Below are 72,089 nucleotides of genomic sequence, written 5' to 3'. Positions count from 1 at the left end.
GATGAATTTATTCCAAATTACCATCAAAAATACTGATAATCCTTCCGTAACTTTAGCTTTTGATATTGAAAGAAAAATGATTAGATAAGTACTAAATTGTTACAACAAATAATACAACATAAATTGCATGCATATTTTTTTCCAATTTTTACGTCAATGTAAATATAACTGTTTTTTAATATCTTATTTATTTATTTTATATTTTATTCCTGTCACGACGTCCACGCACACAATACAAGCCCGTATACCCCCAAAATATGAGGCCAGTCGTTTGACAAAATTGATCAGATAAATTTTTGCACCACACAGCTCGAGGTGGCATGCTGTTGAGTTTTTAGACCCAGAAATTTGTTAGAGCCGGTATGCCAAGACGTGATGTGAGGGTTGAAATAAAAGTTTAATCATTGTGGTTAATGGCGTTATGTTTGTCGTTTATTTTTTGTCGTTTTGTAGTTTGACTTTGTAATCGGAAAATATTTAGTAACGATGTTTTATGGTCTCTGTCTGATTCTCCATTGACTACTATGAAACCTATAGTTTTTTGGAGTTTACTCCTTAAGAAACGATTTGAGTTATAAGGCCCGGTACGGAAATTTTATGAGGAGTAAAATCAAGTGTAACACGAAAAGTTGAGGCGTAACGTAGAAAGAGACAAACATATATATCTGTAGGATTGAACGTGTAAAAGAATGAGATGGATTACATTACACAGCGTATCTCATTCTCGGGGTCTCCTCTTTGCGCGATACTTCGTAGTCTCACTGTATAGTTCACTACCTCCAGTCTGAGAGTTGAATGTGTGCGTATGTTTGTACGTGTGTGTTGCGCGCTAGATATGGTACAACTATTGATGCGGTGTTTTCACGATTCATAACACATGTAACTTCCGAAGTTCACGTATCGTATTTCAGTTACCACAAACCTATTATTACAGTATTTAAGAATTATATTATAATTCAAAGTGAAAGAAATCAATCATCATAAAATTGGATTTGTATAAATTGAACACAATTATTATTATTATTATTATTTATATTATTTTGTAACATACTTTATGTAATACGCATTATTGGAGTAATATAAATAATCCGAATAATTACAGATATATGTTTGTTTCTCTTATCATTTTAGCAGATGCGTTCATTTACCCTTTTTTTCTATTCGATATATATCATAATTATCGTTCGTAAGGAGTAAACTCCAATCGTGCGTCGTAGCTGACACACACACACTTTTTTTTTTACATAATATAGAAGTAAACTAGTATAAAGTCCACCTGATATGTGGCTTCTGCTGTTCATAAACATCTGTTATCAACCCCAGATAAGTTTAGATTCATACCTGTGGTCGACCTCAGGTATCTGTACGCATCTGTATGCACCGCTACCCCTGAAGACTAAGCTGGAACGCCTCGGAAAAATATGTCCCACTTACTTTACCCTTCAAACAATCTTACCAGAATGAAGCAGGCCTAGCACTGCTGTTATTAGGCAGAAATAGGTGCGGTGGTGGTGCCGACAGAGTCTAACCACAAAGGGTTCTACCACCTTCAAAAAACTGATAGTTCACTACGAAAAAAAATTGACATTTATTCTATTCTACCCGTGCGAAGCGCGGGCGGGTCGCTAGTTTATTATAAATAGTCGAATGTCGATCTTTGATAGCCAAAACATTGGATAGATCGATTATTAATAATAAACGAATATTAAACGTCAATCAATCCGAAACGATATTAATATGAAGCGATTAAAGTTTTTGAAAATCTTGACAATGTCTCTACAGCCCTATATTTAAATCTTTGCTATAATATGACTAATCTTGCAAATCTGATAATAAAACGAACAAACTGACAGACAGACATCCGTTCGGATGATACACTGTCTGCTCTACATGATATTGTAAGGGTGTTTTATATTAGTCGTGTTTTTAACCTAATATAGGTAAGAATTTGAAGGTAACTTTTATGGCACCACCGCCATACTTGTTCCCACGCTTTTATTAGCTTGACCTGTATGTATGTAGTATGTATGTATGTACGTATGTATGTATGTACGTATGTATGTATGTATGTATGTAACAGAATCTTTGAACTCAATTTTTACCCACTTCGAACGGTCCGATTAATTTAAAATTTCGAACACTTATCAAGAACCGATGACAATACAGGATTTTAATAATTTCGTTCCATTCTCCTTATCAGGATCGTCAGGATAACGATTTTAGCGTGATTTTTAGTTTTTAAACTATAATTAAAATTTGCCTAATAACAGTAGTGTTAAGCGCTGTGTTCTAGTTTGAAGGTTGTGGTAAGGGAAACATATTTTTCGAAAGCGTTCCAACGTAGCCCTTAAAGAAAGCAAGATTACGATGTCCATACCATCAGATGGACTGCATGCTCGTCTAGTACTCCTTTATTATCAAACAATGGAGTTGATTACAGATGTCCGAAAATAAAAAAAAATCATGGCTTGGATATAAAAACAATCTAGGTTTGATTACAGATTTCCATGGGCGGTAGTAGCGTCTTATTATCAGCTGGACTGCATGCTATTATTAGCCATTAGTCCGCGCCAAATTGCTAGTCCGCTCTGAAGGTGTTGCGAGCAGGTGTAGTCATACAATTAGTTATGGCGACGCCATTCATTTCTATATTCAGAGCGGACTAGCAGTTTTACGCGGACTATACCATCAGGTGGACTGCACGCTCGTCTGCTACTTCTATATTATAAAAAAATCCTACCATTTTATTTAATCGACGCGTTAAGAGTTCCAGGTCCGTAAATAGTGGGAAGTGGTCCAAGCCCAACAGTGGGCCATCAAAAGGGCTGTAACCCTGATGAATAAGCCCTTAGTTCAGAAATAGCTCAACGGAAGCGGTGGCAGACAGCGCGGCACATCTGCATCTATTTATATATTACGAGGAACTACTGTGAAATCTATCACATTTGATCTATCTTTATAGATCTTGATGCTTTGGTGGGGCGTTTATTGGTTTTTGAAATCAAACCAATAAACGCCAAACTCAAATTAAGATTGTTTTTTGAAGGTAGAACCATCTGTAATTTTTATCAATCATTGTTCATTAGTGTGATTGGAGTAATCCGTACTAATTGACTAAATAAATAATTAGGTAAATAAATAAATAAATCTGTGATTACCGCGTCAACACCACCATACCTATATCTGTCTAATAACGCTGATGTTCTGTATATGATTTTAGACTAAAATTATCGCGGAATTGAGACATTTTATTATGTAACGGGTACTCACGTTTTCATATGCGTTTTTTATTGCCGATATTTCGACCCTGATGTTCTGGTTTGAAGGATGTGGTAAGGGAAATATACTTCGCCGGGTTCTACATTCTACTACATTTTGCTTTTCGTCAACATTTTATAACCCAATACTGTCCCACAGATGGGCATGGGTCTCCTGATGTATAAAAAAATATGTATTTCCTTAAAAAATCCTTTTCCTTTAAATTGGCACATAACATTACTTCCCAGAATTCATCATTAGTTCATTAGTTTTTTAAAATATCTTTTCCCTAGTCGGAAATCGAACGAATTCATTTGGAAAAAAAATACACCCTATATTATTCCATTATCTGATAGTGTCACTTATAAGCATCAAATTCTAGGAAGTAATGTTATGTGACAAACTTTTTTAGAGAACAGTCAGGCGGGTAGGTTTTTCTCCACCACGACATGTTTCTCCACCGATAAAATAAGTAATAATTATAAGTAATGTGAAGGTGGTAGAACTCTTTGTGGTTCGACTTCGGCGGCACCAACGCCACACCTAAGTCTAAGCGCTGCTGTGTTCTGGTTTGAAGGGTGTCGTAAAAGGACATACTTTTCCGAGGCATTCCAGTTTAGTCCTCAGGGGCAGCGGCGCATCTGTGGCCGACCGCAGGTAGGGATGTAATCATATCTGATGTTGATCTCAGATGTCAATGAGAGGCAGTAGCTTACCATCAGGTGGACTACATGCTTGTCTACTTCTATATAAAAAAAACATGTAACAAAAAAAATACAACCAATCCTAAGAAAAAAACGTAGTGCAAAAACTACACAAGTACAAAAAGCAAACTTTCAAACCACAAAAACCAAAACTCACGTTTGAGAACTTTTTTTAGCTTAACAATAACCATTGTCACGACGCAAAGTGTGAAGCAAAAGGAACTAGAAATATTGAAAACATGGGTTAGACTGTTTGCTATACGTGTTCCGTTTCTTTGTCGGTTTCATTGAGAATAAAGTTTTGTTATTTTTATAAATGTGAATTTAGTGACTGGTCTTTGGTTTTGACGCCATCCTTGTTATTTTTAGACTAAAATATAGTTGTATTTTAGTCCTGATAATCTTGTGTTGATTTTGGTTATTATAATTACCATCAAAATCGATTTACCCGTTTATTTTTTTTATTATCTTCATAGTATTTTGTTGTCTACACTATTATTATAAAGAGGAAATCTTTGTTTGTTTGGTTGTAATGAATAGGTTCAAAAACTACTGAACCGATTTTAAAAATTCTTTCACGTTTCGAAAGCTACATTATCTACGAGTAACATAGGGTATATTTTATGTGAAATATATTTGATAAATAGAATTTGAGGCGGTACAAAGTTTGCCGGGTCAGCTAGTATATGATAAAGAAGGACCACTTACTTACTAGACTGTAAAATTGTTTGTTATTAGAATTAAAAAAAAACCATTTACATGCAGATTTTTACTTAAAAAAGATAAATATATTGATGTTTACATTCAAAGGATTATGGTAGTTATCGACATTTATAATTTTGTCGCTAAAGTTAACAATTTAAAATGAACATTTAAATATTGTTATTTCAAAAAATAACTACTTGTTTTTTTAGAACTTGAATAAAATCGCAATATTACATTAGTAATACCTTAAATTCAATCGTAAGTATAATATTTATTCAACTGCAAAGGATCTTCAAAAGTCGAACGCAAGGCCAAACTTTATTCTTATTTTTCTAAACCGAGAAATGAGACAGCGAGTTGGAGGAAAACAAAAAATAGTAAAAAAGAAGTTACGCGGTTTTGCCATCAGGACACCTTTTAACAAGCCGTCCATTTTTTTGAGGAAGCCATTTTGTTTTCTTTTTAGTTATAAGACAATACAAGTTCGTGGCGGGGTTTTTTTTGAAAAATTAATGGTTGGGATTTATGTATAGTTCTATTTGACTTTGACGACCCGGGTTCCATCTCCGGCCAGACAGATAACTAAATGGTGGATTTAGGTTTATGTCTGTGGGTCTGGGTGTTTTGTATTTGTTTCTGCGTGTGCCCGTAATACCCACTATACAGGGAATCCTAGTGTGGGGCTGTGAGTGTAGAAAGCGTTTTTTTAATTATATTTAGTTGCAAACGAACATGTAGTCTAGCTGATGGTAAGCTTCTGCCCTTGGTTATCTGTTATCAACCACCCTACATAAGATTAGATTCCTATCTGAGGTCAGCCGCAGATGCGCCGCTATCCCAAAGGACTAAGGTGCAATGCTACGGAAAAGTATGTCTCCCTTACCACACCCTTTAAAGCGTAACACAGTAGCGCTGCATTGCTGTCATTAAGTAGAAATAGGTTTGGCGGTTGTACATCCGGATTCGAACGACAGAGTTACCTTCAAAATATACACATATGCAATTCAAAGTAAAAGAAAAAATCTTAAAGTCTTCCTCGGTCCACTTGTAAATAATGAAATACAAACCTGTGTTATAGTAGGTACGTGTATTATTAATATTCAATTTATCTATATTTGCCTATCAAAATTGACATTTGACATAGCCTACTAGAAATAGTCAAATTTCGATTATTGGTAGAAAAAATTAACAAAAAATAAAACCGACTTCTATGTCACTGCAAAGTAAAAAATAATTGAAATAAATATTGGTTTAGTACATATTTCTGAAGTCGGCACACAATATATTTCGTTGGTTAACGACGTAAAGAGTGTGTGGCGACCTCCCACTACTCGTCAAGAGATGGTGCCACGAGTATTCTGAATCACGCTATCGAAGTTTTCCAAATATCTTGCATATATACAAGCTCCGAACTGAGACTGTCGGAGCACGGCCGCTCCCTGGGTACGATCACCTAGCCCGGCGGGAGATCTCCCTTTGCCAAAAGTGTGTCAAATAAGAGCTGGAATATTATCCACGAACAAACATAAAAAACATATATACGGTCGAATAGAGAAACCTACTCTTTTTTTGAAGTCGGTTAAAAATGGATCGTTTATTAATAGCGGCAATATTTCACAGAGTATGGTAGGTATAGTTGAAAACCTTATTGTCATAATGCTCCTAGCTTTAGACATAAAGTGACCTATATTTTAGCCTAAACAATGAGTTGTAAGGGAGTACTCATAAGCAGATCTTACTCCAAGGCTGCACTTGACATGATTTGTAATATAAAGTTAGAAGAATAATAATATTTTCTTATCTTTAATACTATTCTTCATATAATTCCGAAGATATATAACATAGAAGCTTCCTTCGTACTTATAATTCTACCTGATAACAGCAGTGTTAAGCTGCTGTGTTCTGGTTTGAAGGGTGTGGTAAGGGAGACATCATTTTCCGAGGCGTTCCAGCTTAGTTCTTAGGTAGCGGCGCATCTGTGGCCGACCTTAGATAGGAATCTAATCCTATCTGGAACTGTTTACAGATGTTCATATCCGGCAGTAGCTACTTACCATCAAATGGACTGCATCCTCATCTGCTACTCCTAATTATATAAAAAAATTATAGTTTAGAAACTAAAAACCACGCTAAAATCGCACAAAGAAATAGTTAATCTTGACAATCCTGATGAGAGGAAGGGGATAAAATTATTAAAATCGTGTATTGTCATCAGTTCTTGATAAGTGTTCAAAATTTTCAATTAATCGGACCGTTCAAAGTGGGTAAAAATCGAGTTTAAATATTCCGTTACATACATACATACATACAGGTCAAGCTAATAAAAAAGTGGTAAAAACTTCGTAAAATATATAAAAGTGCTAAAACTCTTTATAATTCTGATGGTTAATATTTAAATTATCGATCGATTTACTAGAAAAGTCGCATCAAGTCAATAACCAATTGACAGGCAATACATTAGAGACCAAATAAATAGACATTAATAAGGTACGCAGCCTCCGAATTACTTCACTAGGGTAAACCTTATCTACGTATGTCTTGTTTCCGTCTTGACGTGCTGTGCAGACGGGCGACTTTAAGAAAGATCTATACAGTTAATAAAATTGTGTTTTTATATAATATTCCTATATTATATAAAAAACACTACTTCTGTAACAGACGAGCATGCAGTCCACCTGACGGTAAGTGGCTGCTGCCGCCCATGGACATCTGTAATCAACCCCAGATAGGATTAGATATTCCTACCTGAGGTCGGCCACAGATGCGCCGCTACCCCTGAGGACTAAGCTAGAACGCCTCGGAAAAGTTTGTCTCCCTTACCATACCCTTCAAACCGGAACACAGCAGCGCCTAACACTGCTGTTATTAGGTAGAATAGGCGTGGCGGTGGTGCCGCCGGAGTCGAACCACAAAGGGTTCTACCACCTTCAAAAATAGAGAGATACATTTTGGACAATAGATTGGGACTTTATAAGGGTTGCAAACATAAAAGAAAAAGTAAGGGAGGTATGGTAAGATAAGAATAATAGGCAGATCTAAGGAATTTTGTCTACATAGTAAGTAAAATATATTTGTTTTTCATCCGTTTACAAATAGCTACGAAATAATATACTATGTTAAAAATATTCCTTTCTTTTAAACATTTTGTTTAGGAAACATTACACAAATATTTCTTTTGCGGTTTTGAAGTATTTGTTTTAATTAACTCTTTTTTTAGCAGAACGGTGATAATAATAATAATAAATATAATATGTCTAATTTATTTCAATAAAGGCCATTATCCAAGATAACAAGATAAGGTAAAGATAAAAGATAAAATACTCTTTATTGCACACTTACAGTTGAAATTTTACAATACACAATATACATAACAGGTGAAACAGTATGCAATAGGCGGTCTAACACATTATTACAAGCTAACACATTATTGCAAACAAATAAGAAGTTAATAAAGGTCGCTTGTTACCACTGAATATATCACTCAGGCATTGCAAGCTATGGTATAATAAAAAAAAAGCATTGAATAATAAAATAAAAATGGCATAACCTTCTCCCTTTGAGTTATGCCCAGTAGTGTAGGTTGAAATGGAGTTGTCGGTAATGATTGTATAGCAAATCGCATAGTCGCAAGTCGCGTAGTCGCAAAGTCGCAAGTCTATACTCCCACGTCACATCCTTATCTCGTATCGTACCCATGTCAATGGGGGTTTGACAACGCGTCTAATGCTCGTACGTTTGATATTAGGGGTGTGCGAATAATTCGAACTTACGAATTATTCGTTCCGAATCGAATATTAATATTCGATTCGAAACTCGAATCGAATAATTCGAAAATTCGAATTATTCGAAAGTTCCCGAATAATTCGAAAAATTTCGAATAATTCGAAAATTTCGAATAATTCGAAAATTTTCGAATAATCCGAAAATTTTTGAATAATTCGAATTTTTTCAGGGTTTCTTATTTTCAATTTTCGAATAAAAATTTAACAGTCAATAATCAATATACATTTTATTTAAACCATATAGTTACACAAATAGAACAATTAATATAGTTTTTTTTTTTAAATAATGAAATAATAAAAATTATATTATAGCAAATAAAGTATTATGAAAAATTGAAATTTGGGGATGATCCTATTCTTGTAATGTTAATAAATAACTTATAAAAAAATGGATGGTAAAAATATTGATTGCCTTTTTTTACGGCACTTCAAAAAATTACCTGAAATTCATGCTTCTAGACTAGAATACCCCCTTAATTCGCGAATTATTCGAAAACTTTCGAATTATTCGAAATTTTTACGAATTATTCGAAATTTTTCGAATTATTCGAAATTTTTCGAATTATTCGAAGAATTTCGAATAATTCGAAAATTCGAATTATTCGATTCGAATTTCGAATCGAATATTGATATTCGATTCGATTCGATTCGAACGATATTCGCACACCCCTATTTGATATGTTTTTTGTTCTAAATGTATACATAGCACGACTTCATAGAGATTGGAATGTAAAGCGGCGGTCTCTGTATACCTCTCGGTTTTCTATAATGTGTGAGGGAGAAGGATATACAAGATATTTTTATTACAAGTTGTAAGTGATGTAACGATCTTCTAAATACATATATACAACTCAAAGGTGACTGACTGACATAGTGATCTATCAACGCACAGCCCAAACCACTGGACGGATCGAGCTGAAATTTGGCATGCAGGTAGACGTTATGACGTAGGCATCCGCTAAGAAAGGATTTTGATCAATTCTACCCCCAAGGGGATAAAATAGGGGATGAAAATATTACTTCGTAACGCGAGCGAAGCTGCGGGCAAAAGCTCGTTTGTTATAAGATTAAATAATATGTAGTGTACCATCTGCGAAATATTTTAACCGACTTCCCAAAGAAGAGAGGTTGTCTATCCGTCGCGTATATTTTAATTATTTTTTATATAACCAAATAATATATAATAATTTAACAATACATTTTATTAATTTCGATAAAAAATCTTAATTACTAATCAACAAACAATCCATATTTAATAATTAATAAACTTGCAATTATAATTGTAAGTAGTAGGTATATATGAGTCTGTCCCTGTAGTTCCGGGACTAGAATAGGGCTCCGGTATCCCCTGCCTGTCGTAGGAGGCGACTAAAAGGGGGCTTCCGGGGTTGCGGGCGGCAAGAGTGGGAGCTCGAACCGTCCAGCAAGCGACCCCGGGAAGGACGGCGGTATGTGTGGTCGCATACCGTCGTAAACACTACATGGTGTGGGAGGAGCGAAAACTGCTCCCCCAGGGTAGAGCCCGATCGGGGCATCGCGCTTGGAGGGCTCCGGTTGTGTTCCGTCGGAGATCCCGGAGTTCTCCAGCAAGCGTTGAGGACGGCCACCGGGGGGGTTTTAGTGCGGTAAAAATCCCACATAACCCGGCGTCGCTCCCACGTCGTCGGGTACCTTTTGAAGGTTTCCCCCTCGAGAAAAAAAATAAAAATAAATAAAAGGTATATATGAGTCAAATCTTTAAGTACCTAGTAATATTTAAATATATTTAAGGACCTAGTTTTAAGCACCATAGTATCATTGCAGGGGACTGCACTTGAAAAAAAATTGTTATATCTTCTTCAGGTACGTAGACTTTCATTTACGAAATAGAACCTCTACATTTACTTACTCTACAATCTCTACAATATATAGAGGCATAACACATATACAGTTTCCGGTGAAACATTCCAATATGTCACCTAAAAGTGTCAAACTTGTCACAGAGAAAGGTTTCATACTCTACACAGGACGAACTAACAATATAGAGTCTTAATATAATGAATTAATTTTAATTTTATTTTTAAACTAATTTTTGCCTGCGATTTTATTAGCGTATCTATACACATGAGTTAAATGAGTAGTATGAACTTCGTCTTTTTGCCGAGGGTCCGAGGTTCAAATCCCAGCAAAGAAAAGATCATCATAATGCTATTACAGTGAAGGAAAGCGTTCTAATGTGTTTGAAGTGTGTGAAGACTATCAATGAGGGCTTGACTTGGTGGATCCCTAATCCTTCACTATGAGTAAAGATCCGAGCCCAGTAGTGGGACTGTAATGGATCGAAAGGTGGACTAACTTAAATCTATATATAAAAGCTAGCTGACCCGACAAACGTTGTCGCCACATAAATAAAAAATGTTAAGCGTGAACAACTATTATCTCTTAGGGGTATGAAAAATAGATAGTAGCCGATTCTGAGACCTACTGAATATGCATATAAAATTTTGTGAAAATCGGTAAAGCCGTTTCGGAGGAGTACGGTAACTAACATTGTGACACGAGAATTTTATATATAAGAAGTTGTAGTCGATTATTGACGACTCGCGTGGCGGAGCGGTCACCATACCGGTCTGACGCGCAGAGGGTCCCGGGTTCGATTCCCGGCCAGACAGCTGATGAATCGACAGCATGAAATGACAGCATCTGAATGATGAATTTTGGTTTCTGTTTCTGGGTCTGGGTGTTTGTGTATTTGTCTCTGTGTGTGTCCATGGCACCCACGATACAAGTAATCCTATTGTGGCGTGGTGAGTGTAGAAAGCGTTTCGTTATTTGTATACATGCAAATAATAACAATCATATTTGTACTTATATTAAGACTCATTTATACATATTTTATAATATTAGTCGACAGAATAAAAAGTAGGCATTAATTTAGCACTGTAATCATATATAATGACTTAGACCATCTAGATAAAAACTTAGCCACAAGAACGATTAGTTAAAAATTGTACCGTTATTAGATTTATAACTAAATTTAATACGTGGTTTCATTCATTTTTTTTATAATATAGGAGTAGCAGACGAGCATGCAGTCCACCTGATGGTAAGTTACTGCCGCCCATTGACATCTGTAATCAACCCCAGATACGATTACATTCCTACCTGAGATCAGCCACAGATCCGCCGCTACCCCTGAGGATTAAGCTGGAATGCCTCGGAAAAGTCTGTCTCCCCTTCCACACCCTTCAAACCGGAACACAGCGTCGCTTAACACTGCTGTTATTAGATAGAAATAGGTGTCGCGGTGGTGCCGCCGGAGTCAAACCACAGAGGGTTCTAACACCTCTTCCTTTGTAATAATAGGGTTCCGTTTTTACCCTTTGGCTACGGAACCTTAAAAAGATTATATCTATACATATAAATAAAATTGGACTATCTGTTTTAATATTGTAAAAACCGCTTTTTACTACATGCATATGAATATACATACGGTACATACATCATTTTTTTTTCAATTTTTGTCTATCTGTCTGTTTGTTTGTTTGTTAATCTCTGAAGGCTGAACCGATTTTGACGGGACTTTTTTTGGCAGGTAGCTGATGTAAGAAGGAGTAACTTAGGCTACTTATTTTTTAGAACTAGCTGTGCCCCTGTTTCTTTTTAACGCAGGTGAAACCGCGGGGCACAGCTAGTGTTACGTAAATAGTTAGTAAGGATAAAGATAAAATGTTTTAGTCAGTAAATGACCTCTCAAATTCTGTACAGTCATTGCAATTATTTTTTTATCATCATTACAAAGTATTAGTGTCGATAAAAATTCAAAGAAAGAATCAATTGAGTTAGTCTACTCAATTTGTACATAGGAATTTACTGGTGAAGTTTAAATCTTTATATATATATTTTTTTTATGTGCGTGTGTATGTCACTGAACTCCTCCTAAACGACTGGACTGATTTTGATGAAATTTGTTGTGTGTGTTCAAGGGGACTTGAAAATGGTTTAGATTCACAATTAGTGGGAAAAGGTTTTTTTTTAATATTTTTTTTTAATTCGTAAGTAGTTATAGAGTCGGAAATTATGCATTTGATCAAGTTATGATCTTTAGTAAAGTTGTTGTCCAAGAGCCCACGAGGGTTTGGGAGTTGGTAAGACCAATTTTCGATAAATGGCACCACTGTCATTCCAATGAAGGTCAAATTTACAGTTTTATGTATGTTAGTATGTCATATAATTTACATTAAAACGCAGGCCAAGTTGTAGTTCCGGGATCGGAGGCGACTAAAAGGGGGCTTTCAGGGTTGCGGGCGGCAAGAGTGGGAGCTCAAACCGCCCGACGAGCGACCCCGGGAAGGACGGCGGTATGTGTAGTCGCATACCGTCGTACCAGACGGCGTGGCGAGCGTCATGCTAACCTGGGTGGAGAATGACGGGGCAACGCGCTATGAGGACTCCGGTTGCGTTCCTTTGGAGATCCCGGAGTCCTCTACGCAGCGCCGAGGACGGCCACCGGGGGGGTTTTAGTGCGGTAAGAATCCCACATAACCCTGCGTCACTCCCACGGCACCGGGTAAGGTTTCCCCCTCGTAAACAAACAAAAGGGTCAACAAACATCATCTCAATCAGAAATGTATATTTTTTTTCGACCTTTAAAATAAATATTAAACATAATTTTATGTGAAAATTACAAATATTTTTACGATACGCTTAACAAAATGATAATTTGTCAGACCCATATTCAAGATGCTGTCATATATGTCAAAACTAATTTGAGGCCTTTGAATTCGGAATAAATTATGAGGTCGATGCACCGTTGGCAAAATACCCAAAACATATTATAAATAAAGATTCATCTCACTATGGTTCTATAAAAGGATATTTTATAATAAAGGAGTAGCAGACGAGCATGCAGTCCACCTGATGGTAAGTGGCTACTACCGCCTACATATGTAATCAAGCCCAGATAAGATTAGATTCCTACCTGATGTTCGCTATATATGCGTCGCTACATCTGAGGAGCTGGATTGCCTCGGAAAAGTTTGTATCCCTTACCACGCCCTTCAAACCAGAACATAGCGTTAGCACTGTTATTACACAAAAAAAGGTGTTCGGGTGGTGCAGCCGGAGTCGAACAACAGAAGGTTTTACCACCTTCTTACCGTGACACATACTGGGAATTAGAATCTATTTTAGGGGTACGTACTTCAAGGGTAAAACAACCTATTACTAAGCCTCCAATATTTATCTATCTGTACGTGTGTCACAGAGCTCTATTTCTTAAACTCTTATTTTTGAGAAGATATAAATAAAAAAAGAAAAAAAAAAAGTAAAAGTTTTTAGTTGAGTTTATCATAAAATCGTGTATCTTTAGTTTTTTGAACTATTGTTACGCACTTTTTAAAATTTTGTTTTCAAAATTGCATAACAAGTATCGAATAATTGAAATACCAAAGTATCATTTAGTTTTTTTACACATCTAACAAAGAAAAAACAATTAGCAAGCGCCATAAATACGAACGGACCAATTACTGGCCATAATATAAACAAATAAGAATTTAAACCAACCGTTTTCATCAGAACAAATTTTAACCCTTTTTCATAGGGACTAAAGTTTGAAATCAGGTTACGTTGAAAATATCTTTGTCACCTCGAATCAAAACATGTACAGGACAATTCTGCACAATTAAACCTAAAATAAAAACTTAAATCCCACAAAATTAATTCTGTAACCCGAAAACTGTAACTAAGTAGTTGGCGTTCGAATTTAAGCCTTATATGTACGTAATAAGGGCTAAGGAATTGTGTGAGGTTATTTTTTTAACCGCATACAAAGTTGTCAAGTGTGCCGTGCAGAAAAGCGTAAGAAATTTGTCGGGGAGGTTTTGCGGGTTATCTTATACTTTTTGCAAGTGTTCGCGGCAAAAAGATTTTGACATTGTTACGGAACGCTCCCTCGAATTTGGCGCCAATTAATTTTTTGAAAAATACAGAGTAGGTGCCATACAGATAATACAAGGCATACGGATATTTTTGTAACAATTGCACAGATAAATAATTTTAATTTACTAAAAAAATTTAGACTACCTGAATGTTACTTTAGTACCTTTGTATTCATAAAAAAATGAATATGTCACAGATAATAATATAATTTAAATTTTTCGTTCTACACAGATTATAAAAATATTTTTGTTTGTTCTTATTTTATCATGTAAATCAACATAAAATATTATAATTATTTATACTATAGTTTTCTAATACCGTAATTCGCACATGATTTCAAAAAATGTTGATAAAAACACATAAACAATGAGAAGCTAAAACAAAGAATAATTACGGAAAGTTTTCAAACGACAAAATATACTTTGTAACAAAACATAGAGAAGCCATTACCTAGAGCTTTCTATCCTATACCAAACATTTCAGTATCCATTTATATCAGCCTCTGGTTATTAATTAACCTGTGCCAGATTCCTGGGCGGCCATTTCAAAAATGCCCGGCCATTTTAAGTTCTTTAGAACAGATGCTTATCATTTGTTGATAAATTATTGAAAAAATGAAATTGATTATTTACCATCACCTGATAACAATCCGTTGAGTTAATTGGTAATTATTTAGTTAATCTCGAAGGCCAGATGTTTATCTTTAAAACCGGATAAAGTTCTACTTATATCGACTTATTTGTGAATGGTTCATAGTCTTCAAAGGGAGACCTTTACTTGAATATGTACTTTTATTCAACACACTAAACACTAGCTGACCCGGCAAAGTTTGTACCGCTTCAAAATCTATTTATCAAATATATTTCATATAAAATATAGCCTATGTCACTCGTGGATAATGTAACTTTCGAATGGTGAAAGAATTTTTTAAATCGGTCCAGTAGTTTTTGAGCCTATTCATTACAACCAAACAAACAAACAAAGTTTTCCTCTTTATAATATTAGTGTAGACTATTAATTGTCATGAAAATAGCTTAATTCAAGCCCATATGGTGTTTAATTGAAGCTTAAAATTTAATTGTGCTAAAATCAAGCTTAAAGTTTCATTGTTTTTAATTTAAGCTTAAAAAGTTTAATTAATGTAGCTTAAAATATAATTGTTGCATCAAGCGCAAATGTTTGCCACAATTCAATGAGGGTTTCATCATCAACCCATTACTGTCCCACTGCTGGGCACGGGTCTCCTCTCATAATGAGAAGGATTAGGCCATAGTCCACCGCGCTGGCCAAGTGCGTATTGATGGACTTCACACACCTTTGAGATTATATTTAGACTTATTATTAGATTTATTTCTAGACTTTGTCGCTTTATCTATTTAACCGTAATAGGTAGACAGTTCAAATTTTCACAATGTATTTACTTAAGTAGCTCCTATAATAACAAATACTAAAAATAAAAATATATGAAAGTTGGTAGTACGGAACCTTCCGTATTCGTTGGACTTGCACTTGGCCAATTATTGCTTCTCCATAAAAAGTACCACAAACTCTAATCTAAGATCCTTGAAGACAGGAGCTCTCCAGGCATGACACTCTCTCTGATCACTTCATCAAAACACATCTTCCAAAAAAAAAAAAAAAACACCGCCTACCCACACCTATTCCCAACAGAATAATGAACAAAAGGATATTTTGAACAAAAAAAAACCAACCAGATCCCTACCAGTGTTTGCCATAATTCTAAAAACCATTGTAATATCATTTCGGATCGGAAGGTCAGTAAAAAAGGAAATAAAATAGGCATTGTTTCCGCATCTGGAATGTGGCCAGGTTCAGATATCGAATCTGCGATCTACCCACAGAGTATACAATATTTAGAAGTGGCAAGAATTGCAAAGCAGTTCGACTACAGCGGTGTCACCGCCACATTTATTGTTTTTGTCTTATTTCAGTTCTTTTTTTATTATAAGAAAATATATATAATATAGGAGTAGCAGACAAGCATGCAGTCCACCTGATGATAAGTGATTACTGTCGCCTATGGACATCTGTGATCAATCCCAGATAGGATTAGATATTCCTACCTGAGGTCGGCCACAGATGCGCCGCTACCCCTGAGGACTAAGCTGGAACGCCTCGGAAAAGTTTGTCTCCCTTACCACACCCTTCAAAACGGAACACAGCAGCGCCTAACACTACTGTTACTATACTTTTTCAAGGCGTTCCAGCCTACCTCTCAGTGGTAGAAACGTGTATAGACGTTTCTACTTTCGATAAGAGTCATCTGTAAATAAGAATCTTGTCTTATTTGGGATTGATGTCTAGGGGAGGCACTGGTCACTTACCATCAGCTAAACTGCATGCTCGTCGGCTACTTCAATTGTACAAAAAATAGACTTCAATACTTATCAAGTGAATTAGCAGAACTCGTCATGGTTTAAATATGGCATTACTTAAACAATTTCTTATAACAACAGTGTAAAACAATTGTTTTCGATTAGAGGGTCTCGCAAAGTATTGTCCGCGAAAAACTGCTAGTCCGCTTTGAATATAGAAATGAATTGCGTCGTCATAGGAAATTGTATGACAAATGCTCGCAACAACTTCAGAGCGGACTAGCAGTTTGGCGCGGACTATAAGAGGCGTTCCAACTTAGTCCTCGTATGCTTTATAATTGCACTTTTTACAGTGTTGCCGTTTAAAAATCGATTGAATAAGGATGCAAATTTGGCAATACTGATTATCATTTTAAAAAGGTGCTATGCAAGTCAATTCCCTTTATTAAACTCTATGACGTCATCATGATAGTAAAAAATGTCAAAGAGATTTCCTCTTTGACTCTTTTTTACTAGCATGATGACTCAGATCAAAAAATGGGAAATAAAAAATCAAAAACAAAATATTGAACACTACATCAGGAGGCACGGCAGTGCCTCCGCCAAGTCGAGCCAAATTATAACTTTGCACTATAAAAATACATTAAGATGTGCAAAATTATAAGTTGACAGTATATAAAAAATCACATGCTCAAAACTCGTGTTAATTTTTGTACAGGAATAGCTGACGAGCATGCAGTCTACCTGATGGTAAGCTACTACTGCCGCCCATGGACAACTGTAGTCAACCTTAGATATGATTAGTTTCCTACCTCAGGTCGGCCGCTATCCCGCTACCCCTGAGGCCTAAGCCGGAATTCCTCAGAAAAGCATATCTCCGTGACCATACCCTTCAAACCAGAACACAGCAGCGCTTGACACTGCTGTAATTAGGCAGAAATAGGTGTGGCGGTGGCGCCGCCTTAGTTAACAGAGTTTACTACCACCTTCACAACTTTGGAAGTGTTATGTATTAGATTGTGCAATGTATATACGGTTTCTACACTCACAGCCCCACACTAGGATTCCCTGTATCGTTGGTGCTATGGACACGCAGAGAAATACCCACCCCCACACCCACTCCCAGAAACAGAAACCTAAATTCACCATTTAGATTTCTGTCTGGCTGGGTATCGAACCCGGGACCATCTGCACATCAGACCAGTTTTTTTTTAAATATAGGAGTAGCAGACGAGCATGCAGTCCACCTGATGGTAAGTGGCTACTGCCCCCCATGGACATCCGTAATCAACCCCAGATAAGATAAGATATTCCTATCTGAGGTCGGCCACAGACCCCTGAGGACTAAGCTGGAACGCCCCAGAAAATTCTGGCTCCCTTACCACACCCTTCAAAATGGAACACAGCAGCGCCTAACACTGCTGTTATTAGGTAGAAATAGGTGTGGCGGTGGTGCCGCCGGAGTCGAACCACAAAGGGTTCTACCACCTTCAGTATGGTGACCACTCCGCGACGCGGGTCGTTTTTTGCGTTTCTTGACATTTTTTTCTGCTTCACATTTTTTTGCTTTTCTAACCTTTATATAGCCTATGGTTTTATCATTCTTGAATGTTTTGTTATACACTAGTGTCTGCTCCTGGCGTTGTTTGGATTTTGAATGGATTTTCATTCAATATTGCTATTGAGGAAAAAAGGCAAGAATAGACCGCGGATCGGTTTTAGTTTCTTATTTTTTATTTTTTGGATGGTTTTACCATAGGCGATTAAATTTCCCATCATGCAGGGTAAGCTATGCCACGTTTTTATTAGTTTACTTTTAGGTATATATCTATAATAGGTTTTCTTAGCAGATACCATAGATTAGTAAAGATACTTCGCTGCCTTGAAATTGAATGAAGCCACAAACGGCTTATTAGTAAGTTCTTTTTTGAATTCTTGACAAATAAAAATATTTTTAGAGAAAATTTACGAATAAACAACGAAAACTGCGTAATTTACATAATAAATAAACAATTATTTCAAATATTTTAGGATCATTTTAGCACGGAGACGTGGTAAAACGTCTTTACGCAACTATTTCAATTCTCAATACTGGGTACATTTTCTTGTTAGGAGTGAGTAATCTTTACTGATCTATGGCAGATACAGAAAACAAATAATTTTCAACTCCTCAACCCTGGTGATGCAGATGCAGATGCAGATGAAGGCACTACTTTTCTAAACCATAAGATTTAACTATTTGGTTCTATTTGGTAACAATTTGGATTTGGTCACCTGGGTTAAGGAGCTGAAAGTATTTTTTTATCCTGCATCTTCTAACGTAATCTGTGAACTCGATTTTTAGCAATTTTAACAGTCTTATTAAAATTTTGAACAATTTTCAGGAACTTATGACAATACTCTATTTTCATGATATTGTTTTATTCAGGATAAACGATTTTCCTTGTACAATTTTAGTGTAGTTTTTATTTTTGAAATCAATACTAAGTAGGTTTTTATTTATTTTCTGATGAAGAGCAGTCACCGTCATGGAGGAGGGGAAGTCGCCAATACATCACCGGCTTTGCAGGAGAGTTGTTCTTGCACCGTTTTGAAGAGCCCCATCTCACAGCGCTCCGGGTTTACCAGTGTTAGATACTTCTTTCATTGAAGTATTTGAAGTTGGTAGAAACCTTAGTAATTCCAGTCTGGAAGCGCCACCGCCACACCAATTAATCTGTCTTATAACAATCGTATAAAATTAAGTGTTGCTGTATTCTGGTTTAAAGTATGGTAAGAGAGTTATACTTTTTTAATTGCGTTCCAACTTTGTCATTAGTAGCAATGCATCCGTAGCTGATTTTAGGTATAGATACCATTCTTACTGGCGTTATTTTATAAAATTTTTATAAGAAAATAAATGGTTTTTCTCTGCCCTTAAAACTAGAACACCACAGCGCCACTGCTGTCATAAAGCTGAAATAGGTGTGATATTTGGAGCCGAATTATGAATATTTCTGACACCCTCGTACAATTTATTATATAACTTAACATAACCCTTCCATACTTTAACAATAGGTGTTCCATTAAATGAAACTTGGTACGGTTTCATTCAATGGAAGGTTGTCATGATAAGGTTTTGCTTCGCTATGTAATTGTAATGCTATGTAATTCAATGTAAATGTAATGTTATTGTGTTTAAAATGTAAATGTTATATAACTTTTCCTGGATGTAAACGTCAATTATTATGCAAAAGGTGTTTTATTAAATGTCATATTACGTGTAATTATGCCTTCATTTATGTTTTTTTCTGTTAAGTATGTCTTATTTTTATGTTTAATTGTTTAAAATGTAAATGTTATATAACCTAGCCTTTATGTAAGCGTCAGTTCGTATACAATAGGCGTCTCATTAGGATAAATATAATTTTTATTACTTATAATGTAAATGTTATATAACTTAGCCTTTATGTAAACGTCAATTCGTATACAATAGGTTCATTTAATAGACATGTCATATGATACCTAGTTTTTGCTGTTTGCTGTTTTATCTAAATGTAACTGTTATTATTATAATGTAAATGTTATATAACTTATCCGCTATGTAAACATAATTTTGTATAAAATAGGTTCATTTAATAGACATTTCACGTGCATTCGTTTTGATTTGCTGTTTATGTAAATATAAGTGTTATTACTTATAACGTAAATGTTATATAACTTATCCGCTATGTAAACGTCATTTCGTATAGAATAGGTTCATTTAATAGACATGTCATATGATACGTTGTTTTTGCTGTTTGCTGTTTTATCCACGTGATAAAAAATGCCGCCTCACTTAGGATATTCGGTCTACGAAGCCATAACTTCGTAGACACGCGATGGGGTAGGTAAGGGTGGAACGCGTCACTTCTAATTATTTTTTTGTATTATTTATTAATAAGTTTAGCATTACTAAGATTAGTAACGATTAGGTTTTAATACGAATATGCATTTAATTCAAACCAAATGTACCTTATAACAGCAGTGTTAGGCGCTGCTGTGTTCTGGTTCGAAGGATGTGGTAAGGGAGACAGACTTTTCCGGGGCGTTCCAGCTTAGTCCTCAGGGGTAGCGGCGCATCTGTGGCCGATCTCAGGTAGGAATATCTAATCTTTCTAGGGTTGATTACAGATGTCCATGGGCGGTAGTAGCCACTTGACATCAGGTGGACTGTATGCTCGTCTGCTACTCCTATATTATAAAAAAAAAACAAAAGTACCCACGTATTGTGTTTGAAAAATCCCAAATAACTTATTGTTGACAATACCCCATCGGTTTATATCCACTTACAAACAATCATGGGAGACGTAAAACATTTTAAAATTCTCCTTTCGTTTGGAGAATTTAAAGGGAGCAAATTAAAATGAAGTCTTCTTCCATACTAACCGGGCTCTGGCGTCTTGGTGCGAACCCACAGGAACATGGCATACAAGTACATTCTTCATATACAGGCTGATGTATTTTAAATTGTTATAATAATATTTTTTAAATTTTAAACTGATATTATTTTTTTGTAATAATATTTCTATCTCTCGACATTTATATAAATTTTATAGTTTAAGTTATCAAGCACTTTGTCTATGGGTTTGATGCTAGATTTCTAAATGTTTTATAGTTTAAATTAGCCAATTACACTTGCAAGTTCTCTACTATTATCTGAAAGCTAAAAACAAAGTAGCTAATTAAGGTCTTCAGTTACTTAAGATATCTTAAGCCAAGATACCAATACCTCTTAGACTTAACCTACTATCTATACTAATATTATAAAGAGGAAAACTTTGTTTGTTTGTTTGGTTGTAATGAATAGGCTCAAAAACTACGGGACCGATTTTAAAAATTCTTTCACCATTCGGAAGCTACATTATCCACGATTAACATAGGCTATATTTTATATGAAATATATTTGATAAATAGATTTTGAGGCGGTACAACGTTTGCCGGGTCAGCTAGTTTGAGATAAAGAGCTAAGGGTAATACAGAAGCGACAAGTCTTCAGTGATCATGGATTCATCGGCACCAGTCGTTTATTATGCACATTCGTTCAGGTATTAAGCTGCTTGTAATTTGTGTTACTTTCCTAAAGCAATGGGGTTTAAATTTGGAATTTTTGTCATCTAATTTTACCTAAGGGTACAAGTTTCGTGGATCAATCGGAAACTTATAGGATACATTCTTCTTTAAACTTTTTAACAAGGATTACAAAATAAAATATGTGATGAAAACTCTAGGAAACCGCGAGTACTGTCAAACTAGTAAGATTTTTCTCCTTTGTTGTACTTTTGTAATATTTTATTTTTATTCAATTTTGCTCTTTTGCAATTTTTTTTAAATAATAATTTTGAATAAAACACACCCTGTACAATCGTTATCATGTTACGGCGCGTATTTTGACAAGCGTTTGCCGGAGCGCCGCGAAGCCTTATTCTGCCGATTGTTCGCCGTTCAAATCACGCACGCTGCCACCTAGCTAAGGTTTGAACTAGCTTTTATAATATAGGAGAAGCAGACGAGCATGCAGTCCACCTGATGGTAAGTGGCTACTGCCGCCCATGGATATATCAACCCCAGATAAGATTCCTACCAGAGGTCGGACACAGATACGCCGCTACCCCTGAGGACTAAGTTGGAAAGCCTCGGATAAGCATGTCCCTCTTTCCACACCTTTCAAACATATATTAGTAATGAATTACTCACTCCTAACAAGAAAATGTACCCAGTTTTGTGAATTGAAATAGTTGCGTTAAAAAGTTTTGCCAGGTCTCCGTGCTAAAATGTCCCTAAATATTTGAAATAATTATTTATTTTTTACGTAAATTACGCAGTATTCGTTATGTATTCGTAAATTTTCTCTAAAAATGTTTTTTTTTGTCAAGAATTCAAGAAAATAACTTACTAAAATAAGCCGTTTAAGGCTTCTTTCAATTTAAAGGCGGCGAAGTATCTTTACTAATCTATGCTTTCAAACCAAAACGCAGCGCTTAACACTACTGGGGGGCTAGCCAAGTTGACATTCTACTGTCGCTTGCGCTGTAGAAACGCTATAGAAACGCTAAAATGTATGAAATTATCAATGATCACGTGATCAAAATAGCGAAGTAGAAAAGTCGTAGCCAAGTTACACGATAGAATAGAACGCTAGCGATTCTACAATGCCCATGTCATTGCTTTTTTCCATACAAATGACAACCTTTGACAACCTTTTGACAACCTTTTGATTTTTTTGTCAAATTTGTTAGCGAAGCGTATTCTAAGATAAATGTCATAGTGAGCGATCGCGCCGACCCTGTAGAAAACGTAAACGCTAATAAAATGGCGAATTCTGTATCAGCTGTTTGTCACTTCACTACGCGCTATCACTGCATTATAGACTTTAATTACTTTTGATCATTTGAAAATGTATACCTACTTTAAATTTGTTGAAATTTGAATATGGCTCTCTATAACTAGTGTATCCTAAAATATTATAGAAATGAATTGCACAGCCGTTTTTCTATTTTAAATTAATATGAACATATAATACAATAGATAAGTAGATAGGATAGAACTTAGAGTTATTCCAGTGCTTAAATAAAAATATTGTCTCAGTTTAACTGTTTTATTGAATCATTATTAATCCTTCTCATAATAACTTTACTTGTAACTAAACAATTTATTTAAATCTTAAAAGAAAAATATAATATTAATATCCGTATCCTTTTTTTCATTATTATCTCCTGTTTCCCTGCAATCTCCCTGTCTAGGCATAACGCTGGTGGTTATGAGGTTTATTTGTTGAGATGGCATGTATGGTATACACCCAGTGACATACCCATTTATAATTATTGCCTCCTCGGAGGCTGCTCCAACGATGGGAGAAGATCCTGAGTAGCTCTCCTTTTGATGAGCTTAAAAGTGCGGGTGGATTTCATAAGCTCACTAGCAAGCCCATTGGGGTGTCCTTATATGACGAGTATATGATTTTAGTTTATTTGTCACTTCCTCTTTCCCTGTTGTCTCTGCGGCATCAGCTATTATGCGAAGCATTTTCGATTGGAAGCGTTGTGTGATGTCCAAGTTTGAGTTGGATGCGGTTCTCCAAAGCTTAGATCCATATGACCATATCGGTTTTAGTATGATTTTGTAGTAGTCAAGTTTGTTGCTGAGAGACATTCGTGCCATGAGCCAGTAAATTTTACGAAGTTGGACGTCCAGATATTTTCTTTTGGTCACATCACAAATTACATGCAATCGCTGTTACTGTCATTAGTAATATCGCTATAAACAATAATTTGTATGCTCTTTGTAAACAATCACCAATCACCATAGTTACCGTTCATAGACATTATTAAGTTTAGTTTTTGCAAATAGTTTTAATTAACAAAATACATGTACTATAAAATATGGTATATTTTTTATGTATATTATGTTGTTATATTTTAATATTACTATTAAATAATTAATCATTACCATGTAGGTATTTTGGCTGGTGTAGAAACCAGACGATATTGTATTTGACGGCTCATTGATTTTAAATGTGATCGCTAACCATAGACTTATCGTATATGTAGAATGAAACTTGCTAACGAATAGAATAGAAAACGAATAGAATGCAAAGTTTGTAACATGGCTAGCCCCCCTGTTATTAGACAGAAATAGGTGTGGCGGTGATGCTTTCAAACCACAAAACATTATCTTAAATTCGTACACTATATACAATAATGTACTTCATTGTACCCTTTAGATCTCCGACCGGGTATGTTAATTTTTATGGGCTTTGTGAACTGCTAAAATCACATCATTTTTCAAAAATGGTCAAAGCCTATGTATGGCGCCACACCATACTTCCTAACAAAACAATGGAGTTAAAAAAACATTTTTTTTTACCAAAACGCAGTAACCTTTTTTTGATTTTAAAAGACGTGACGTAAGTTCTATACTAATATTATAAAGAGGAAAACTTTGTTTGTTTGTTTGATTGTAATGAATATGCTCAAAAACTACTGGGCCGATTTTAAAAATTCTTTCACCATTCGAAAGCTACATTATCCACGAGTAACATAGGCTATATTTTTTATATGAAATATATTTGATAAATAGATTTTGAGGCGGTACAAAGTCTGCCGGGCAAGCTAGTCGTTTTATAATCGGAGTCTAATACGAGTGCCGACTTCAGAAATATCTAGTTAAGCAACATTTATTTAAATTATTTTACTTTGTAGTGTCATAGAAGTTGGTTATATTTTTTTAGTATTTGTTGCTATAGTGGCTACAGTTAAAAATACTCTGTAAAAATTTCAAGTGTCTATCTATTACGGTTCAGAAGATAGAGCCCTGTGACAGACGGACAGACAGCGGAGTCTTAGTAGTAGGGTTCCGTTTTTACCCTATGGGTACGGAACCCTAAGGAAACCTACTCGAGTCAATACGTAAATTTAGATTTTAAAAACCTTTTTTTAACGTTTTATATTTTTTTCTTTTTAGCGCTTGTAAATTTAAAATCACATCTTTCAAAAGCGGTTAAAGACAAAGCCGTGGCGCCACACCATACTCCCTAACAAAACAATAGGTTATTGGTCGTTGAAAAAACAGTTTTTTTCTCAAACGCGTAACGCAGTGAGCTTTTTTCGAATTTAGAAGACGTGACGAAAATTAGTGGTGTGCCGAAAGAAGTGATGTGTCAATATAAGGCAGTGGTTCTCAAATGTGGAACGGTTTTAAGTTTCAATTAAGAAGTGCAAGTTTAAAAACAAATTGATAGGGTACGTGAGTTAAGTGTAAGCTAAAAGTGTACGATTTCATTAATATTTGTCTTTATGTATGTCTGTTTGTTCGGGGTAATCTCCGAAACGGCTGGACCTATTTTGACGCGACTTTTGCTGCGAGGCAGGTGATGTTATAAGAAGAAATCTATACTATTTTTATTTCAGAAAAAAAATCAAGTGATCCACACAAAAGCAATCTTTTGAAATTTCCCGAGTATTTATATTTTTAAACGCGGGTGAAACCGCGGGGCACAACTCGTAGAATACAAAAAGGGTTATATTATGTCAATAAAACAAATAGGTATACAGTAAAAATATATAATACCCACATTCAAAATATATTCCTTCTATATTTTTTTCAAAAACGGTACATGTAGAGAATGATCATGATAAAAAATCTATATCAACTATATCAGTGCTATTTTGAAAAAAACATAACAGAAAGTATTTTGCGAATTACTTAATAGACATGTTAAACCACCCTTGACATCTGTAGCCAACCCCTACAATTCACCCCTTGCTACACCTTGCTAACTTTATTACTTTTTTGACTGCTAATTAAAACTTGACAGACTGATTATGAGTTTGGTACATTTATAAATAAAGTATGGATTTTAATAAAACATTAATTTCGCGCGCGCGCGCGCGCGCGCGTGTGTGTGTGTGTGTGTGTGTGTGTGTGAAGTACCTATGTAGCAGTAATATGGGGCCAAGGTGCGAGTCCCAGGCACGCACTTCTGATTTTCAAAGGTCATCAACAACCCATTACTGTCCCACTGCTGGGCACGGGTCTCCTCTAATAATGAGAAGGATTAGGCCATAGTCCACCGCGCTGGCCAAGTGCGGATGGTAGACTTCACATACCTTTGAGATTTTTTTTTCCATAAATCTCTGTGGTATGCAGGTTTCCTCACGATGTTTTCCTTCACAGTTTAGCAAGTGATAATTAATACGCGCATAACTTTGAAAAATCTGGGGTGCGTGCCTGGACCTCGAACCCCTCGATCGAAAGGCCGAATTTCTTAACCACTAGGCTATCACTGTTTTTTTATCACTGCTTTTCCAAAGGAATAAGACATTAATTATCTTTTTTTACACCGGAAAACACCGTTACACCGGCATACCTAAGAGATCGAAAAAAACTCAAAAATAATTAAATGAAGTGTACCAATTCGCACTTAGTGGACTATGGCCTAATCCCTCACTCAGAGAGCAGCCCCGTGCCCAGCAGTGGGACAGTAAAGGGCCGACGATGACATCGTAAGTATGCTTATGGGAAGAGATCTATGCCCAGCAGTGGGACACAAAACCACTTGGGACCAATATGATAAGCATTAGTATAGTGTACACATACTAAACTTGATTAAATATTCTTATTTAGGGTGGGTTTCATCATGTAACTTCAACATTTACAGATGCCTAACCAACCCTCAAATCCATGGTTAAAAAAATAGCTGCAACATTTTGCTTGAGGTTGAAATTACGTTATAACTAATACTTAACTTTAACCGCTCGAATTCGATCGGTTATTGTTACTGTATTTCTCAACATCCCTATCTGTCAATGTCGATTAAAAATTAAGGTGACAGCGACACAAATGACGTTAGTGACAAATCAATTGGTGCAACACACAATGTTTACATTACATCGCTACCGTCAAAGTTACTGTTATATTTAACTTTAACGCAAACTTTAACCGGGCTTTCGATAGAACCCACCCTTAACATGTTTTATTTAATTTATTTAACAAAGTTTCGTCGTTTATTTAACCAAGCGCCATTTAATTTACCGTTCGCTCGTTCCTACAATGTATGTATTTTCTGTAATGTATGAGCAAAACATACATACAATAAGAAAAGATTTTGGAATAAAAATTTCACTTAAAGTAAATTGAATTTAAATTAATTTTATTTATACACCTATAAAAATATTAATTTTAATTTAGTGGTGAAAATTTCGCATTTCTTAAGCTTGCAAGTCACTTTTTGTACTTTTAAGTACAATACATAAAGAAAGCAAAAGTTTGGGAAACACTGGTATAGGCGGCTGGACCACCGGAGTAAAATATTGCTGGTTAAATACATTTTACTATTTGACCGGCAAAGTGGTTGTAGAGGCAACAATGGGTAGACACGGCAGCTTGAAAATGGTATAGTCCGCGCCAAACTGCTAGTCCGCTCTGAAGTTGTTGTCAGCAGGTGTAATCATACAATTTATTATGGCATTTCTATATTCCGAGCGGACTAGCAGTTTTACGCGGACTATACTTGGATTTGACCCTCTGTGGTTCGACTCCGGTACCACCGCCACACCTATTTCTGTTATTAAGCGTTGCTGTGTTCTGGTTTGAAGGGTGTGATAAAGGAAATATACTTTTCCAATGCGATCCAGCTTAGTTCTTAGGGTTAGCGGCGCATCTGTGGTCAACCTCAGGTAGGAGTCTAAACCTATCTGGGGTTAAATACAAATGTCCATGGGCGACGGTAACCACTCACTATTAAGCGGACTCATATGTAACTCCAATATTATCAAAAAAATAGAGTCTTACCTGAGGACGCCCTATAAATGCGTAGCTACCCAAAGACTTGAACTGAAACGCCTCATATATCTTGATAATCTTATGACAATCACCACTCATCTTTCATCATCATCAACCCATTACTGTCCCACTGCTGGGCACGGGTCTCCCCTCGCAATGAGAAGGATTAGGCCATAGTCCACCGCGCGGGCCAAGTGCGTATTGGTAGACTTCACATACCTTTGAGATTTTTTTATAAATATCTCCGGTGTCGGTTTCTTCATGTTTTCCTTCGCCATTTAAGCAAGTGATAATTAATTTCTAATACGCGCATAACTTTGAAAAATCAAGGTTCCCTAAAAGGTACGCATATTATATAAGGACTTCCCGGTACTTTATAAATAAGTAATGATCTAATAATATTACGCTTGGATAAACATATCCTTTTATAGATATTTCTTGATAAATTATTATATACACGTTTATATCCGCGGATTTACTCGCGATAATAAATATAGTTCAAAAAACTAAAAAAACACGCTTGTATGATAAAATCAACTAAAAAGTAGAAAATACTATTTCATTCTTTCATACATGCAGGGTAAGATAAGGATGTATGTTGATCTCTTTCTATTGAAAAACGGAGTTACTCACTGACAAACATACAAGTGAAGCTAATATAAAGCGTGTACAAAAATATTTAACTGTTTAAGGCAAATATAAATTGTAATGAAACCTATTTTATATTCAGAAATCACTGTTCTTATAATATAGGAGTAGCAGACGAGCATACAGTCTACTGACGGTAAGTGGCTACTGCCGCCTATGGACATCCATGGACAGATCGGCCGATGCGTTGCCCGTGAGGACTTAGTTGGAACGCAACACACCCTTCAAACCAGAACACAGCAGCGCTTAACACTGCTGTTATCAGGCAGAGAATGGAGTGATCAGTCGAAACAAATAAACAGACACAACTTAATTTTAATATTTGTTTTGTGTTATAAACACGGTTTAATATAAACGTTTATTTGCATTTAATAAAAAACTCTTTTTGATATTACAAACTTACATTACAATTTTATTTATTTGTATAGATGTAAAGAAATGTTATAATTATATGTTTACTTAAATAAACATATTAATTAATTACATTCTGACATAACAGATATTTAATTCTAGGAACAATACATTTCAATATGTACGATTTTTATAGATTTAATTAATTTGTAAGTACGTATTGCTAATTACTGAGTTACTTAGTATTGAAGTCAATCGAATAAGTGTATTGAATAACATATTGTGTCACTGTCATATTTTATCATTACTTTTTCGACATATGTACGACAAATATTTATTACATTTATGTAATACTAGTGGTGCCCGCGGCTTCGCCCGCATTTTAAAGAAATAATATGACATACATAAAACGGAAAATTTGTACCTGCATTAGAATGACAGTGGTGCCATCTGTCGAAAATTGGTCTTACCAACTCCCAAACCCTCGTGGGCTCTTGGACAACAACTTTGCTAAAGATCATCACTTGTTCAAATGCATAGTTTCCGATTCTATAACTACTTGCGAATTAAAAAATAATTAAAAAACCTTTTCCCACGGACTAAATTGTGAATCTAAACCATTCTCAAGTTCCCTTGAACACACACAACAAATTTCATCAAAATCAGTCCAGTCGTTTAGGAGGAGTTCAGTGACATACACACGCACATAAGGAATATATATATAAATAAGGATAGTTCATCTGATGGTAGTGGCAGTTCATCTGATGGTAAGTCACTGCTGCTTATCATATGGACAGCTGCGATCAATTATATGCAGGTTCTGTCTGAGGTCGATGACAGATTCGTTGCCTCTAGTGAGCTATGACATGGGGCTCTTCAAGAGGGGTGCAAAAAGAGTTCTCCTTCAAAACCGGCGATGCATTGGCGACTCCTTTGGTGTTGCAAATATCCATAGGCGACGGTGACTGCTTTCCACTAGGTAGTCCGTCTGCCTTACATATAAATATAAAAAAGTCAGCCGGCACCCTTCCGAAATGGAACCGAATGATGGCATCTCTCCTCTCCTCTCCACTCCTCTCCTCTCTTCAAGAGGGGTGCAGAAAGAGTTCTCCTCTCATAGAAGAGTAGCTAGAGGAGAGCCTCTAACTACCGGCCATAAATATAGGTAATATTATACCCTGACCACACTCTTCCAACAAGAACATAAAGGCGGTATATTGCTGTTTTATGTCAAAAATAGATGTTGCGGTAGTAATAAAAGAAAAACATTTTTCGTTCAGTATATTTTTTATTTTATTTTAATAAATCATATTTCTACTTCTTGTATATTATATTCTTGTCCTCCATTTCTACATATTCTAAGCTCTACATTCACTCACAATGTTGACTCTATCAGAAACCGCTCCACCGCCTCTGCGTGTCTCTACCGGCTTGAAATAATATACCTTAGCTCAAACTCTACCTGGGAACTTATTCTGTGTATATTTTGAACTAAGCGACTGTACTACTTATTTTTATTTTATTTATTTATTTGGACAAATAGTTAAATATATGTAAAACATAAAATTTATTTTAATAATTGCAGTGATAGTTTGAGACTTTCGTAAACTAAAGTCTAAGGTTCAATTACCAGGCACGCATTTTTGATTTTTCAACGTTGTATTAGGAATTAACTATCACTTGCTCAAGCGGTGAAGGAAAACATCGCGAGGAAATCTACATACCTGTGAGTAAAAAAAAGTTCTCAAAGGTATGTGAAGTCTACCAATACGTACTTGGCCAGCGCGATGGACTGTGGCCTAATCCTTCTCATTATGAGAGGAGACCCGTGCCCAGCTGTGGGACAGTAATGGTTTGACGATGAAAATAATACCTAAAGAATTCTAGGCTAAAAATAGGAGTAACTTTAGCAAAGTTTATTATATCACCAAACGTATTAGGCTAGTGACGTGCCACTAGTGATGTGCGGGTATGAAAGTTTAAAAACCTAACCTAGATATAAATATGACGGTAAGTGGAAACGGCCATAACTGAAAGGATGCGGTAAAAGCGGTAATTCATTTACAATTGATATAGAGTTCGACTGGAAGTGGCTTTTAATACTGAAGTAGTAAACGAGGATGCAGTCCACCTGCTGTTATAGCTACTGCAGCTCATGTACATCTTTAATCAAATTATATAAGATTAAAATTGTACCTAAAGTCGGACGGCTCTACCTATAGATACGTTGCTACCTTTTTTTTCGTGGGAAAACCCTTCATGGGTTCCTCTCAGCCGCGGGGGCAGTGGAGAGGATATGCCGGAATCCTATCGGCTAACACCCGTGGTGTTCCTCTGGACGCCCTTTGTCGGGACCACGGGCACCTACGCTAATAGCACTCGTTCGCGGACTGCTTAGTCCTCAGGCTAGCACCCCATGTGTTGCTAGCCTGAGGACTGAATAAGTTGGAAACCTTTGCGTCCGGACCGCTTAGACCGGACGCCCCATGCGTTGCTAGCCTGAGGAATAAGTGGGAAACCTTTGCGTCTGATTATTTTCATTACTACACTTCAAGCTCCATTTTCTTATAAGTAAGCCATTTTTTAAAAGAAATGCTTCTTTCGAATCGCTCTCGTTACACATTCACTAGCTTATTCCACAGGTCAAACGTCCGTTTTACTTCATAAATTACTAGCTGACCCGGCAAACTTTGTACCGCCTCAAAATCTATATATCTATATTACTAGTGGATAATGTAGCTTTCGAATGGTGAAAGAATTTTTAAAATCGGTCCAGTAGATTTTGAGCCTATTCAGTACAATCAAACAAACAAACAAAGTTTTCCTCTTTATACTATTAGTATAGATTAAGCGTACTGAATGTGAGCACAATATGCGTAAGGTTACATCTAGTTTCTCTAAGTCCCTGACATTATAAAAGCGTAGGGCTCATCTCATCACTCGCAATGAGTGCACTCAGTTACCTAAACACGCACGGTTATAATAATACTGATATATTATAATGTTACGTATTTTAATATGAGTATGTTACGTTGGCAACTAAGTATCCGCCATTTTTTTTTACGAACTACAACGCTTATTACAAAGGAGCTTTTGCCCGCGGCTTCGCTCGCGTTACGAAGTAATATTTTCATCCCCTATTTTATCCCCTTGGGGATAGAATTGATCAAAATCCTTTCTTAGCGGATGCCTACGTCATGAAATCTACCTGCATGCCAAATTTCAGCCCGATCCGTCTAGTGGTTTGGGCTGTGCGTTAATAGATCACTATGTCAGTCAGTCTCCTTTGAGTTGTATATATTTAGATTACAATTTGACTTAGCAAACGAGCATGCAGTCTACCTGATGGTGACTTTTGTCACTCATGGAGATCTGTAGTCTACCCCAGATAGGATTAGATTCCTACTTGAGGTCTGAATTTCTAAGGACAGTAATGTGTTGGCAGCAATTCTCAATCGGATTTCTGTGTTATACTAAAACTTTCTAGGGTATCTGTGTAAAATAAAAAAATAACCAGTAGACTCAAATCTGAATAAAACTAGTCATTAATAATACAACAACCACATACCATTTTTTGTTTTGTGATAAAAACTTCTTATCATTCATAGCTACGGAGTCTTCGATCAAGTTAATTAAGCATACGCTATCTTATTATTACAATGACACCCATTGCTCATAAGATTGGGTGGCTGTCTCACTACAAAATGAGCGAGAAGCGAGTTATAAGCGTTATAACGTCTATACTCCAGCACAATAACCTTGGATTTTCCTGCGTCAAAGTAAAATAAAATATGATCGTAAAATGGTGATCGTGTTTAATCATCGGTTGCTGACAACAGGCGACGACAGTTGTAGACTGTCGTGACTTTTTTTTTTTATATGTAACCTAACGATAAGGCAGACGGGCTACCTGATGGAAAGCAGTCACCGTCGCCTATGGACATTTGCAACACCAGAGGAGTCGCCAATGCATCGCCGGCTGAAGGAGAGCTCTTTTTACACCCCTCTTGAAGATCCCCATGTCATAGTCCTGAGGGAATACCTCAGGAGGAAGTTCATTTCACATTTTGCACGTACGCGGTAAAATTATCGATCAAACCGAACCGTGGAGGACCGCCACGGGTCCAGTTGATGTGGATGGAACTTCATCCTTCGGCGAGTGGTGCGATGAAGGAAAGGCGACGTAGACGACTGTCTCCATCTGTCCTTTGCGTCTGCTCAATGTCAACAACGCGGGTTGTTTGCTATTCCTCATGTGTTAACTTACTCTCCCTCGTATGAAATGATATGAAATATATTTATTTTGTATACACCTACGGGGGCACTTACAAAGTGTCAGTTATAATACTTTTCTATTTTTTTATTAGTGGATCGAAACACGACCTCAACTTAGAAGATCTAGTAAGGAACTCGGTATGTTATTCCCATGAGTTTTTAACGAAATCGATCCCATAACTTGTCTCATCATTTATCTTTATTCTTTATAGGTTGACTTTCAGATTTCGTTATTTCAACTTCAAAAATCACACTAAGTATAAAATTTTCTTTTTTGCTTCAGAATATTTTACTCGCTCACTCGCTTCCATTCTATCGCTTCACACTCCTCGCCCGCGATACAGCAATCACTAAAGTCGGCAGTATTTACAAATAAAGTTATCTGAAACAAGTATTCGGTCTCTGTTTAGAATCGTGTCATGTAAGACGGAGTGTGTGAGATAGGGTTAAAATAGGGGTGAGGGTAGAATCTATGAAATCTTTGTTCTAAGGTTATGGGCACACCTGTTTCTACCTATAACGGAAATTGTTTTTGTCTGGTTTAGAAGGTGTGGTAAGGGACACAGACTTTTTCAATTAATTTTATTTTACCTATTAGGAATAGGAACAGATTTTGTTGAGGAATTTTATATTAGTCTTTAAATAACAACGCACCTGTTGTAGGTTTAAGGTAAAACTATTGTTCTTGCAATTAGTTATTGGTATTGGTAAAAGTATTGGTTAAAAATATTTTTAACCAATACACAGTAGCGTTACATAAGGTACATGTTTTATAAAAGAACATCATACAGTCCCCAGTATTGATTTTTAAAAGGTTTATGCCTACACGATATTAATTGTTTAAACGATTAAAATTATTTGTTTAAACAGTAATTAGGCTTGATGACAAAAACCCTTTCTATAACGTAGGTACATGTCTACCGATTCCAAAAATCGAATTATTTCGGTAATAAATTCAGTATTATTATATTCAATACTTATATTGTGTTTTCTTAAACCATTTATTCTTTGATTTTTTTGATACTGTAAACATGTCAATTGTGAACAAAAAATACATCGATAATTTGGTCAGGATACCCGTGCCCAGCAGTGAAAGTAAAGGGCTGACGACAATCTCAAATGATATGAAACCCTTGTATTTAGTGAATACGTTAAAATCTACCCTATACCGCTTTTTTCCAATATTAAAACACAATAGCTTTACATTGCAGTTAAGCAGAAATAGGTGTGCCGATAGTGATGTCGCAGTCGGAACATAAAGTTCAATATTCATTTTATTGTTTTAAATTTTGTCCACGACGATTATTATATCCGGTTTTGTTTTTTTGCGAGCACGAAATAATTAGTCTTAATATGCAAATTTAATGAGATGGAGATACTTAGTAAATTAACAATCATACAGGAAGTTGATTTCATTACGGTATTTTGGACATAGTGAAACTAGGCGAAAGTAGTAGAACACTATTTCTACCTTAAGATAATAAATATTTTGTTGAGGCTTCCATACCACCCATGTTATATATTGGCCTTAACTACCATAGTTAGGCATTCGCCTTGAACAAAATTATAAAGAAGACATCCGATCCTGCACCGCCGCCGTGCCGTGGGAACGCTGACTCCGCACCACCGCTCCGTTTCCATCGTATAGTCCCGAACGTGGGAATTCACTCTGGGCGCTAACATTGCCCCAGCAAGTCACTTAGGATAGTTAGTTTTAATTTAGGTTAGATTTAATCCAAAACATGTAATATTCTGTTTTGATTAAATACATATATATAAGTAATTCGGTCTTTCTGTATCCTGGCTGCTGCATCCCGACGCATTATATAACTCCCATGTTCATTATATTTTACTAATGTTTATAAAATAAGCATATGAAAATATGTTTTATTTTTCTTATTTGTATTTATTATAATAGCAGTTATAGTTGTAAACGAATTGTAAAAAATTCAACCGTCTTCCTAGTAAGGTTTAACAGTTAGATCGAAAAATGCCGAAATTACCAGTTTGTTGTATGGAGACCCCCTTTACTATTCAACTTTATTTTATTTTTAGTATTTGTTGTAATAGCGGCCTCCGTTATGCACCCTCTGTAAATTTCAAGTGTCTATCTATTACGGTTCCAGAAATAGAGATGGACAGACAGCGAAGTCTAAGTAATAGGTACCGTTTTTACCCTGTCGCTACGGAACCCTAAAAACCATCATCAGACAGTTGTTCTAAACTGTTTCAGTCTTCCAGATTTGATTGTTAGTTACAAAAATAGATAGGCCTCTAAAGTCAGCGATGGGTGCGTCATATTATGTCGAAGAGGTGCGCAACAACAAACAACAACAAAGGTGCGCTAATATAGGCAGAAATATATGCGCCTCTATAAGCAGAAATAGAGGGCCCATTCAATACTTCTTTTACGACTCTTGCCCTACATTTAATCTTAGAAAGTGTTTTGTCGTAGTCACTTATAATCTAAAATAATAAATACAAAATCTATGTTCAAAATACTTGTCTTCTTTTCTATTCTTTTTGTTTCAAGAAGATAGTGCAGTGGGATTTACAAATTTATTAATAGTTTTCGTATTTATTGATCATCATGCCAGAGGCTGCATACTATTGATTTCATGTTCGTATACTGCGAATTAATGTGGTTGATACTTACATTATTCTTAATAAAATATTATTAAAAATTGTTGTCATGTTTCTGTTTATTACTGCAAGACAAGAAAGAAAGAATGAAGGAAACAAATACATTCACTTGTATGGTATAATTATAGTTTAAACAAACATTATGTAGGTATATTTTAAATAAATCAACGTTAGTATGAAATATATACCTATAAGAAAACATTCTTAAGTTGTTTTAATTTGTCTTCTTAATACTTTGATTTAAATAAAGTAAATTTAGCTACTTAAGTAAAAGTTATTTCCTTTTTGAAGCGCTAGAAAATTTCAAGAATCATACTTAGTGCATTTTTTTTTCAATTTTTGAGTATTTTCACATACGGCATTCTTACTGTAAAAGTTCTGTATGGTACAATGTATAATTAATTATTTAATATAAAATATTAGTAACATCTCTGTAATTAACATTTTTCGACAATAATTGGACGCGTTTAAAATGCTACATTCGTGTATACTATCGCCGTTAATAATCAATCCATCCATATTTTGCGCACCAAAGATTGACAAATATAAATTTTTCTACGCAATAATTGCCAAATATGAAATTTCAGCAAATCTGGTTAAAACTGGTTATTACTTACTGGCGTAACCTAATATTAAGATATTTATTATAATCAAGTATCGAAACCACCCAATCGCAGTACAATCCCACATACTATGCTAATCTTCCGTCTAATATAATTATAATGTATGCACCACAGTAAGTGTACCACGTGATAATGGTATGATTGATGGGCGGTGGTAAGTGTGGGAGACATACAAACAAGTACTGTTGGGGAGAAAAGTGTAAAAAATATGTATTTTTGAAGTGTATGTACTTTTTTTAATACTTATTTTTTTCGTAAAGTGAAAAGTGTGGCTATATGTAATTATTTAAGGTGGTAGAACCGTATGTCGACTCCGGCGGCACCACCGCCACACCTATTTCTGTTATAACAGCAGTGTTAGGCGCTGCTGTATACCGTTTTGAAGGGTGTGGTAAGGGAGACATACTTTTTTTTTTTTTTTTTTTTTTAAATCGTTACATCTATCATTACAGGTATTCTTAACCTAAAGCGATAGAGTAGCCCAATTACATATAAGACTTTTCCGAGGCGTTCCAGCTTAATCCTCAGGGGTAGCGGCAAATCTGTGGCCGACCTCAGGATGAATATCTATGATAGTACTTTAAAAACAACTTTTCGTTTGAATAGTACAGGCAGATTAAATATGTCGGATTTAAAGGAAATAGGAAATACGTTATAATATCATTGTTCAAATTATTATGTTTTGCTCTCATTACGATATATAACTATTTTACCTATGTACTAACTGCGTTAGCAGTTTTTAGGGTTCCATGCCTAAAAGGTAAAAATGGAACCATAATACCTCCGTTGTTTGTCTGTCACATCTCTTGTACCACAATAAATGGACATTTGAATTTTTGGCCACTATAACAAATCAAATTAATAAAATCATTTTTATTTTTTATTAAAAAAGGTTCTTTACAGAGCACTTTTTGAAAGTCAATACAACTAACATCACTTCACAAGGTTTCGTTATGGAGAAGAAACGGCGAAAGAAACTCCATAACACATATTTAAAAAAAAAAGTTTCATAAAATGGCTCTTAACCTAGTGGTACACGTTGAGCTGGGGTTACTTCAGACCACACCGGTTTATAAGTCAAACTAGCTGAGCCGGCAAACTTTACACTAATATTATAAAGAGGAAAGCTTTGTTTGTTTGGTTGTAATGAATAGGCTCAAAAACTACTGGACCTATTTGAAAAATTCTTTCAAAATTCGAAAGCTACATTATCCACGAGTAACATAGGCTATATTTTTTTTATGAAATATATTTGATAAATAGATTTTGAGGCGGTACAAAGTTTGCCCGGTCAGCTAGTACTTAATATAATTATTCATTCGGAAATAAATAATTCTACAGTATATATTTTTGTGATTTTAAGAGATATTTAGGAGTGAGTAATCTTTATTAATCTATGTATTGAAGTAGCATATACACCTATTTCTGCCTTATAACAGCAGTGTTAAGCGCTGTGTTCTGGTTTGAAGGGTGTGGTAAGAGAGACATACCTTTTCGAGGCATTCCAGCTTAATCCTCAGGTGTATCGGCGCATCTGTGGCTGACCTCAGGTAGGAATATCTAATTCTATCTGGGTTTGATTACAGATGTCCATGGGCGGTAGTAGCCACTTACCTGGTGGACTGCATGCTCGTCTGCTACTCTTATATTACATAAAAAAATAACCACAGTACACACAAACATCCTAATTTCCTCTGAATTTTCAAGTACCAAAAATTATACAGGCAAAACAAAACAAACGGATAAAAACATACATACATACACACATACATACATACATACATACATCATATTAGCAGCGTGTCCTTTCAAATTTGGGAACTTATCGTTTTCTCCAACACGGATGGATGGGCAAGAGAAGCTGGAAGCAGAACATAGTCACAAAAAGACTTGTTTAATAAAAACAGTTAAGTGCGAGTCGGTGTTTACAGTAGGGTTCCGTAGCATTAATAGGCGTTTGGATGTATGACAAATAAGTAGGAGATTGTTTTAAATAACAAAAATCCTGACTGTATTTTTATTTATGTAAAAATCCGTAAAGCAGTTTGGGTCCTATCCCGGCTTGATTACAAAAAAATGCCCTACAGCATTTTTTTGTAATCAAGCCGGGATAGGATTAGATATTCCTACCTGAGGTCGGCCACAGATGCGCCGCTACCCCTGAGGACTAAGCTGGAACGCCTCAGAAAAGTATGTCTCCCTCACTACACCCTTCAAAACGGAACACATCAGTGCCAACACTGCTGTTATTAGACCGAAATAGGTGTGGCGGTGATGCCGCCGGAATCGAACCACAAAAGAGTCGAACCACCATCAATGCAAATGCAAAAAACACCGCGAACCCGCCACTCACAGAACTCTATATCTGGAAACGTAATAGATAGATACTTGGAATTTTCACAAAATATCTATAATGGTCGCTGTAACAACAAATACTAAAAATAAAAAAATAAAATTTGAAAATTAATGTGAGTTCGCTCTACAACAAACTAAACCAAAAACACCAAAGAAAATAGGCTTCGGTGTTTTTCACTTTATCTGTTGAACGTCAATACATTTAAATTTTCACAATGCATTCATTTCTTTGGCTGTTATGATAACAAATATAAAACAGAAAAATAATGTGCCATGGAACGCTTTTTTTATATGTAACCTAACGATAAGGCAGACAGGCTACCTGATGGAAAGCAGTCACCATCGACTATGGACATTTGCAACAACAGAGGAGTCGCCAATGCATCGCCGGCTTTGAAGGAGAGCTCTTTTTACACCGCTCTTGAAGAGCCCCGTGTCATAGTCTCATTCTTCATTTCACGCTTTTCATTTTCGACCCACACATGGCCAATTATGTAACTACTTAATTTTCATTTTATTTGTTGTTATGACAAACATTTGTAAGTAATATCAGTAATATACATTTTGTCAAGACTCCAAGTCTCTATTACGGTTTAAGAGACATCCCAAAAACCATTTCACAGCTTTCGTGTACAGAGCCCCAGAGATTCGAGCTTTCCAAAACCTCTTTTGGCCCTAAAATGTCTGTATTTTAATTCATTTTCAGTTTTCAGTAAATTAATTCAAGGGTCCTCGAACAAGATGCTTGAAGGGCGTCGCTTTTAAAAATTCGACTTTATTTGCAATTAACTGAGTTTAATTTTGTTAATTATTTTTGTCCTTGTAAAGGGATGGATAAAACAACTAAGATGGAACTTTATATTACCTTTAGATGCTTTCTACACTCATAGCCCCACACTAGGATTCCCTGTATCGTGGGTGCTATGGACACACACAAAGACGAGTATACAAACACCCAGACCCAGAATAGATATCTAAATTCATCATTCAGATATCTGTCTGGCCGGAGATCGAACCCGGGACCCTTTGCGCGTCAGACCGGTATGGTGACGCGGGTCGTCAAATTGCTTGTTGTTTAAGAATTGCAAGGTTTATAACTTGCGTTTTCTTGTATGTTATAATTATGTATGTATTCATTAATAAGTTATTTAAATAAATGCTGTTTTGTTGTATTTTAAGGTGGTTGTACTCTCTGTGATTCGACTCCGGCGGCACCAACGCCACACCTATTTCTGTTATAACAGCAGTGTTAAGCGCTGCTGTGTTCTGGTTTGAAGGGTGTTGTAAAGAAGGACATACTTTTCCGAGGCATTCCAGCTTAGTCCTTAGAGGTAGCGATGCATCGATGGCCGACGTCATATAGGTATTGACTCCTATCTGGGGTTGATTACAGATATCCACGAGCGGCAGTAGTCACCATCAGATGAACTGCATACTCGTCTGCTTCTTCTTCTCTTTTCTATCTTATGTCAGTGGTATAGTGCAACTGCTATAATATGACAGCAGTGCAGTGCGTCTGTCATGACGTCAGGTGAAGCTCGCTATGTAAAAATCTACCAGTATGACAGGAATTTTCGAATTAATCCGATAAATGCTCTCAAAGCGACGCTTGGATAAAAAACACATCTGTCGGTGACGTTGATGTAGTAACCAAATAGATAGACTTCTAATGCTAAGCCTCATGACTTAAACTGATCGTAATGTAATAATTACCTATTTATGTGTCTAGTGCTTGTTATTAATAATCGATCGATCCAAGTTTATGCATATAAAAAATTGAAACTGTGTACAATCGGACTGCAAACGTATTTGACATTGTTTATCATCAGGTGGACTGCTACTATGATTGCACAAATAAGGGTGTGTTCCAATTAGTGTGTAATTCCAAGCCCTTGAATAAGCACATCTAATATAAGAAAAAGTTTCATAAGTCTGGATTTTTTTCCGAACTAAAGGAGGTTACACATGAGCGACAATAAACTAATACATGCCGCCGATCGAATGATAGTCGAGGACCATCGGGCGGGCTGAGGCTCGTGTATTATATCCCTTACCAAAATTAGGAGTCTGTTTTTACTACTTCATTGTTTCAAAACCAGACGGTGCACAGACATACAAATATTTGCGCACACATGACCAAATTGGAATGTACCGTCACCACTAATCGATCGTTAGAATTTGCTTAGCTTGCTTGTTTTGCTGTCTGTACATTTTTGAGTGGTCGGATTTTATGCTATGTTTGCCGAACTGTCAGTTTCATACATGTGGATGGAACGTTTGAGTTTGTTTGTGTGTATTTGCAAACACTTGTATCATTAGGATTATGAGCAGTAAATTGGGAGTTCAAGGTGCGAATCCCAGACACGCACCTCTGATTTTTCAAAGTTATGTGCGTATTAGGAATTAATTATCACTTGCTAAACGGTGAAGGAAAACATCGTGAGGAAACTTGCATACCTGAGAGATTTAATAAAAAAATATCTCAAGCGTGTGTGAAGTCTACCAATAAGCTCTTGGCCCGCGCGGTGGACTATAGCCTATCCTTCTCATTCTGAGAAGAGACCCGTGCCCAGCAGTGGGACAGTTATGGGTTGATGATGATACGTATTTGACAAACAAGAAGTACCTGCGACTCCAATCCCAAGCTCCTTAAGTGAGAGACTTAATTTCAAACCACTAATCTATAATTCTTATTTTTTCTAATATTATTCTCGCTCAAATAGGTTTCTTTCATTTCAAATTCCCTAATATCCAATTCTACTTTCCTAAACCAAATCTTTACACAATATTAACAGCATTACTTTCAATTTTTTCACCCCAATGACGTCATACCCTGACGTCACAACGGAAGCGATAAACCAGTATTATAGCTATGTCCGAATTTTAGAGTAATGCTAGCCGCATACTTAGTATTGTACTACGGTTGGTGTGGATTGGTATGTGAGGTTAAGGGGTCAAGATATTTTAGGGGGTCAAAAAGTTGTAGGGGGTCATGATGAGATGTGACAAGGTGGGGATAGTGTGAGGCTAGGTCTTGCTATGTACATTAAAATGTTAGGAAGAAAATAACGTTGGGTTAAATTGATGATCATGGAAAATGTCAATTAATTGAATATGTTAAGACTATCAAATGTACAATTTTATAGAGGATAATAGTGTTCAAATCTATAAATTACAGTTAGGGATTTTTTACAATAGGGGGGATTTTTTACTTTTTAAATGAGAATGTTTAATTTTATAGAGGGTAATAGTTTTAAAATTTATAACTAACAGTTAGGGATTTTTACAATGGGGGGGATTTTAAACTTTTAAAATACGGTATATGCTGTAGTTGGTGCTTGGTTGGGTAACAATATTAAATAAATAACTTTGCAGAGTTTGGTGCCCATGGCATCCTATGTATCGTTCTGTATTGCTTGAAATCTAACCTGAATTCAGTTTCGACATGTTATAATCTAAATTATCAAATAAGATTTTGATTGGGGATTTTCATGCCTCATTTTAATTCCCTTATTAAACCAACCCCCCCAGCGTCACACAACCAATCTCCACCACCCCCACTACAGCCATAATCCACCCTGCTTTGCATACCAACATTGTAACTTCCTATGTTAGGAGAACATCGTTAACCATCGCCGTACGCTCTCTGCGGCCAAATCACCTTCTTATTGATATGTTATATGTTATCAACAAAGGTAGTAGCGAATATGATTTTGTAATTTAAAAATTATCTAATAGAGGAGAGATTCCTTTAATATTATAAAAATTACCAAACAATTCAGTCCATTATTTTTATCCAACTGATGGTAAGCTAAGAACGCCCAGGAATATCTGTAATCAACTCCAAATTAGGTAAGACCTTCTAATCATACCCAAGCAGCAGATAGCCTAGTGGTTAAGAAACTCGGCCTCTCGATCGAGGGGTCCGAGGTTCAAATCCCAGGCACGCACCTCTGTATTTTCAATTTATGTGCGTATTAGAAATTAATTATCACTTGCTTAAACAGTGAAGGAAAACATCGTGAGGAAACCTGCATACCTGAGAGATTTATATATAAAAAAACTCAAAGGTATGTGAAGTCTACCAATACGGACTTGGCCAGCGCGGTGGACTATGGCCTAATCCTTCTCATTATGAGAGAAGACCCGTGCCCAGCAGTGGGACAGTAATGGGTTGTTGATGAATCATACCTACCCAAGGCCTTCTAATTGATATCCATAAAGATATAGAACTGAATTTAATTGAAGATAGTAGAACCATTAAAAAAACTAACCCGGAATAGGTATCTAAATTCATAATTTAGACATATGTCCAGCCGAGGATCGAACCCGGAACACTGCGCGTTAGACCGGTATGGTGACTGCTCTGCCACGTGGCTTTGTGGTTCTACTACCGACTCTACCGAGGCAGTACCAGACTGCCTTATAACAGGCAGTGTAGCGATGCTGTGTTCAGGTTTGAAGTATGGTAAAGGAAGCAACTTAGTCATCAGAAGTGATAACGAACTCAGATAGGAATCTAATCGGGGGTTGATTACAGATTTCAATGGGTGGCAGTAGCCACTTATTATCAGGTGGACTGCATGCTCATGTGCTACTTCAGATTATAAAAAAAGAATAATCAAGTTTCTACCGGAGATTTGAACTTAGAATTTCCAGCATAAAAAGCTAATATCAAAATACTTCACTATGACGATTTTCTAAAGTTATTGTGATATCGCAAGACATTGTAGGAAATATAAAATATTCATTTATTCACAAAAAATGCAAAACGAAAAATTTTAATTTTTACTACGAAACGACACCTTGTTGGTTCATTTTCACATCGAAATTGCTTTTTTGATATCAATTTTCTCGCAATTCTAGGGTTCCTTAAGTAATGATCCAAAACCATGAGCTTTTTGTTTTAAAAATTAAAGTCGCCAACTTATCTCAACAATATGGAAGCATTAGTAGATACTAAGTACTAGTAGTTCCTGAATATCCTAATGTTCTAATGTCTATTTTGTCTATACGTCCAGGAAAATTGGTAGAACCAGTACAGTTGAACTGAAGTACCTCTTTTGTTAACGAGGGGGAAACCTTCAAAAGGTACCCGGTTCCGTAGGAGCGACACGGGGTTATGTGGCACTCTAACACACTAAAACCCCCCGGTGGCTGTCCTTGCCGCAGCATAGAGGACTCCGGGATCTGAACTGAAGTACCATCGCCACACTTATTTCTATTGTGAAGCAGTTCCACGTTTCGGTGGAAGGGTGTGGATGCTCTGATTTACATAGACGTCTAACTTAATCCTCATGGGTAACATATCTATGGCCGATCTCAGGTAGCACTCTTATCTTATCTGGGTTTGATAGTAGAGATCATTAGCGGCAGCAGTGGCGGAGTAAATCGGCGGAGGCCCGGGGCGAAAAAATTTGCCTGTGATTTATTGATTTCTTTTTCTGACTGATACACATTTCATTGTTTGGTTCTGATGACCTGTTGGCAACTGTGTTTGGAGGCCCCCAGAATCGGAGGAACGGGGCGGAGCACCCCTATCCACTTACCACCAAGTAATCAATATAACTGTAATATCTTAAAAGAATTACAACAAAAATAATAATTTTCTATCTGCAGAACCCCGAATTTTAAACCGAGTCGCACTTGACACTCAAAATTGGACGTCCATATTAATTTTAATGGAAAATCTGTTTTCGATGTTCAGTTTGTCCTGGCTTGTCATATGTGCAATCTTTTTTAAACCGCGCCAAAAAAGTTGTAAGCAAGTTTAAATTTTCATATTTTTGGCAACCCTTTTTATGTCCACAGTTGGGCAATTGGGCATGAATATATTTCCACTATAATTACTACATACCTACAGTTAAATTTCAAATTTAATTTTTGCAACCCCTATTTAATTTTATGAACCACTATTAGTAATTTTTTTTATAATATAGGAGTAGCAGACGAGCATGAAGTCCACCTGATGGTTAATGGCTACTGCCGCCCATGGACATCTAAAAATAAACCCCAGCCAGGATCAGATATTCCTTCCTGAGTACTAAGCTGAGAGGCCTCAGAAAAGTATGTCTCCCTTACCACTTCAAACCAGAACACAGTAGCGCTTAACCCTGCTGTTATGAGGCAGAAATATACGTGGCGGTGGTGCCGCCGGAGTCGTACCACAAAGGATTCTACCACCTTCAAACTGGGCATAAATCTATTGTCACTATTGGATGCCTGGTATAGTCCGCGTAAAACTGCTAGTCCGCTCTGAATATATAAATGAAACACGTCGCCATAGCAAACTGTATGACTACAACTGCTCGCAACAACTTCAGAGCAGATTATTACAATCATCAACTTATTTCTATCCCACTGATGGGCATATCTTTCCTCTTAGAGTGATAAGAGTTGGGAACAATACCTAAAGATTGGGAGACTTCACAAACCTTTAAGAACACTTTTTTTCAAAAATCTCTCAGACTCGTAGGTCTAATAATGATATTTTCTTTTATAGTTTAATCAAAATTTAAATGATTTGTATAACTCCAAAGAAGTGCTTGCCTAAGATTTGAACCCTAAACTCTTAAAGTCAAAGGCCTTTTAAACCACGCTATCCCTGCTTTATATAAAGTACTTACAAACCTTCATTTAATAGAAGCATTTATTAAGAGCCCTTAATCTATAATTAACTGTACACCATAAAGGGTGTAAGGTAATCATAACAACATTGCAAAGTAATTACCTTACCTAATTACCAATTGTTTTGTCATAATTACAATATGGCATCGGTGGACACCTAAGTGAATGAAGGAAGCGGATAATTAATAAATAAATAAATTAAATAAATGATTTCTGCATGATTCCCGATTTTCGAAGGTGGTAGAACTCTTTGTGGTTCGACTCCGGCGGCACCACCGCCACACTTATTTCTGCCTAATAACAGCAATGTTGCGCTGATGTGTTCTGATTTGAAGGGTGTTGTAAGAGAGACTTACTTTTCCGAGCTCCAGCTTCCTCAGGGGTAGCGGCGCATCTGTGTCCGACCTCATTTAGGAATATCTATCTATCTGAAGTTGATTACAGATGTCAGTGGGCAGCAGCCACTTACAGATGGACTGCATGCTCGTGTGCTATATTATTAAAATAAATTCAAATTTCAAATTCAAGTATATTTATTTGCAGGAACATGGGTAAGACATAAAATAACAGTAAAAGTATATAAGTTCGTCAAGTTCCACCTGTCAAGGCAAATTTAGAAGTTGTAATTACAAATAAATTCGAATAAATTATTTTTATAATTATGTCATTAATTATTATCAATTGTCAAAATTTACATTTCAAATTAGTCATCATAATAATCATAATTATTTATTATAACCGTTAATTACAATCGTTTATTACAACAGTCTTCAAAAAATTAATAGAATAATAGATAATAAGAAAATAGATAAATAAATAAATAAAACCTCAAATGTTAATTGTTATCCCTCAAATCGTTTGGGCTTAGATGAGAAAGAATGACAATCGAAAAACATTCCCCTCTGCAATCAGATAAAAACAAATCACCCGCTTCCTTTTATCACTACGCTCTCTCCCTTGCGTATTTTACATACTGCTTACATTACACTCGCGAAATATATTCATAGCTGCCGTTTGAACCTAGAGTCTGACCTGAGATAGACCTAACATTGTCTGGAACACTAAACAACCTATTTTGGACTTTATGAAATAGCATTAGAACTTAAATAGCGATTTGTTTGTAAATTCATTGTTTCGTCATAGAATAAGGTTTATTTGGTCACGTTATTAATATTATAGAATACTAGTGGTGCCCGCGGCTTCTCCCGCATTTTAAAGAAATAATATGACATACATAAAACGGAAAATTTGTACCTGCATTGGAATGACAGTGGTGCCATCTGTCGAAAATTGGTCTTACCAACTCCTTAACCCTCGTGGGCTCTTGGACAACACCTTTGCTAAAGATCATCACTTGATCAAATGCATAGTTTCCGGTTCTATAACTACTTACGAATTAAAAATTAATTAAAAAAAAACCTTTTCTACGGACTAAATTGTGAATCTAAACCATTCTCAAGTCCCTTTGAACACACACAACAACTTTCATCAAAATCAGTCCAGTCGTTTAGGAGGAGTTCAGTGACATACACACGCACATAAGAATTTTTTTTTTTTTTTTTTTATAATATAAGAGTAGCAGACGAGCATGCAGTCCACCTGATGGTAAGTGGCTACTGCCGCCCATGGACATCTGTAATCAACACCAGACAGGATTAGATATTCCTACCTGAGGTCGGCCACAGATGCGCCGCTACCCCTGAGGACTAAGCTGGAACGCCTCGCAAAAGTCTGTCTCCCTTACCACACCCTTCAAACCGGAACACAGCAGCGCCTAACACTGCTGTTATTAGGTAGAAATAGGTGTGGCGGTGGTGCCGCCGGAGTCGAACCACAAAGGGTTCTACCACCTTCAAAATAAATATATATATATATATATATATATAAAGATTTACATGCTAAGATTTTTTATGGTAGACAGATTCGCTGTTTCGTCATGAAATTATGGTTTATTTCATTCTTTTGTCATTGAACGGCTTTTTATTTTGTTATAAATTCATTTTGTCGCCATAAAATAATGTTTATATGGTGCCGTTATTAGTAAATATTATTTGCCTTTGAAATATTTTATAGGAACAAATACGTTGCTTCGTCATTAAATGGCGGTTTGTTTCATAGTTTCGTCGTAAAATTGTGATTTATTTCATATTGATTTTATTATTTCGTCATTACACGCAGGGCCGGATTTAGAGGTCTAGAGGCCTTGGGGCAACAAAGGAGTGGAGGCCCCCTGGCCCCAAATTATTTTCCGAATAAAATGAACATTTTTTTCAGTTGAGTTTTTCAATAAATATTTTATTGTGAAACGCAGATAGATTCTTCTAGTATTAATGTTTGTACAAAATACTGTAGATAAAGGTAAAACAGCAAAAAAAAAAAATATTTAAGGAAAAGATTTTTGATGTTTTTATTTTTACTCATTATGTTTTATCTCTAAGCAGAAATTTATTTAAAAACGTTCTTACAAATATGCTTCGAACATCCACCAGAGGGCACGTCATGCGCTAGTAATAAAACTGTAATAAGTTCTTCAAATGTGAGGCTATAATTCAGATCGACTTTTATTATCCAGTAAAGGCGCTTGCAAATGAAATGTCATGCAAATCTTTCTGACGTCCGAATCTTAAATCAAAATTCTTGGAAAAATTACCATTTGTGTTGAGGTTAAGTCACTTGGTACTCGAATGTATGTCTTTTGTCGAGCGTTCGTTCAAAGTTTATTCGAGTTCTTGCTACTTACAAATAGCAAATCGAAACAATTTTCACTACTCATAAGAGTATATCTGTGTAACTAAATAAAAAACATGTCAATTAAAAGCTGATGAAGCTGAAATGCCAAATAAAACCAACAAATGAAAAACAGACGATTGTTTTTGACTTATTTCACTAGTATCACATATGCATTGTAACAAATATGTACAATTAGAAATTTATTTTAATATGGAGGATCATACGATACTTAGAGTAAGTTGAGACTTTCATAATAATTATTTATTATGACTTATTAATTTAGTAATTTATTTATTTATCGTTATTATTTATCAACTGAAGTTGTATTAATAATGTTAAATAAAATAATCAAAATTTTATTGAAGTACACACAAACTGCTAATAAACACGTCATATTTAAATATTTGGTAAAGAAAAAAAACTAATCACAAAATTACATCCTAAACTCAAATAAGTGTTTACTTTCGACTTAAAAATGATTTACAAGCAACAAAAACAATAATATGTTTAAAAACTCATTTAAATATTTACGTTCGACTTACAAGTGACTTACAAACACCAATCGAGTTCCCATGGTAACGCACCCAATAATAATTTACGGCATGCTTTATAAATATCTCGAGAATATAATTACAGGTGTCGATTGACCGGAATTGGCGGGTGTTCCGCCATGTTTTATGAATTATGGCTATCGGTTTAAATGAACCGCATTATTTTTTGTTCAGGCACACGTTAAGGGTTTGGCAAAGCACATATTGAACGTTTTATATTTATGTTTTGGCGTGTCGTTCGGCAGATAATAAAGTTTGTTATAGTTGTTTTTTTGTCCATTAAATAATGTTTAGGAGTCTAAAGTTTTCGTAGCTCGATGGTACTTCCATGCTTTATGGGATTTTAACGCTGCTGTGTTGGAATGGAGGGTTTTGTAGGGTGATGTATTTATCCCAGGCATTCCAACTTAGTCCTTAGGGTTAGTAACGCATAGCCGACCTCAGGTAGACCTTTTTTATTTTTCCTTCCCGGGGTTGCTTGCTGGACGGTTTAAGTTCCCACTCTTGCCGCCCGCAACCCCGGAAGACCCCTTTTAGTCGCCTCTTACGACAGGCAGGGGATACCGTAGCCGTAAAAAAAGGTTCTAAAAAGAGTGTGTAATGTCAACTAATTTACACTTGACCAGCGCGGTAGTGATAGCCTAGTGGTTAAGAAACTCCGCCTCTCGATCGAGGGGTCCGAGGTTTAAATCCCAGGCACGCACCTGTTTTTTCAAAGTTATTGCGTATTAGAAATTAATTATCACTTGCGAAACGGTGAAGGAACACATCGCGAGGAACCTGAACCTGAGAGATTTAATACAAAAAAAAATTCATAGGTATGTGAAATCTACCAATTTGCACTTGGCCTGCGCGGTGGCCTATGGCCTAATTCTCACTATGAGAGGAGACCCGTGCCCAGCAGTGGGACAGTAATGGGTTGATGAGTGCGGTAGAACCTAAACCCTTCAATGAGACGATATTTTGCCCAGCAGTGGGCCAATAATACTTAACAATAAAAAACCAGGCCATCCGGAAGCTATTCAAACTCAGCTGTCATTCCCCAATCACATTACCCTCCCAGACCATTCCAAAAGTAACTTATACTAAAGGTATGATATTATAATATAAACGACCGTAGCCCGATATAGCCCTTTATGAACTTCGGAGTTAGTAACTTACTGTTATGTGACAGAAGGTTTGTGTGGTCCAAGTTATAAACTTGAGCGGATAAAGAATTTGAATAACTATTTTGACTGATTTTTTTACTTTGAAAAGTTTTACGTAGCTCAAGGTGGTACGACCCTTTGCGGTTCGACTCCAGTGGTACCATCGCCAGACCTGTTTCTGCTTTATAAAGCAGCGTGATACGCTACTTTTCTGTTTGTTTTTTAATATATGCGAGTAAAAGACGAGCATGCAGTCCTGACGATAAGTGGCTACTGGCGCTCATGAACATCTGTAATCAACACCTCATAAGATAAGATTCCTACCTGAGGTCGGTCACAGATGCGCCGCTACCTCTTAGGTCTAAGCTGGAATGCCTCGGAAAATTAGTCTCCCTTACCACAACCTTCAAAATAGAACACAGCAGCGCCTATCACTACTGTTATTCGGTAGCGCCGCCAGAGTTGAACCATAAAGGGAACCTTTAGCAAACCTGGTGAGTGGCTGCTACCTCCCATGGACAATTTAATCAACCCCAGATAAGATTAGATTAAGTTCTCAGATACCTGACTTAGCATACTTCCTAAAAGTATGTCTTACCACTCAAAAATCGCTACTTCCTCCCACTTAAAATTAGTTGAAATAAAGTGCTTGGTAGAGTCGCGGTGCGTAGGCGCAACTCATTACAATACGACTCTATTGTGCAGTTTGTGGTATGTAAACAACTGTTAAGTTAACGTGGATGGGACGGACGGACAAACTTTTATGTATGTAGAGGTTTGATTTGCAGTGTATTAAGGTTTTGGCTAAAGCGGAAAGAAAATATTTTTAATAGAAATATATTCTTGTTTGAAAGTTTTTAAATTAAATATACTTATGTATCGACTATGTACCGGCTGACTTACATATGAGGTGTCTTTAGGTGGTTTTGTGATCGGCTTCAGGTAGAACCTTCGGTCCATGGGTGCCAGTAACTTACCTTACGTACTTAAATAGTCACTGCCGTATAAATATCTGTAATCAACCCCAGATAGAATTGCGATCTTAATTGATGTCTCCTTTACCACATCCTTTAAACCAAAACACCAAACAGTGCTGCACTGCTGTTATTAGGCAGAAATAGGTGTGGCGATGGTGTCGCTGGAGTCGAACCACCAAAGGTTCTACCACCTTTGGTTCTAGCAACTACTAATCTCCACTTATGGGGACTGTGCCGGGTGCAGAAGAATTTTAAAAAAGATTCCACGAAAAACTTAAATTTTCCATTTTCCTTATTTGGAAGGAAGTTGTCCTTATATATTTTTTCGCTTGTAATATGACTACTATACACTTTATTGTTTAAAAATTGCAAGATAAAATACATCTAAGAGATAAAATTAACCTTCGTTACAATAATATGTAAATAAACTCAAAATTTTGATAATTTTGTTACAATATTTAGGAACCATTCACAAGTTCTGAAGTCGTAAATTACCTTTAAGGGTATTTGAAGCAATTTTACAAAATTTTATTGTTTCCATTTCAATAATTTTGATTCTGTAAATTTGATATTCATTGCTTATATTCTCAAAAATGTTCCATTTAATATCTTTGGGCTTTAGTAAATTTGATACTTGGAACGTAAAACGTTCCCAGGCGTTCAAACTTAGATATCTGTGAAGCACCTCAAGTAAGATTGCGAGTTTTTTTCATTTTTGCATGTCCAATTCGAACATATTTTTTTGATATAAAGTTATTCATTTTAGGACTCCGTACCGAATGGGTAAAAACGTAACTCTATTACTAAGTCTCCGTTATCTGTTAGTCTCTCACAGGGCTCTATCTCTTGAACCATAATAAAAAAAAAAAAACAAAATTATGTGGTAATTATACAAAAAAATCGCTACTTTCATCTTTCTTCGGTTTATCTGTTGATTCATAATACTGAGATAGACATTTCAAATTTTCACAATGTTTTATTAACTTCTTTGGCTGCTATGATAAAAAAAATACTAAAAATAAAAAATTGGTGGCACAGAACCCACCGTGTGCTCCGACTCGTTCTTGGCCACACACTTAAAACACAACATTACTTAAATGTTATACATATACTATATTCAAACTCAACTTAAATAAGCTACAATACAAACTACACTAAAATACATATAATACAAACCTTCATACTCATTTTTTTATAACATAGGAGTAGATGACAAGCATGCAGTCCACCTGATGTTAAGCGACGACTGCCGCCTATGGCAACTGTAATTAACCCCAGATAGGATTAGATATTCCTACCTGAGGTCGGCCACAGATGAGCCGCTACCCCTGAGGACTAAGCTGGAACACCTCGAAAAATGTCTTCCTTACCACACCCTTCAAACCGGAACACAGCAGCGCCTGACACTGCTGTTATTAGGCAGAAATAAGTGCGATGGTGCCGCCGCAGACGAACCACAAAGAGTTCTACCACCGTCAAAACCTTGAATTATATAAATCTAATTAATTTTAATGGTAGGTCCATATTATATAAGTAACGTTGAAATATGCGTAAAGTGTGACAATAGACTAACTTCCGACCTGACTCCGCCCGCTCCAATCCTTTATATTCGTAACACTAACCAGTCTGCCAGGCTGCCGGGTTCGATCCCCGGTCAAGCAGACATATTTTAAAGCTTATGTATTTGGTTAAAAAAAAAATCTCAAAGGTATGTGAAGTCTACCAATACGCACTTGGCCAGCGCAGTGGACTATGGCCTAAATCTCATTGTGGGAGGAGACCCGTGCCCAGCAGTGGGACAGTAATGGTGATGATTTGGGTTCAGGGTGTGGGTATTAGGTAACTGGGTACTTTAAAGGTGGTAGAACCCTGTGTGGTGGTGTGGTAATAGACGGACAGACATCATCATAGTCATCTTCAACCCATTATTGTTCCACTGCTGGGTACGGGTCTCCTCTCATTAGAAGGATTAGGCCATAGTCCACCGCGCTGGCCAAGTGCGTATTGGTAGACTACACATACATATGAGATTTTTTTTATAAATCTCTCAAGTATGACTCAGACGGATAGACAGCGAAGGCTTATTAATAAGCTTCCGTTTTTTCCTTTGTGTACGGAACCCTAAAATGGCTGTAAAATTGCGCTCTCCCTAAGTCTGTCTGTCTTTCTGATCTTTATTATTATTACTTATACATTACTGAACTTAAAACAAAACTTCAAGAATAATTCGAAAGTATTTAATTACATAAAACACACTTATCTTTTTCTTTTCTTATTTTCCTTAATCTTTCGTTTCCTATCTTTTCCTTAAACTCCTTTCGCACATCTGTATAACGTAATTAAAGAACCATCCGCCAGTGGTAGCCATCAATCTGAACCACTGAGTTACTATTAACTGACTTAGTCTAGGAGACGGTGAGTAAAAATGTAAGGCTTCAGTTTCAGTCGAACTTCGAAGTTATTTTTGTAAAATTCTAAGTGTCTTTATTTAGACTCCACTATAAGAAAAATCACTGCACCTTTTGTTTTTTTTTTAATTTATTTAAATTACTCTTTTTGTTAATAGATAAATAGAGACGACCCAAGGAATCCGCAGTCAATTTGATGTTAAGTGATATTTACTGCCATGGACAACAGTAATAAAGCCAAGATATGATTAGAATACTATCTAAAATTACATGGATGCCTTGCTACACCTAAGGACTAAGTGCTACGCTTCCGATAAATTTATCTCACTCACCTTTCAAACCAGGACTCCGCAGCTTAACGCTGCTATTATAAGGCAGAAATAGGTGTAGTGGAGCCATCGAACTACAGAGGTTTCTACCCGCATCTATCTTTTTCTACATACAAAGTCTTTACTTTTTTCCAATTTCCTATATATTTCATTAGAATTTCCTTAGTGTCATTTCCCAAATGGGTGCCATGGACACACACAACATTGTTATTTTTTTGTAAAATTCTAAATTTACTGTCCCATTTGTGGCCATAGGTCTCAAACTGAAAAAGATTGTCAAAATATTAGATAGGCCTAACTATATGATTTGAATATCTTCACAGACCTTCAACATAGTAAAACAGAGTACTTAATAGATTCCACAACAAACCCTCAGCCTATATTCGTGTTCGCAACTTATATTTCAAAACGGGGCCCGCCCAAAACTCAGATTGGGTACCCCTGATAGCGTTAAAACCAACTCCGAAATCTACATCTGCTATACAAAGTCCAATTTTCTTCACCAAACCTTGATTACGAATAAACTTAAACAAGAAATGGAGATATATGATTTTTGCCTGTATCTTATCGGTCGGTATGTCGAAATGAATTAAGTTCAGATATTGCAAGTATTGCTATCTCTTTCTAACTGTATACACACGAGAGGAACAGCAAATCCAAATTGGTCCGATGATGCCTTGTTAGAGGAATCGAAATTGTCGTAAATCTCAGCTGTTATCACAATCATAAAGCAAACATATCTACAGCTATCTCTTTTTAATGTACGGTGGATATGTTACATGAAAGAGATGGACAATGCATCAAAGATAAGGTTAATGCGAATAAAATGTGAATACGTGAAGAGAATACAAATCTTTGTTTAAAGTTTGGTGGTTTAAAGTTAATAAATTACAATTAATTAATTGAAACTTGTCTTCATCAGTAGGTCCGAGGTTTGCCCCAGGCACGCACTCCTGAGTTTTCAAAATTGCGTATAAGAAATTAATATCACTTGCTTTAATGATAAAGAAAAAAAATCATAAAGAATCCTACACGCTTAAGAGTTCCTTAAAAAAAGTTCTCAAACATGTGTAAAGTTAACCAATTGGATCTTGGGTATCGCAGTGGACTATGGCCTAAACCTGGGAGGAAACCCGTGCACAGCAGTGGAATAGGGTAACAATGCAATGGATATTTAACGCTTCGTGGTAAAATTCCGGCAGCACCACCATCGCAAATATATTTGTCTTGTTTTATAATATAGGAGTAGTAGACGAGCTTGCAGTCCACGTGATAGTAAGTGACTACTGCCGCCAATGGACATCTAAATATATATAAGGGGTATATATATACTAAATATATATACTCAAGGGTGACTGACTGACATAGGGATCTATCAACGCACAGCCCAAACCACTGGACGGATCGAGCTGAAATTTGGCATGCAGGTAGATGTTATGACGAAGGCATCCGCTAAGAAAGAATTTTGATCAATTCTACCCCCAAGGGGATAAAATAGGGGATGAAAATATTACTTCGTAACGCGAGCGAAGCCGCGGGCAAAAGCTCGTCTGCAATAAATACCAGATAAAATGAGATTTCTTCCGAAGGTTGGCCACAGATGCGCCGCTGATACGTGATAACTAAGCTGGAACGCCTCGGAAAAGTATGTCTCCCTTACCACACCCTTCAAATCAGAACACAACAGCGCTTAACACAGCTGTTATGAACCAGAAATAGGTGTGACGGTGATGACACTGGAGTCGAACCACTAAGAGTTCTACCACCTTCAAAATACTTACCATTTGACTGCATGCTTATTCGCTTCTGCAGTTAAGCACACAAAATTGATATAGTCCGCGCCAAACTGCTAGTCCGCTCTGAAGTTGTTGCGAGCTGGTGTAGTCATACAATTTGCTATGGCGACGCGATTCATTTCTATATTCAGAGCGGACTAGCAGTTATAAAACAGGTAAATTGCACGCCATTTTGCATAAAATAATAATTGGTTATTTAAAAACATTTTGGTTATTGTAAACTATCAATCAGAACTGTGATCACGTTTTTAAAAATGCAAACGTATTTATTTAAAATTAAAAAACAATATCGCAACTCAAACAGAAATATTGTCGATGAAAATGTATATAAATGATATGGGAGTCTGTCTGTCATTTTGAAGTGGCTATCATTTTATATTCGTATTAATTTATTGTTCATTTGTTGAAGTTTCCTCTGTGGTTCGACTCCAGCGGCATCACCGCCACATCTATTTCTGTCTAATAACAGCAGTGTTAAGCGCTGCTGTGTTCTGGTTTGAAGGGTGTGGTAAGGGAGATATACTTTTCCGAGGCAATCCAGCTGGATTAAGCTAAGATTAGTCCTCAGGGGCAGTGGTCCATCTGTGGCCGACCTCCGGTAAGCTTCAATCGTAACGATAAGGCAGATGGGCTACCTTTTAAAAAAATAGGAGTAGCCGACGAGCCTGAAGTCCACCTGATGGTAAGTGGCTACTGCCGCCCATCCTATCTGTAATCAACCCCAGATAGGATTAAATATTCCTACCGGAGGTCGGCCACTAATGCGCCGCTACCCCGGACTAAGCTGGAACGACTTGCAAAAGTATTTCTCCCTTACCACACCCTTCAAACCAGAACACAGCACCGCCTAACACTGATGTTATGGGGCAGAAATAGGTGTGGCGGTGGTGCCGCCGGAGTAGAACCACAAAGGGTTCTAACTTCAAAGTGGTGCTACCTGGTAGAAAGCTGTCACCGTCGCTATGGACCGAACACCGAAGAGTTGCATAAAGGTAAAACCACGGCACATAACTAGTTAATTAATAAACATTGTCCATATTTCCGTCTGTTTGCGTCGAAATAAAGCAATCAACATGGGTTATCACAGTCAACATTGATTTTAAAAAATAATAGTATTTTTATCTCTGCCAACGCCATGTCGAATTGGCCAAGTGTGAGTCGAACGTATACGGAGGGTTCCGTACCACTAAATTTTCACTATCTATTATTTTTACTAGTAAGTACTAGGGTTGTTGCGAATATCAGCATCAGCATCAGCATCCGCTGATTATCAGCTTTCTCTTAAATATCAGCATCAGCATCCGCATCCGCAACAAAAGATGCTGATATTTAATGCTGATATTGAAATTGTAACGTGTTCGTTGAAGGCGGGACCGAGCTTAAATCACGTGGAGTTTTAGCCAATCACAGAAGTTTATAAACACAAGTTGTCATCAAACAATCATTCGATTGTATTGACAACGTAATTTGGTCAGACATCAATAACTTTCGATCATAGTTCAATCAATCAATAACATAATTATGTATTCAATTCATAATGCCATATCCAGTGAAAAGTGTTTATGACCAAATATTTCGTTATTGAACAAAGGATACGACACAGTGTAGTTTTTGTAAAAAAAAAAAATAACAAATAAATGCCGACTTCTGTGTCACTGCAGAGTGGAGGGTAGTGGATGTTGGTTTGGTTCTGAAGTCGGTGCTAAACATATTTCGTTGAGCGCCGGCTTCGGAGATATGTGCTGAGCCAAAATTTGTTTCAGTTGATTTTTGCTTTGTAGTGACATGGAAGTCGATTGTATTTTTTAATTATTTTTTTTTTATCACCTTTTTTAGTGATGACATACTAAAAATCTTACAAATGCACTAGTCGCCCGTACGATTTTTGAAAGTTCCCCTCGATTTCTCTGGTCTGCCATCATCAGACCCTTATTTTCTTATAATGGAACTACTTTGGAAATATCTTTTTTTCCAACAAAATAAAAATCATCCAGTTCGGTTCATAAACGACGAAGTTATCCGAACAAACATAAAAAAGACATATATACGGCAGAATTGAGAAACCGCCTCATTTTGTGAAGTTGGTTAAAAAGACTATTCTCGTAAGGGACGTACAAATACCTCAGTATAAAATATATTTATATTTAGTAGTTTTAAATATCAGCATCAGCATCAGCTGATATTAATCTGAAAAAATCAGCATCAGCATCAGCATCAGCTGATCTAGTAAAAACCTGCATCAGCAACAACCCTGGTAAGTACCATAGCAGTGATAGAAGTAAGTGCATTGTGACAATTTGAACTGTCTAACTATTTCGGTTTAATAGATACTATTTTGATAATATTTTGAAGGTGGTAGAACGCTATGTGGTTCGACTCCGGTGGCACCATCGCCACACCTATTTCTGCCTAATAACAGCAGTGTTAGGCGCTGCTGTGTTCCGTTTTGAAGGGTGTGGTAAGGGAGACATACTTTTCCGAGGCGTTCCAGCTTAGTCCTCAGGGGTAGCGGCGCATCTGTGGCCGACCTCAGGTATATCCAAGCCTATCTGGGGTTGATACAGATGTCCATGGGCGGCAGTAGCCACTTTCCATCAGGTAGATTGCATGCTCGTCTGCTACTCATATATTTAAAAAAAATGATTCAATAGATAAAGCAAAAAACGCCGAAAAATTATTTCTTATATGGCGACCGGATTCATTCAAGATTTTTATTATTTATTTTTAATATTTGTTGGTATAGCGACCACCGTTATACTCTGTAAAAATTGAAAGTTAATCTATTACAGTTTCAAGAGATAGAGACAGCGGAGGCTCAGTAATATGGTTCCGTTTTTACTCTTTGAGTACGGAACCCTAAAAATTGCGCGCGAAAGGACCCCGTGACGAATTGCTTTCAATTGTTCTTTTATGAAATTTTAAATCGTTTTCCAAAATTATTTTTGGTTGGTCATCACTTTTTAACCAATTTCGAAAAAGAGAGGTTTTAATCAAAATTTTTTGTCAAAATCTATTGATGATTTGTTGAATGGTCACCATACTGGTCTGATGCGCAGGTCCCGTGTTCGATCCCCGGCCAGACAGATATCTAAATTATATGAATTTAGATTTCTGTTTCTGGGTCTGGGTGTTTGTGTATTTGTCTATGTGTGTCCATGGCACCCACGACACAGGGAATCCTAGTGTGGGCTGTGAGTGTAGAAAGTTTTTTACGATGTTTTCCTATCCTGGGATTTGAACCTCGGACCTCTCGATCGAGAGGCCGAGTTTCTTAACCACTGGGCTATCACTGCTAAATATTTAATTAGTCTGTTGAAATGTCAAACCCAAATAAGGATTAAAGTCCTTACGTCATAATAGTCATATTAGTCAGCCTAAATACCTTTCCAAACAATTAATATTAATGACTAACCAACATTGACTAATGTATTGCAATCCTAATTCTAAACCTATCTAATAATCTATATATATAAATGAACGTTTGTCTGTATGTCCTTTATAGAATCGTAAGCTATGCATTTGATCGTGTGATGATCTTTAGCAAAGTTGTTGTGCATGAGCCCACGGAGGTTTCTGAGTTGGTACAACCAATTTTTGTCAGATAGCGTCACTGTCATTTTTTTTTTATAATATAAGAGTAGCAGACGAGCATGCAGTCCACCTGACGGTAAGTGGCTACTGCCGCCCATGGACATCTGTAATCAACCCCAGATAGGATTACATATTCCTACCTGAGGTCGGCCACAGATGCGCCGCTACCCCTGAGGACTAAGCTGGAACGCCTCGGAAAAGTATGTCTCCCTTACCACACCCTTCAAACCGAAACACAGCAGCGCCTAACACTGCTGTTATTAGGTAGAAATAGGTGTGGCGGTGGTGCCGCCGGAGTCGAACCACAAAGGGTTCTACCACCTTCAAAATCATTCCAATGAAGGTACAAGTTTTCAATTACATGAATGTCATATCTAGTAATATTATAAATGTGAAAGTAAGTTTGTTTGTTAGACTTTATATATAACCGATTGTCATGAAATTTTGTATACACGTTGTCAGGGGTTCAGAAAAGGATATAGGGTACCTTTTATTTCAAAAAAGTAATATTCCCAAAGTATATGTAATAATATAGGATTGGCAGACGAGTATGATGATGGTAAGTGGATACTGCCGCCCGTGGACATCTGTAATCAACCCCAGATATCATTAGATATTCCTACCAAGGTTCGGCCACAGATGCACCGCAGCCTTTGAGGACTAAGCTGGAATGACTCGAAAAATATGTCTCCCTTACCACACCTATCAACCAGAACACAGCAGCGCTTAACACTGCTGTTATTAGGCAGAAATAGGTGTGGCAGTGATGCCGCCGGAGTCGAACCACAAAGGGTTCTACCACCGTTCAATTATTGTATTGTCAACCTCTGACCGCGAGTAACACCGCGGGTAAAACCTAGTGCAATATAGAACAACTTAATTCAAATACTGAAACAAATTCAAATAATAATAGACTTTATGGGTAAGAAATACAGGACTTAATCGTATGTAAGTTGGCCTTCTGGTGTAAATAATGTTTTACAATACACGTAACGACTTCATATTATGTATTTTGAAATTAAATTTTGGTTCATGGATATTTATAATACAAAATAGGTGTTAAATTTGAATTCGACATGGAAATCGTTCACGTTATTTATATTAATAATAAACAGATAAATAATAGATACATAATCTTCAAATCGAAATAACAGTTTTTTAAACTGACAAACTTGACTATTTTAAGAAGGTTCTTATTTTTATAATAATTCCTTACTGTTAATATATTTAAGGCGTAAAAGTCTATGATTACGTTTGTATGTGTTATGAACAATATTGAACGCGGATAAAATCACACAACATAACAATTTTATTATAAAATAAAATATGAAATTCGACGTCGTGTCGTAATCGTGACGTGAGGTATAAGTTATCGTGTAACCGCAATAAAAGTGTAAACGCATGGATTTTGACCGCACTTTGTCACATCTTAATGTTACCTTATTTATTTAGGTACTCATCGTCGTGTCGAAATCGTGTCGTGAAGTGTAAGTAGTCGTGTAACCGCAATAAAGGTGTAAATGCATGGATTTTGACCGCACTTTGTCACATCTTAATTTTACCTTATTTGTTTACTCATCGTCGCGTCGTAATCGTGTCGTAAGGTATAAGTAGTCGTGTAACCGCAATAAAGATGTAAATGCATGGATTTCGACCGCACTTTGTCACATCTTAATGTTACTTTATTTATTTACTGAACGTCGTGTCGTAATCGTGTCGTAAGGTATAAGTAGTCGTGTAACCGCAATAAAAGTGTAAATGCATGCATTTTGACCGCAAACGAATGTGGTAAACGTGTTTGTCACATCTCAATGTTAGATTATTTATTTACTTGTGTGGTTTTGTGATATAGTTGTGTGGAAGGTCACACGCTGGTGGTCTGGGTTCGAATCCCAACACTTTTCTTTTATTATGTAGGTACGTATAAGAAAATTATCACTTGTTGTAATGTAGGAAACATCGTGAGGAAACCTACACGTTGGGAAGATTAAAAATAAAGTGTTCGAAGTGTGTGAAATCTGCCAATTCACACTTAACCAACGTGGTAGACTATAGCCTTAATCTTCCTCAGCATTACTTCCACACCTATTTCCGTTATAACAGCAGTGTTAAGCGCTGCTGTGTTCTGGTTTGAAGGGTGTGGTAAGGGAGATATACTTTTCCGAGGCGTTCCAGCATAGTCTTCAGGGGTAGCGGCGCAACTGTGACCGGCCTCAGGTAGGAATGTCTAATCCTATCTGGGGTTGATTACAGATGTCCATGCGTGACAGTAGTTACTTACCATCAGAATGACTGCATGCTCGTCTGCTACTCCGTTATTGTAAAAAAAATACTTGAATACAATTCACTTAAATAAATAATCCTATTTATTTTATTATTTTCTTTCTATAAGGGTGTTTGGATAAACACCCTTATAGAAAGAAAATAATAAAGTAGACACGGATTCTATTTATTTTAATATTCTAAGGTCCCAACAATCGATGCATACGATAGAAGACTAGTGTAGTGGAATATCAAATGAGATTATCTTAGATATAAGATTAGATAAGCCGTTTATTAGTTTTCGGTTGACACTTTGGTGGTCCGATCCAATGTGTTATCTGATTTTTTTCAAAATCTGTGATATTATTTGTCTTTGATATCTGTTATATTTTAGTATTGATATGTTTATAAAGAAATAGGTGATGAGAATGCAGTCCACCTGGTGGTAAGGCTACTGCCGCCCATGGACATCTGTAATCAACCCCAGATAACAGTCCCTACCTGAGGTTGGGTATAGATGCGTTGCTACACAGGACTAAGTTTGAACGCCTCGGATAAGTATGTCTTCCTTACCACATCCTTCAAACTAGAACACAGCAGCACTTAACTCTGCTGTTATTAAGGAGAAATAGATGTAGCGCCTCGGAAGAGACATACTTTTCCGAGGCGTTCCAGCTCAGTCCTCAGGGGTAGCGGCGCATCTGTAGCCGACCTCAGGAATATCTAATCCTATCTGAGGTTGATTACAGATGTCCATGAGCAGCAGTAGCCACTTACCATCAGGTGGACTGCATGCTCGTCTGCTACTCCTATATTATAAAAAAAAAGCGTAATGTTAGTGTGAATTCGAACCACAAAGGGTTCTAAAAGGGTACCTTTAAAACCCTTTCATAACACCTCAACCGGGCGTGAGTAATACAAACCGTCGTAATAAGGGATCTGCCCTTAATAAAAAGGTTCGGAATACTAATCCTTTTCAATTTGAATTCAAATTCCTTAACATTACGTTCCACTTGATTGCAATGATGAACGTCGTTTGGCGTTCCACTTAAAGCTTAATACTATAAATGTTTGCTATGGATATAAATCTACACTAATATTATAAAGAGGAAAACTTTGTTTGTTTGTTTGGTTGTAATGAATAGGCTCAAAAACTACCGATTTAAAAATTCTTTCACCATTCGAAAGCTACATTATCTTTTTTATTTTTTTTTCTTTTTGAGGGGGAAACCTTCAAAAGGTACCCGGTGCCGTGGGGGCGACATTGGGTTATGTGGGACTTTTACCGCACTAAAACCCCCCCGGTGGCCGTCCTCGGCGCTGCGTAGAGGACTCCGGGATCTCCAAAGGAACGCGACCGGAGTCCTCTCAGCGCACTGCCCCGTCGGGCTCCGCCCAGGTGACTTTGTGTCACCACACCGTCTGGTGTATACGACGGAATGCGACCACACATACCGTCGTCCTTCCCGGGGTCGCTAGCCGGGCGGTTCGAGCTCCCACTCTTGCCGCCCGTAACCCCGAAAGCCCCTTTTAGTCGCCTCTTACGACAGGCAGGGGATACCGTAGCCCTATTCTGGTCCCGGAACTACAGGGACAAAGCTACATTATCTACGAGTAACATAGGCTATATTTTATATGAAATATATTTGATAAATAGACTTTGAGGTGGTACAAAGTTTGCCGAGTCAGTAAGTAATTTATATAGTCGTTTAGCCAACTGCGAAGGGTAATGTTTTTTGAAAGAACGTATATAGGTATGTAATACATAGTATGCATGTATGTATGCATGTGTGTATGTGTGTATGTATTTCGCATTCTTCACGCGTTACAGCCCAAACGGCTTGACGGATTTTTACTTTCAATATATGGTTGTCGGTAAATAAATATTATTCTGAAATAATAAAACAAAAATTTTGTAAGAAATAAAACTAAAAAATAGGTATTTATTTTATTATTTTATCAATAATTCTATAATTTTGAATGCCTAGCAAATTAAATTATAAATTAAATTTGTCAATAACCAAACTCTAGTGGATTATTAGCCACGTTAAGTGGAGCCTATCCATTCATTCAATCATTCATTCAAACCGTTTCTCACATCCGCCGTTTGAAATACCTCAGTTTTTGTCGTTCACTAACATGCAAATAATGTTTTAGGGTTCTTTACACATAAGGTAAAAACGGAACCCTATTACTAAGCCTCCGCTGTCTGTCCGTCTGTCACAGGGCTCTATTTTTGAATCATAATAGAGAGACACTTGAAAGTTTTAACAGATTATGTATATCGGTGGCTCCTAATAACAAATATTAAAAAGTAAAAAAAAACTTTGAATATAAATGGGGGTCACCACAGAAGAAACCGCTATTTTTCAGTGTTTTTAACTTTAATTATCCAACCGTAATAGGTAGACTATTCAAATTTTAACAATTAATTTACTTCCCTTCAATCGTCCTTACTTCTATGGCTGCTATAATAATAAATACTAAAAATAAAAGCAATGTGAACTTTATGGTACGGAACCCTCCATATGCGAGATCGACTCGTACTTGGTCAATTATTTATTTTACACTAATATGCAAATAGGTTTTTTCACACACGGCGCCAATGACGCGTGAATAATTTGATGGTCAATTGTTTTGACAACTTCAAACGACATCTGCAAATTAATGTAAAGTAGATACATGTTTAGGGGTCCGTACGAAAAACACAGAACCCTTTCACGATCGCTCATGTGTCCGTCACAATTTACTCTGATACTATAGGACCAAATAAGTTGAACTTTGGTCATACCAACGCTCTTCCGTGACCCAAAGACGAATTTATTACGTAAACAACTTAATTTTTATTATATAGAAGTAGTTAATGTGCATACAGACCACCTGATGGTAAGTGGCTACTGCTGATGGGCATCTGTAATCAACCAAATAAGAGTCTTCCTGAGGTCCACAACAGATGCGTTGTTATATTTAAGGACTCAACTGGGACGCCTCAGATTACTATGTCTCCCTTACCACGCCCTTCAAACCAGAACACAGTAGCGCTTAAACTGCTGCTCTCAGAAGTAGGTGTGACGGTGGTGCCGCCGGAGACACACCACAAAGGGTTTTATCTTCAACAGTATGAACATCTTAGTCCTCAGGAGTGACAACGTATTTTTTTTTTTTATAATATAAGAGTAGCAGACGAGCATGCAGTCCACCTGATGGTAAGTGGATACTGCCGCTCATGGACATCTGTAATCAACCCCAGATAGGATTAGATATTCCTACCTGAGGTCGGCCACAGATGCGCCGCTACCCCTGAGGACTAAGCTGAAACGCCTCGGAAAAGTCTGTCTCCCTTACTACATCCTTCAAACCGGAACACAGCAGCGCCTAACACTGCTGTTATTAGGTTGGGTGTGGCGGTGGTGCTGCCGGAGTCGAACCATAAAGGGTTCTACCACCTTCCAAATCATATATGGAGTTGGTTACAGGTCCGCGCCAAACTGCTAGTCCACTCCGAATATAGAAACGAGTCGCGTCGCAATAGCAAATTGTAAATATTAGCGGGATGAAGACAGCGCGGGACCCTCCCGCCTGTAGCCCGCTCTCACCCACGGGTACATAGCTGCGTTAGTGTGCCCTTACGTTACGAATTATATGCTAAGCTGCGCGTAACAACTTCAGTGCGGACTAGAAGTTTGGCGCGGACTACATCTATTCGTCTGCTACTTCAATCATAAAACAACCTATCAAATGATTCACTATTACCATTGTATTCAACAATGATTCAACATTACGCTGTAATGAACCGTAAATATTGAATTGAATGTGCCACAAAAGATTCGGCATCGAGGTGCGAAAGAATTAATCCTTTTCAACCATTTGAATAAGTCTAATTCAAAGTGCTCGCTTCTTTTATTTTGTTTTTGTTGTGTCTTGAAATTAAGAGGGTCTTGGGCCTCAAATTCTTTAGAAGTTTGATCGCTAAAACCCTAAGTTCGACTCCGGAGACACCACAATGTTAAGCGCTGCGTTCTGGTTTGACTGGTGTGGTAAGGGAGATATTCTCAGAGGCGTTTCGACGTAGTCCTCAGGGGTAGCGGCGCATCTGTGACCGACCAGGTAGAAACTTTAGATGGACGGCATACTAATCTCCTACTTCTATATGTATACAATACATAGTCCTCAGAGGTGACATCTCATCTTCAATGACATAAAAAAATGGGAAATCGTCAATAGATCATATTTATTTTTGTTATTTATAATCAGTATTATCTCGTAAACGGCTCAACCGATTTTGCCGAACCTTTTACTCAAAGATAGAGAATTTAACGCAGAACAATACAGCCTAAACACTAACTTCAAAATTTTTGAAAGTCAGTCTAAAAATCAAAAATTGTGTACAAGGTCAAAAGGTATTCTTGTGAAGGTACAAAGTATTTAAAATAGTCTTAAATCGGTAAGCAATGTTTTGTGCCCGGCAAACCTGCTTCACATTGATTCGAGTTGGCAATTTATCCCGCTCAGTGAAATCGCTCTTTTTTATCTCGCGAAGATCTTGTTCTGTGGTCCAAGTCATAAGAAATGGGATGTATGTTTTATCGTGTGTTTACTAAAGTTAAAGTTTTGAATTTAAGAGAGTTAAATGATTATAAAATTTGCAAATATTACATTTCAAATAAGCACATAAAAATAAATACATTAAACTTTTAAGAAATAAATAAACAACATTTCTAGAGAAATAGCAAGAAAAAGATTTATCAAAATTTGGTCGATGTATAGGTATTGGCGTCAAAGATAATTTTGCAATGAAACTTTTTTTTAGGAATCAGTAATTGAAGGACTAAGTTAAGGCCAATATTTTTTGCTATAAACTACATTACAACTGTGCTAGTTATGTAAGGATTAGGCCATAGTCCACCGCGCTGGACAAGTGCGTATTGGTAGACTTCACATAATATCTTCAAAAACTATTTTATTTTTCAAATGTCAATTGTAAATTGGTAAATAATTCAAATATAGTTATTATTAATACGGTTTAGGTTTCACTCCATTTTGAACGCTCCAAATATAATACCAAATCGCAAAAGTAATCCTTCATATCCCGTTAGAAATGGCGGCAAAATCACAGCAATACGTATTAAGAGTATATTTTATTAGTATTTTGCAGTGCAAAAGAAAATGTCATAGCTTTTTCAAAATTGCCAAGATCTTTAAACTTTAATTTTTTTGATAATGTTACTATTACTATATCAGCAAAGAATAATTTATATTCACAATCAAATACTTTATATTTACTTTTTAATAATAACTCATTATGAATTTCAAATTAATCGTCGCTCTGCTTACCGCCTCCGCTCATTACTTCACACTTAGACCACAAACAGAATAAACGTTCTTATTTTTAAAGATATTTCATGTAATAACTTATTAACAGCTACAAGTTTTCACGTATGTTATATATGTGACAGGGTAATGTATAACTCATTCACATAAAAGGAACGAATGATATGAACTGACTGTACTGACTGACTTGAAATTTTGCATTGTGACTTTTGTAAAAACGAAATAAAATTAATGTTAATACATTAAGGAATAATATGGTTAATAACAGCAATTATGGATAAATGCTGCTGTGTTCTGATTGCAAGGGTGTGGTTGTAAGAATTATTATTAGAGACATTTTAACTTAGTCCTCTTTTTTTATAATATAGGAGTAGCAGACGAGCATGCATTCCATCTGATGGTAAGTCGCTACTGCCACCTATGTACATCTGTAATTAACCCCAGATAGGATTAGATATTCCTACCTGAGGTCGGCCACAGATGCGCCGCTACCCCTTGATGACTAAACTAGAAGGCCTCGGAAATGTATGTCTCCCTTACCACACCCTGTAAACCAGAACACAACAGCGCTTAACGCTGCTGTTGTTAGGTAGAAATAATATCTTCAGGGGTAGTAATGCACATTTGGCCGACTTCAGGTAGGACTCTTACTTTATCTCGGGTGGGTTACAGATTTTGGAGGAAGCTAATCCTATCTGGGTTTAATTGACTCCATGCTCTACTGCTACTCGTATATTATAAAAAATAAGATGTCCATGGGTGTCAGTAGCCACTTACCATCAGGTGGACTGCAGGTTATAAAACTTTTTATATATAAAAATGTACTAACTGTCTATAATTTAAAAATAACTGCTGTTTCGCAAACTCAAAATTACGGTGTTTCATATTAAATAACGCCCAAAAAACCTTTACGAAGAAATCTTGGTAACCATTGGGTCGATTTAAATAAAACTTGAAACTAAAATAATTCGAAGTTGTATCGTCACTGCTGGGCACGGGTCTCCTCTCAGAATGAGAAGGATTAGGCCATAGCCTTTTGGTATTGGTAATTGGTAGACTTCACATATCTGAGAAAAGTTTTTTTTTTCAAATATCAATTTATAAATTGATTGATAATTCAAATATATTTATTATTAATACAGTTTAGGTTTCACTCCATTTTGAACGCTTTGAACGCTCCAAATATAATACCAAATCGCAAAAGTAATCCTTCATATCCCGTTAGAAGTGGCGGCAAAATCACAGTAATACGTATTAAGTTTAATATTAAATTTGCTAAAGTTGCTAATTTAATCCTGACAGACACGCCGTCAAATTTGGGACCGAGACCCTCTTAACAACCTCAACCTTAAGTACTGCAAAAAGGACAGGTTACAAATGTATTAAGTACTGCAAAAAGGACAGGATACAAATGTATTAAAATTATGTTGTATTAGTATGGTGAAGCTTAGTGAAATTGTAATTAACAAATAAATTAGGTAGTGACAGCCTAGTGGTTGAAATACGGTCTTTCAATCTGGGGTGCTAGGTTTGAACCCAGGTACATCTGAATTTTGCAAAGGTTTACTTATTAAAAAATAATTGTTACTTGCTATAACAGTAAAAAACATCGTGAAGAATCCTCCATACTTCAGGGATCTTAAAAAAAACTACTCAAAGTTATGTGAAGTCCACTAATTCGTATTTCGCCAACGCTGTGGTACATGGCCTAAGCCCCTCTCTTTGAGAGGAGACCCTTACCGTGGGGTAATACATCTTCCAAACAACATTAACTAATTAATTAATCTATAAAAAATCCGAAAAGACTTGCGAAAATAATAAATAAGTAGATATTCTATTTTTTTTTGGATTCATACAAATTATTCGGGCTCAAAAATATCATACATACATATCATACAACAATAATATCTATAAGCATTCCTTTGAAAAGTTACTAATCTAAGACACATTCATAAAATATTTTCAAAAGTTGAGCAAAGCAAAGGAAGAAGATAAATATAAAAAAAATGAATATAAATCGGTGTTTATTACATTAATTCAATACTTTTTTGATGTTACAATCCCGAAACATTCAATATAAAAAAACAAAAAATCCGAAAAACAAAACCCATTCGCTACGGAACCAAAATCATAATGATCGCATTTATTCCGTTATTATTAACCTAATAGGGAATGACAGGCTCAAACCAAATACGAAATCACCCGAAGTTTACCGAACTTTGCCGAACACAACGACACAAAAATGCGTGCATATATCTCGACCAAACGTGTAGTTTTCGGAAACTATTCTAATGTAATGTTTATTTTTAATTGTTCCGGATAAAAAGTTTTTAGTTAATATGTTAATTAAATAAAATGACGAGTTTAAAAACTCGATCTAATGTTATTTGTCAGTAAAATGAATAATGTTCGATTTTAAAATAGTGATTCGTTAAATGTCCCCCAATACGCACTTTGACAGCGCGGTGGACTATGGCCTATTCCTTTTCATTCTGAGAGGAAACCCGTGACCAGCAGTGGGACAGTAATGGGTTGATGATGATGATTTGTTAAATATTGACAAATATGATCTTTCTTATGTAGTTTTAATTACAAGCAATATATATTCGCCAGTGGCGCCACACACTCGCAGAAAAGTTTGTCGCTAAAATCGCCATTAAACACTGCATTAAGTATAGACAGGTAACGCACAGTAAAAAGAATGAAAGAGAAAAAGAAATGCATCAATCAGAAAGAGACAGCATGAACTATAACTCAATCTGAAACAGCGTGTTGGGTCTTCAAAGGACGATCATACACGGTGTAGGGGAGCCCTAAGGAGGGAGGGAGATGGAATATACTATTCAATAGTGTGGTGAGAAAGAGATAGATGTACTGCGAGAAAAGGTGCATCATGAAGGTGTAAAGATGAACACGAAAGTGACGCGTGTTTTAGTGATGTGATTACGCGAATATTTCGTGTCGATAGATTGCCATGAAAAAAGTAAATTACCTTACCGAATAAATTATTTGAAGTAGATGTTTACAATACAGTTTATCGTAATACGGTAAATAAAAGTAAAAATTTAGTTATATGAGTATAAAACGCAGCCAAGTTAATATAAAAGAACATACAAATAAAATTTGTTATTTTGAAATGACATATATGATACAATAAAACTGATGTCTTCTCTATTTAATGCCTTTGTTTTTGAGGATTTTTGCCATAATTTGCCATATTATGGATCTAAAGATGCATATATTTCATTAAAAAAAATTTTTTAACAAAAAATACAACCGACTTCTATGTCACAAACTAAAAAATAATTGAAATAAATGTTGGTTTAGTACATATTTGTGAAGTCGGCGCTCAATATATTTAGTTGGATAACGATGTAAACAGCGTGTCTAATATGAAAATAGACATAACGTGCCTATAATAAACTGAACAGTAATTAATTAATAAAATAGATAGAATAACTAAGAAAAAACCAACACCTTCCTCTAACATATAATTTTGATGTGAAGATCAACACTTGTAAGTACATTAAAACCTCACTTTATGTCCTAAAAAAATATACCTTCAGTAATATCGATAGATTTCTTAAAACAATACAATTATATCCACCTCTAAATTAGTTAAACCGCATAATATTGTACCCGCCCTATTATCCGCCCGCTAAAGAACATTACCATCACAATATTCGACTTCCCTGTTTTTGAACGTTGATACATCAATTAAAATGATCGATATCGATAGATCATAGGTCCGCACCCATCCCTATAGGTCACGGCCCAACGTGTGAAAACGGGTTTGTGGATATACCGGCTAAATAATAATATCGCGAGACAGTCTCCAACGAAGCCGGGATTAGTGGGCAGTGATGCCCACTTCGCTAAAACTACTCTATATACACCAGTAGAAATTACAATGACAATCAATTATATTAAAAGTAATCAATAATTACAATATATTTTATTAAATTAAATTAGCAGAAAAAATACATATACATTTTTAGGGTACCGTCGCCGAAAAGAAACTAGCGATTATTAAATAAATAAAAAGCTTATTACATACCTACTAAGCCTATGTTGTCTGTCCGTCTGTCACAGGGCGTTATCTCTTAAACCATAATAGACAGACACTTGAATTTTTACAGAGTATATGTATATTCTCGCCGCTATAACAACAAATATAAATAAAAATAAAAATTGCCTGAAAATGAATGGGGGTCGCAATATAAGGAACCGTTATTCAGCGTCATTTGCTTTTTCTATTAAAACGTAAAAGGTAAACAGCTAAAATTTTCACAATCCATTTTCTACTAGAGTGATTAAAATAATAAGACTCAAAACCTTTTTTTTATATAGGTAGGTATTTTTTTAAACATTTGTGTAAGGACACTTGAGTTTTTAAAAATAACGATAATAGGTATAACGATAGGTACCTAAACTGTTGAAATTCATCCAAATGTAACATACGAGGTAATAAAAAAATTTACAAACATACTAGATACTTGCGAAAAACCATCCTTCCTTGGCAGTCGGGTAAAATATTAAGAAAAAAAATTGGGTGATACGGAACCCTCAGTGTGCGTTTAACTCGCACTTGGCCTGTTATTGTAAAATGGTTTTACCCTCAGACTACGGTACCCTTAAAACATTTTTAGCTTTCTCTTCACCATTCAAGTATAGAATTTTAAAAAACAGACAGACAATAATTTTATAAAAAATAATATTCTAGGATGAATACAATCGGGTACCATAGACCGGAATGTAAAAAAAGGAAATTCAAAAAACAAAAAGGCATTTTCGAAATGAGTAGGATAGTTGAATACAAACACATAATGGACCAAAAGACTAGCTTATGAAATGGACAAAAACTAAATTACGGGCAATTTTGACCCTTATTCCCTTCGAATATGGGTCAGTTTGCTATTCAAATGTAGTCTATAGAATTACACGCATTTTAAAATATAAATGAGAATCTAGTTTTAAACAAAGGTTTGAAATAAATGGTGTTATTCTGCTTTCACGAGCATGCAATCCACCTGATGGTAACTGCTACTGCCGCCCATGGACATCTGTAATCAACCCCAGATACGATTAGTTTCCTACCTGAGGTCGGCCACAGATGCACTACCCCTGAGGACTAACTTGGAATGGCCTCGGATAAATATGTCTTCCTTACCACACCCTTCAAACCAGAACACAGCAGCGCTTAATACAACTTTTACTAGGCAGAAATAGTTGAGACGGTGGTGCCGCCGGAATCGAACCACAGAAGGTTCTACCTTCAAATATTGTAGAGTTCTGATAAAGTCACAGATTCGTTGCTACTCTTGAGGACTAAGTTGAAACGAAAATCAAAACGAACAGCTTAACACAGTTATTATTATCATTAAAATCGAACCACAAAGGGTTTTACCACTTTCAAAAGTTTCCATTCCTCGCGTTTTC

Source organism: Epargyreus clarus, unplaced genomic scaffold (assembly GCF_041222505.1).
Source record: "Epargyreus clarus isolate Ecla_fem2 unplaced genomic scaffold, WU_Ecla_fem_2.2 ptg000016l, whole genome shotgun sequence".
NCBI lineage: Eukaryota > Metazoa > Arthropoda > Insecta > Lepidoptera > Hesperiidae > Epargyreus > Epargyreus clarus.
This window is presented reverse-complemented; position numbering follows the sequence as displayed.